This window comes from Triticum aestivum, chromosome 2B, assembly GCF_018294505.1.
Source record: "Triticum aestivum cultivar Chinese Spring chromosome 2B, IWGSC CS RefSeq v2.1, whole genome shotgun sequence".
NCBI classification, from domain to species: Eukaryota; Viridiplantae; Streptophyta; class Magnoliopsida; order Poales; family Poaceae; genus Triticum; species Triticum aestivum.
In genome coordinates this window covers 102,661,024-102,733,112 of record NC_057798.1, presented here as the reverse complement: position 1 = coordinate 102,733,112, position 72,089 = coordinate 102,661,024, and the positions used below count along the sequence as shown (strand labels likewise).

At 46.4% G+C, this 72,089-nt stretch overlaps 1 protein-coding gene across 2 annotated transcripts; it reads left to right on the top strand.

The window, feature by feature from the left end:
* Positions 1-34,794: 34,794 nt before the first annotated feature.
* Positions 34,795-38,751, top strand: LOC123043711 (protein Rf1, mitochondrial-like). Of its 2 annotated transcripts, none has more exons than XM_044466247.1 (2): positions 34,795-37,750; positions 38,589-38,751. In XM_044466247.1, exon 1 carries the CDS (start codon positions 35,229-35,231, stop codon positions 36,483-36,485), a length of 1,257 nt encoding a protein of 418 aa, XP_044322182.1. In that variant the 5' UTR covers positions 34,795-35,228; the 3' UTR covers positions 36,486-37,750; positions 38,589-38,751. The 2 variants fall into 2 exon arrangements, with proteins under 2 accessions (XP_044322182.1, XP_044322183.1); XM_044466248.1 differs by lacking the exon at positions 38,589-38,751 and adding an exon at positions 37,889-38,566.
* The last annotated feature ends 33,338 nt before the right edge of the window (positions 38,752-72,089 follow it).

The following is a 72,089-nucleotide window of genomic DNA, read 5'->3' as shown; positions in this document are numbered from 1 at the left end:
AACTACCCTAGATACTTGGTAGATGAGAAAGCTGGCAAGGTCGACAGAAGTATATTGGATATACATTATATTAATATGTACTTTACTAGTACTCCTAATAGCACCAGTATAGGGGGATGAACCCCGGGAAGGCAACGGAACCCGGATCCTTTTCAAAAACAGCAGGGCTCGCATCGCCCCGCAAACCGGCATGCGCCTGGCCAGGTCGCTTGACCCGGTAGGGCCCGCAACCCGGCCAAACTCTCCGACCCGGCAAGGTACGTCGACCCGGCCATAGCAACTGGCGCAAGACAACTCAACCTGGCGCAACCAAGGCTTCCCCAACAAGCGAGCCCCACCTGTGGCGTCCACGGCAAGCCAGCCACAGGTCAGCTCCCGTCCCATCCAGGCCGTACGATGGTATGACACCTCAACCACTGATGACCAAGACAACAGTGTTTCCACCCATGCCTGTGGTCAGCCGAGGCGTGGCAACATTGCCCCTCACCTACCCACTGACCAAGGCTGGCGTGGCAACAGTGCTCCTGCCCTCAACGCTGACGACAGCAAGCGGCAGCCTGACAGAGAGTACTATACACGACTCGACTCGGGCACACCCTGATGACCGACAAGACGGCGCACAGTTCCCCTAGGCCTGCGGGGCCCACACCTAGGGGAACCCGGCGAACCACAAGCCCACAAGCAGGACCCAGCCTGGTGTCCCGGACACCAACAATATGGACCCACCAACTTGGCATATTACCATTGTAACCCTGGGTGGGTTGATCTATAAAACCCCCCAGGAACGCACGCCTACAAAGGAGAGAGACAAGGCATGCAAGGAGAAGATAGCAGACAACACAAGAGGAACACAAGCAGGCATAGGACTAGCCACCCAACAGCAATACCGGAGAGAAGGAGCAGCCCAAGCCTTGGCCAGCTTCCTTCCTCCTCCACATAGCTCCAGGAGCAACATTGTACTATCGATCATCCAACCAAACTCGGCAGGACTAGGGGTGTTATCTCTCCAGAGAGCCCCGAACCTGGGTATGTCCGGCATCCCGCGCCCGCGCATACCAACCTCACCTCTGGAGCCCACCAGCACCCTCGAGCCTCCTCCTCTCTTTAGCCATCCCTTGGCATCTGCCGTGCACCCACCACAAAAGTTGGCGCCCACCATGGGGAAGCTCGAGGAGCTGGTCGGGAGCATGCTTCAGATGGGCCACTTATCCTACACCGACAAGTCCGTTGCACTGGCGGATGATGTCGTCGGCGCGCTCGCCGCCTCCTTCGCCGCGCTCCGCATCTCCGATGCGCTCGCGGCCGACAAGTACCCCAGCGAGGTTCTCAGCTACTCCGACTCTTCCCTCTCCCTCGGTAGTGGCATTGCTGCTGGGGTGATGGACGTCCATGTGGAGGTTTACGTCACAGGCGATGGCGCCTCATCCTCGTCGAGCCAGACGAGGAAAGCCGTGGAAGCCAGGGCCACCGTGGAACGGACCGAGCCATCCGATCCGCTGCGCGCTGCGATGTAGAGCCTCCGCATCCCCATCGGCACCGACGTCGACGCCACCAATGTCGCCAAAGCTCGAACCCAGCTCAAGGATAGACGCCAGCAGATGCTGGACCTGTCCGAGACGCTAGCCGCCACCAAGTGTCGCCTGGAGGCCGCTCAGATAGAGCACGACGCTGCCCATGGAGTTACGCCCGCCGCGGCCGAGCAAAGCTGGGTCGCCGACGCTCGCGCCCGGGGAGGAGCGACCGGCCGAGCCTTCGGCGCCATTCGGACCGTCTACGAGACCCTAGTGAAGAACATGCGCACTACGGAGGCAGCCGCGGTCGGCCTCAACCAACTTGCGGGCAAGGAGCTCAAGGAGCGCATCGGGCGGATGCACGAGCTCCTCCGCACCGCCAACACCCAGCAGGATCGCCTCAACCAACTCGCCAAGCCGGCGGGGTCCGGCTCCGCCCGTCTTGGTGGACCCGGCAAACTTCTGCACACGTCTTCCTCGCCACCTGGCGAGGCGCACTCCAGCCAAGCCCGGACTCGATGCAACCCGGCAGCCACCGCCGCCGACGCTCTAGGCAACGAGCCCGCCCCAGAGACCCAGCGCGGACCCGGCCAGCATGGCCGGCGTCCGGCTCCAACCGACCCGGCCCCTCGGGGCCTGGCCGCCAGCCGACTCGGCCCACGCGCCATTGATGACGCCGACGCGTGCCACCGCCTCGATCAGCTCGCTCGCTCCTTGGAGGTGGAGGAGAGCGGTGCTATCGGGCCGGCGTGCTTCGGCCCATGCATCCGGGAGGAGCCCTTTCCAAAAGGGTTCGTGCTCCCCCGCGACACCCCAAGTACAACGGGACCGTGAAGCCAGAAGACTGGCTCACCGACTACACCACGGCCATTGGCATCACCGGTGCCAATCATCATCTAGTCGTGCGCTACGCACCAATCATGCTCCAGGGGTCGGCCTGCACGTGGTTGAATAGTATGCCGATGGGCAGCATCAATGCGTGGGTCGACTTCGAGGAGGCCTTTGTCCGTAACTTCACGGGGACCTAAAAGCGACCCAGTCGCCCTAGCCAGCTCGCCACGTGCGTGTAGGGGCCGACGGATACGGGTCGCGAGTACCTCGTACGCTGGACCAAGCTCCGAAACAGCTGCGAGGGCGTCTATGAAGTCCAGGCGATCCAGTACTTCGTCAGCGGGTGCCGAGACGGCACCCTCCTCAAGCACAAGCTCTTACGCTCCAAGCCGGCCACTATGGCCGCGCTCATGGTGACGGCGGACAAGATCCAGGTGGCGCTGGACGAAGCTGGCAAGGCAAAGCCGGTTCCTCCCCGAAGCCGGCCGGCAAAAGCAGCCGGCAGCAGCATCATCGGAACAACAAGCGCAAGGCCGACCAGCCGGCGCAGCGTCACGATAATCAGCTCTTCGCGGCTGCCGAGCCCGCGGCGGACCCGGCAGCGAAGCACCGGCAGACCGGCAAGATGGCATGACAACCCACCATGAGTTTCGAAGAGATGCTCGACGCCCCATGCAAGCACCACAGCAGTGCAAGACCCTCCACGCACACGCTTCGGCAGTGTGCCATCACCAAGCGCATCATGAGGGGAGACGTTTGAAAGAACATGCGGTGCCCCCATGTTTGGTTTTGGTAATTGATGACAGTCTCTATGGACTAATGGTTGCCTTGAGCTATATTTGAAGGTTTTGTCCATAGGCTTTTCTTGGAGTCCATTTGTTGGTTTCAAGGAGAGTTTGTGATGACCACGATGCTATTAAGGAATTATCCAAAGACAAAGGTTTGTCATGTGAGTGTTGAGCTTATTGCAAGTATGTCTTGAAGAAGAAGATTGTGTGATCATTCATGTCCACCTTCAAGACATCATCCAAATGAAGATAGTTGCAAATATTCAACACACAAAGCACACAAGATGTACCGAGGGATCTAGTGATCCCATGGTATGGTAAGCATTATCCATTACACTTTGTGTGCTAACCAATGGTCTTCGTGAGAGTTCTTTGTGGGGTTAGGTTGCGGTGTGCAAGTTCAAGTGATGCATCACGAAGAGATCAAGTGCTTGAAGATTGTTGTCCATTGTGGTGACAATGGACTTGTGAAGATGTTCCTAAGAGTGGCTCACCCATAGTGGACTATGGGGGAGCAATCATCTAGTCTTCATCGAGCCAACGCAATCAAGAAAGGTGGTCCAACTTGAGGGAGTCAAGATCGTCTTCATCTAGCTCAAGTGGACCATGTGCAAGGCAAAGGTTTGCCCTTGATAGGTTTTCTATTTTACCGGTCTCGTGGTGGTAGTTAGGAGACCGAGTTATAGGATCGTTTGTCGTACTATCAAGGGGGGCTCTCAAGTTGGTAGCTTGATCGTAGCGTTAGTAGAGAGCTCAACCCATTGCATCATTGCATCATGTTTCTTGGTTCTTGTTTGGTTATCTTTGTGAGTCTTATAGCTTATGGTCATCTTGATGACAAGCTTGAGGTCATCGAAAACGGAGTTCGCATGCGCCTTCTATGATGTTTTCGGTGTTGGAGGTTTTACCGATCTTATCCGATGAAGGGTTCTCACCATCTTCTTATGGGACTTTTCTCATTTGCTTATTCTTGATATTTCTATCAAGATTGTGTTAACCCATGTCGTTAGCTTTCCAACAAACTTGGTTTCGTTGAATTCGGAGTCCGTTTGCAAAAGTTGTGGCTGTTTTGGTAAAGGCTGCAGCGGTACTACCGCGACTAGAGCGGATGTAACGTTTTACTACCGCTCCAGACCAAAATCTCGTGTTTGGCTCAACGGAAGTAGGCACAGAAGTATTTTTTTAGTACCGCTCGCAAGCAGTAGTACCGCTACCATTTTGCGGTACTACCATGAGGTCGAGCGGTAGTACCGTGAAGACGAGCGGTAGTACCGCTCCGGCGGTTCTACTGGCCTTTTGCCTCCTCGCTGTTGTTTTTGAAAGGGGTTCTACTGCCCTAGTGGTAGTACAGCTCCTTGGAGCAGTAGTACCGCTCTGTGCGGGCTGTGAGCATAACGGTTGGATTTTTCTCCACCTATAAAAGGGGGTCGTCTTCCCCATTGAACATAATCCTTTGAGCTCGTGTTCTTCCCCATTGTTGACCTTCTTCGAGCTTGCTAACTCTCAATCCCTCCAACGATTCATGCTAGTTCTTGAGGGAAAAGAGAGAGGAGATCCAGATCCACGTTTCCACCAATCACTTTCTCCTCTAAGTGAGGAGAACCCCTTGGATCTAGATCTTGGAGTTCTTCGTGTTCTTCTTTCGTTCTTCCTCTCATTTTCCTCCCTAGCATTCCTTGCTTTGGTGGGATTTGGGAGAGAAGGACTTGGGCACTCCGTGTGCCCTTGCCATTGCATTTGGTGCATCGGTTTGAGTTCTCCTCGGTGATATGTGGAAGTGAAGTTTGAGAAGCTTATTACTCTTGGGTGTTTGGGCACCCTAGAGCTTGTTCCTCTTGGGTGCCTTGGTGCCCTAGACGGTTGGTGGTGTTCGGAGCTCAATCATTGTGGTGTAAAGCTCCGGGCAAGCGTCGGGGTCTCCAATTAGGTTGTGGAGATCGCCCCGAGCAATTTGACGGGTTTTGGTGACCGCCCCTAAGGGTTGCCAAAGTGTACGGGTTCGGTGACCGCCCCCAAGGGTCTCCATTTGTACGGGTTCGGTGACCGCCCTCAAGGGTCCCTTAGTGGAATCACGGCATCTTGCATTGTGCAAGGGCGTGAGGAGATTACGGTGGCCCTAGTGGCTTCTTGGGGAGCATTGTGCCTCCACACCGCTCCAAACGGAGATTAGCATCCGCAAGGGTGTGAACTTCGGGATACATCGTCGTCTCCGCGTGCCTCGGTTATCTCTTACCCGAGCCCTTTACTTATGCACTTTACTTTGTGATAGCCATATTGTTCTTTGTCATATATCTTGCTATCACATAGTTGCTTATCTTGCTTAGCATAAGTTGTTGGTGCACATAGGTGAGCCTAGTTGTTCTAGTTTTTATGCTTGACAAATTAACCGCTAGGTTTATTCCGCATTTGTTCAAGCCTCTACCGTAATTATTTTAAAACCGCCTATTCACCCCCCCCCCCTCTAGGCGACATCCACGATCTTTCAATTGGTATCAGAGCCTCGTATCTCTTTGTTGGGCTTAACCGCCTAGAGAGTGAATATGTCGACTAGGGGATTAGGATTCTCTGACACTCTTAGTTTCGATGGCACAAATTTTGATGTTTGGGTAATTCGCATGCTTAACCTCTTTAGGGTCATGGACCCAAATTTAGAGCCAATTTTAGATATGGGTTTTTCTCCTCCAAAGGATCCCCAAAGATTATCTTTAGAGGATGAGAAAAACTCTTATCTCAATGCTCAAGCTTCTAATGTGCTTTTCGATGCTTTGAGCAATGTAGTTATATTTCAACTCATGTCGTTCCGGGATGCTCATGAGTTATGGACAAAGCTTCAAGATAAATATGGTGTGTCCAAGATTTGTGGGGATGATTGTTCTCCCTCCACCTTCGGTCATATTGTCTTCTCAACATCTTCTACTTCACCTACATGTGGTTTGCCACAAGGTAATGATATGGTGAGTAGTGTTGGTCATTGTAATGATGATAGTATGCTTATTGTGGATGATCCTTCATCACTATATTATTGTAATGCTTCATCTTTGGGCTTTAACACTTCAAGCACTCCAAATGTTTCACATGCTTGTGTTGATAATCCTTGCATATCATGTAGAAATTGCTTGACTAGATCTCATGATGATATGCTTGCTATGTCTTGTTGCCATGATAAAAATGCATCTATTTCCTCGAATTGTTGTGCTAACAGTGTAGAGGAAACCAAACACTCCATGGAACAAGATGTGGTGTTTAATGGTGCCTCAAGGGATCCTACATCATCATCTATTGCTTTTTGCCTTATGGCTAAGGCGTCAAAGGTATCTCCTACTTTGTATCCCAATATGTCTCTTGATGATTATGTTGATGCTAATGATGATGAGGATAATGATGAAGAGAATGATAATGTTGCCTCCTTAAAACTAAGGGGGAAATGATTTTTAAAGCTCTTCATAAAAATAAAATTGCTCGTTCCAACTTCATGGAAATAATGTCCATTGCCATTGATGGCAAGAAATACATTGAGGAGTTGGAATCTCATCTAGAGGAGCATGAGGTCACCATTGAGAAAATGGAAGCTCATGGGCATGATTACGCAAATGAGATCGCAGAGCTATCTCAAGCTCTTGAACATGAACAAACCACCTACGAATCTCTTGAGGAGACTTTTTCTCTAGAACTATCTAGAGTGAGGGAATCTCATGATAGAGCTCTTGAGGTAGCCAATGATTTCAAAACTAAAAATGCTAAGCTTGAAGTTCCTCATGCTAGACTGCTTGAGGATTTTGAGCACCTCGAAAATGGCTCAAGGGTCATCAAGGGTGAGCTCATCAAACTCACCGAGTCTCATGCTCAACTTGAAGCTTCTTATCTAAAAGAGCTTGCCAAGTTGTCCTCTCCTATTGTTGTTAATGATGATGCTTGTGCTACTAATTCTATTACTTGTGAAGCATCCATTTTGAAGGAGAATGTTGAGCTACGAGCTCAATTTGAGTTGCTATCTAGCAATTATGGGAAATTGGAAGAAAGCCATGAAAAGCTCTCAAGCTCTCATGATGATCTTCTAGTATCCCATAATGTGCTAAAGATAGCTCATGAGGCCATGATTGCTAAGGTAACATCTAGTGAGCCTCATGTGGATACTAGCACTACTTCTAGCCAAAATAGTATATTGCAATGTGCTAGTCCTTGGAATTCATCTACTCACAATGTTGGTACATCTTGTGATGAATTACTTTCCTTGCCTTGTTGCTCTAACGATGAAGCTTATACTTCATCTAGTACTTGTGTTGAGACTAACCATGTAGAGGAAATCAAAGAGCTCAAGGCCCAAGTCACTTCTTTGAAGAAAGACTTGGAAAAGAGTCATCAAGGGAAATCCACACTCAACAATATCTTGAGTGTGCAAAAATCCCCCAATGACAAAGGTGGACTTGGATTCAACTCCAATAAGAAGAAGAAGTCCAAGATGAACAAAAGGAAGGGCCAAGAACAATTCAAGAATTCGGCCAAGATTATTTGCTTCAAGTGCAAAGTAGAAGGGCATCATGTTAGATCTTGCCCATTGAAGAAGAAGGCCATTAGTGTCAAGCAACAAGGGAAGACAGCACAAGTTCAATCTCATGCTCAACATCAAGTTGAAGAAAGGCCTCTTCCCAAGAAGACTCAAGTTAATGCTTCTCTTGTTGAGAAATCAAGTGTGAAGAAAGTGAAGAGTAGACGTTGCTACTTATGTCGTGAGAAAGGCCACGTCGCTTCTTCATGCACTAGTGGTAACTTATCCAACCCAATTACTATTGATGATATCTATTCTCTTGGGAAGGATAAGGTTGGCAATGTGTTTGCCAAGTTTGTTGGTAATCAAAGTGGTGTCAAGAAAAGAACCATTTGGGTTGCCAAGCCTATTGTGAGTAACCTCTTAGGACCCAACTTGGTTGGGGACCAACAAGTTCAAACTTGATCAATAGGTGTTGTTGGAGGGCATTGGAGACTTGGCTACATTATGAAGAATTAAGGGGACTTCATCATTCTCTTAGTCTCAAGCCAAGTCAATTGGATTATCAAGTTTCTATCTTATATCCAATGTGCCTCCTTGCCGTAACTTGTACTTAAATTGTTTACCTTGAAAGTTACTTGCCCCCTTGCATGTTTTGGTTTTGTTCCTTGCATGTATTTGTATATGTTGTGCTTCCAACTTGCTTATCTTGAGCAATCAAGTATGTGTGTGTTGGTTTGCACATCATGTACGTGTGCGTCGTGCGTTGAGCCTTTTTGCTTCATGTTTGTATCCTAGTTGGCTCGTGTGAGGGATTAATGAACATCCCATTTTGGGGGAGTGAAGTGCTTTGTGCACCTCACAATCCTATAAATGTTTGTACATGAGGAATACCATCTAGTATTGATATTACAAGATTATCTAGTCACTAGGTGGTATATCTCTCATGAGAAATTCAAATTCTGAAAATTCCATTGATTGTCTCGTGTTGGATCCTCTTATTGCCTCTTGTTAAGTTCTTTTTGGTATCACATTATGGGGGAGTAATATGCTATGTGCATATTACAAGCCTAGAAAATGTGTACATTTGAGATATTGTCACCTAGAATTGATATTGTAAATTATCTTGTTCCTAAGTGGCATGTTAGCTCTACAAGTTGCAATTTGCTTTTTGTTTGGAGTGAAGATGATGTCAGATATCCTTGCTATCTACCACCGGGAATTGTTTCCAAATACTTCTTGTCTTTTGACAATTGGTAATCCCTTATGTGTGGTAGAATTTAATTGATCATCTTTACATTGGCTTTTATTTTTATTTGCCTTTTCTCTTGCCAAGGTTTGTGTCAACTCCCATTGTCTTCCATACCACTTGTGGATCTTGTTAATTTCTTGTTCTTGTCTAGTGTTTTCTAGATATAGTGAAAGTGGTGATCCCACCTTGTGCATTTTGTATTCAAAAGCAAATTCTCTATAGTGCACAACTCGTGGGAGAGCTATCCTATTTTCTTTAGAACACTCTTCTTGTGATCCTTATCAAGTGTGTGTTGGTGGAAGGCAAGACATTTTCTTTTGGTACCTTGTGCCATCATGAAACTTTGTTGAGAGCTTGGTTTGCTTGGAACCATCCTCTCTTTGGGAGTTTGACATCTTTAATTTAGTGTGTATCAATGGATATCTCATTCCTTGATGTATCTTTAATGATATCTTCCAAGTGATGATTTCTCCATTTGGTATCCTTTTCACTTGGCATTTCTTTGTCTTTTGGTTTCGGGTTTTGAAAGTCTTGAGCATGCATGTTTACTTCATGTATTTTATTTGGCTTGCTTTCTTTCTTTAACACAATATATAGGGGAAACTCCACCTAGTCTCAATTTGGATGAGATGTGCATGAAATTCATTTTCATATCTATATGCACATATTTATGTGGAGTTTGTCCTATGTATTGGTGTTTCTAACTATTTGGTCCCGATGAGTTTGGGTACCATTTAGTTTGTGTTGTCCTTCTAGGAACGGTTGGAGATGCATTGGATGCTCGGCTCACTCACAAGGAAGGTGATGTCACCATGTGCTTATTGGAGTCAAGCTAGGATGATCAATGAACTACCATCTACCTTCATTTGGTATCTACTACATCCTTCCAATGGTATCTCGGTAACAAGTATCATCATCTACTTCATGCACACATTTCTTGCATCAACCTTGTGTGGGTTGTATCATGTCATGTAATTCATTTTTTTTGTGATACTTGTTTCCTTTCTCAAAGCATCTCAACGATGATCTCATGTTGCTAGTTGTGATGTCTTTGATAGTTGTGTGGTAGGAATTCATTTATATACAATAAGACCATATCTAGCCATGTGCTATGCTTCCAAGCAAATATCTTATTGGTATATGTATGACTTCCTTGTGGATATCTTGTTCCTGTGTGTTGTAACTATATCGGGTGTACATCCTTCTTTGTAGACATATATCATCATGATTTTGTCTACCTAGAACCTTATACACTTGGGAGAAGTTGCATATATAGATGATATCCTTTCTTTCACGTCCACCTTGTCTTTCTTATGTTATTTCTTTGGTGGCTCCGTGAAAGCCTTTGCCTTGAGTGTGTGTCCTCTATCGTTGCATCTTGATGCACTCTTGTGTGGTGAAGATTATTTTCCTCGTGCTTATCTTTACTAGGCTTTTGCCATCTTAATTGGCATCCCTCGTCTTGATGAGGCTTTCATCTTCTATCTTCACCACGGGTTGTCACAAACATAAGTTCTTTATATGCTTATTAGTAAGCTTGTGAACCCATTTGCTAGTTGTGTGTGGGAATGATAGGCCTTGCACCGTGTGCCTCATTCTTTCAAGACTATGTTGATGCTTAATGCTCATCCTAATTTTAGTCTTCTCAAGTGCCTCGCCATGACTCACACACATCATTTTGGTTGAGCCTATTCTTAAGTTGCCTCTTTTACATGTTGCTCAACCATGTGCTTGTTGCAAGCGCTAGGCTTTGTTTCCTATATGCTCACTTGCACTGGATGTGAGTTTCTATTGATTTTGGGGGAGCTATGATCCTATTTTGTGCACTTTGTATTCAAATACAAAAATTCTTATGTGTGCACAAATCATGGGGAGCTTCTCTAGTTTCTTTAGAACACCCCTTTGCGCTTATCATAATATGTTTATTCTTGTGGCATGTAGGATCATTGGTCTAGTTGGTTCAATTGACTTCCGTTGATTGCTTGCTTCAATTGGTATCTTCCGATTGCTTGTGTCTCTCTTTGTTATGTCTTTGTGGCATATCATTCTTTTGCAATCTTTGGGCCTCAATATAGTTTGTTTTCCTCCAAGCATTTACCGTTGGATATGTGTATTGCATTCCACTCTCTTGTTGAGAGATACACAATTTATGGAGGAACACCTTTTATTTTGGCCTTCTAAGCTTTTCACCCATTTTGGCAATCGATGCCAATGGAGGAGGAGTTTTAGAGAGTTTTATGGAGAAGTCTTCTGAGTTTTCTCCTTGCTTTGGTTTTGGTTCCTAAGCATTTGGCAATTGCATCTCATTCGCATGCATCATTGGTTGTTGCATTGCATGGTGATGCATAATTCCTTGTATAAACTCTCTTGAAAGTGATTGTCATCAATTACCAAAATGGGGGAGATTGAAAGAACATGCGGTGCCCCCATGTTTGGTTTTGGTAATTGATGAAAATCTCTATGGACTAATGGTTGCCTTGAGCTATATTTGAAGGTTTTGTCCATAGGCTTTTCTTGGAGTCCATTTGTTGGTTTCAAGGAGAGTTTGTGATGACTACAATGCTATTAGGGAATTATCCAAAGACAAAGGTTTGTCATGTGAGTGTTGAGCTTATTGCAAGTATGTCTTGAAGAAGAAGATTGTGTGATCATTCATGTCCACCTTCAAGACGTCATCCAAATGAAGAGAGTTGGAAAGATTCAACACACAAAGCGCACAAGATGTACCGAGGGATCTAGTGATCCCATGGTATGGTAAGCATTGTCCATTACGCTTTGTGTGCTAACCCATGGTCTTCATGAGAGTTCTTTGTGGTGTTAGGTTGCGGTGTGCAAGTTCAAGTGATGCATCATGAAGAGATCAAGTGCTTGAAGATTGTTGTCCATTGTGGTGACAATGGACTTGTGAAGATGTTCCTAAGAGTGGCTCACCCATAGTGGACTATGGGGGAGCAATCATCTAGTCTTCATCGAGCCAACGCAATCAAGAAAGGTGGTCCAACTTGAGGGAGTCAAGATCGTCTTCATCTAGCTCAAGTGGACCATGTGCAAGGCAAAGGTTTGCCCTTGATAGGTTTTCTATTTTACCAGTCTCGTGGTGGTAGTTGGGAGACCGAGTTATAGGATCGTTTGCCGTACTATCAAGGGGGGCTCTCAAGTTGGTAGCTTGATCGCATCGTTAGTAGAGATCTCAACCCATTTCATCCTTGCATCATGTTTCTTGGTTCTTGTTTGGTTATCTTTGTGAGTCTTAGAGCTTATGGTCATCCTGATGACAAGCTTGAGTTCATCGAAAACGGAGTTCGCATGCGTCTTCTATGATGTTTTCGGTGTTGGAGGTTTTACCGGTCTTATCCGATGAAGGGTTCTCACCATTTTCTTATGGGACTTTTCTCATTTGCTTATTCTTGATATTTTCTATCAAGATTGTGTTATCCCATGTCGTTAGCTTTCCAACAAACTTGGTTTCGTTGAATTTGGAGTCCGTTTGCAAAAGTTGTGGCTGTCTTGGTAAAGGTTGCAGTGGTACTACCGCCACTAGAGCGGATGTAATTTTTTACCACCGCTCCGGACCAAAATCTCGTGTTTGGCTCAGCGGAAGTAGGACCAGAAGTATTTTTTAGTACCGCTCGCAAGCAGTAGTACCGCTACCATTTGGGGTAGTACCGTGAGGTCGAGCGGTAGTACTGTGAGGACGAGCGGTAGTACCGCTCCGGCGGTTCTACTGGCCTTTTGCCTCCTCGCTGTTGATTTTCAAAGGGGTTCTACCGCCCTAGCGGTAGTACAGCTCCTTGGAGCGGTAGTACCGCTCTGTGCGGGCTGTGAGCATAACGGTTGGATTTTTCTCCACCTATAAAAGGGGGTCTTCTTCCCCATTGAACATAATCCTTTGAGCTCGTGTTCTTCCCCATTGTTGACCTTCTTCGAGCTTGCTAACTCTGAATCCTGCCAACGATTCATGCTAGTTCTTGAGGGAAAAGAGAGAGGAGATCCAGATCCACGTTTCCACCAATCACTTTCTCCTCTAAGTGAGGGGAAACCCTTGGATCTAGATCTTGGAGTTCTTCGTGTTCTTCTTCCGTTCTTCCTCTCATTTTCCTCCCTAGCATTAGTTGCTTTGGTGGGATTTGGGAGAGAAGGACTTGGGCACTCCATGTGCCCTTGCCATTGCATTTGGTGCATCGGTTTGAGTTCTCCTCGGTGATACGTGGAAGTGAAGTTTGAGAAGCTTATTACTCTTGGGTGTTTGGGCACCCTAGAGCTTGTTCCTCTTGGGTGCCTTGGTGCCCTAGACGGTTGGTGGTGTTCGGAGCTCAATCATTGTGGTGTAAAGCTCCGGTCAAGCATCGGGGTCTCCAATTAGGTTGTGGAGATCGCCCCGAGCAATTTGACGGGTTCCGGTGACCGCCCCCAAGGGTTGCCAAAGTGTACGGGTTCGGTGACCGCCCCCAAGGGTCGCCATTTGTACGGGTTCGGTGACCGCCCTCAAGGGTCCCTTAGTGGAATCACGGCATCTTGCATTGTGCGAGGGCGTGGGGAGATTACGGTGGCCCTAGTGGCTTCTTGGGGAGCATTGTGCCTCCACACCGCTCCAAACGGAGATTAGCATCCGCAAGGGTGTGAACTTCGGGATACATCGTCGTCTCCGCGTGCCTCGGTTATCTCTTACCCGAGCCCTTTACTTATGCACTTTACTTTGTGATAGCCATATTGGTCTTTGTCATATATCTTGCTATCACATAGTTGCTTATCTTGCTTAGCATAAGTTGTTGGTGCACATAGGGGAGCCTAGTTGTTGTAGGTTTTGTGCTTGACAAATTAACCGCTAGGTTTATTCCACATTTGTTCAAGCCTCTACCGTAATTATTTTAAAAACGCCTATTCCCCCCCCCCCCCCCCGTCTAGGCGACATCCACGATTTTTCAATGTTCTGCCTCCTCCGGCTCCAGCTCCAGCTCCAGGGGCAAGGCAGCCGCCTCTGCCTCCACCGCTGCCTCCCGCCGGCGGCGCGATGCGGAACGACGCCTACCCAGAGCAGAACGCAGCCTACATTGTCTTCACCAGCCTCGGCAATGACAAGCGCAACAAGCGCCTTCTTCGGCAGGAGGTGAACACCGTCGTCCCGGCCAAGCCGGATTTCATGCACTGGTCGGATCGCCCGATCACCTGGACCCGGGAGGATCACCCAGCAGTCATGCCGAGCCCGGGTGGATACGCCCTCGTCCTCAACCCCACCATCGTCGCGTGGCGCACATGCAAGTTCTCTCGAGTCCTCATTGATGGCGGCATCAGCATCAACATCCTCTACCACGACACGATGACCAAGCTCGGCCTCAAGGCCGATGACCTGGAGCCAACCCGGACAGTCTTCCACGGCATCGTACCCGGCCTTTCTTGCTCGCCCGTTGGCCGGGTCCGGCTCGATGTCCTGTTCGGCGACAATAGCCACTTCCGATGTGAACCAATCTGGTTCGAGGTGGTGGACCTGTCCAACACATATCATGCATTGTTGGGCCGGCCCGTGCTTGCCAAGTTCATGGTGGTTCCCCACTACGCGCACCTGAAGATGAAGATGTCGGGTCCCAAGGACCTCATTACCGTCACCGGCGACTATCGCAAGTCTCTGGAGTGCGCCCAAAACGGTGCCAAGTTGGCCGAGTCGCTGGTCATTGCCGAAGAGCGGCGCCAGCTCGACCGAATCGTCGCCTTGGCAGCAAGGCCTCCGCAGCGTCGATTCCGACCGCGGACCCGGCAGACGAGGCTGCCTTCAAGCCCTCCAAGGAGACCAAGAAAGTGAAGCTCAACCCCGAAGACCCCAGCTGCAGCAAGTATGTTGTCGTAGGCGCCCGCCTCGATAGCAAATAGGAAGGCGAGCTCGTCGACTTCCTCCGTGAGAATCGGGATATCTTCGCATGGACCCCCAAGGACATATGTCGGGTATCCCGAGGAAGCACGCCGAGCACAAACTTCACGTCTGCAAGGACGCCAAGCTTGTCCGTCAACCCCTCCGACGATTTTCTGAAGAGAAGAGAAGAACCATTGGTGAAGTGGTCGCCAAGCTTTTGACGGCCGGCTTCATAATGGAAGTGTTTCACACCGAGTGGCTGGCCAATCCAGTCCTCGTCCTGAAGAAGAACAGGACCTGGCGCATGTGTATCGACTACACCAGCCTTAACAAGGCATGTCCCAAGGATCCGTTCGCTCTCCCACGGATCGACCAAGTCATCGACTCGACCGCCGGGTGCGAGCTCTTGTCCTTCCTGGACGCTTACTCCGGCTATCACCAGATCAAGTTGGACCCGACTGATGCCCTGAAGACGTCCTTCATCACGCTCTTTGGGGCGTATTGCTACATCACCATGTCATTCGGATTGAAGAATGCCGGTGCCACTTTCCAATGCTGCATGCAGAAATGCCTGCTGTCGCAACTCAGCCGCAACATCCACGTGTACGTGGACGACATCGTGGTGAAGACCAAGCAGCACCTCACACTCCTCGGTGATTTGAAGGAAACATTCGCCAACCTCCGTGAATACAAGGTCAAGCTCAACCCGGAAAAGTGCATCTTCGGCGTCCCGTCCGGAAAGATGCTCGGCTTCCTCGTCTCGGAACGCGGCATTGAGGCGAACCCGGAGAAGATCAAGGCCATCGAGCGCATGTGCAAGCCGTCTCGGCTGTGCGATGTTCAGAAGTTCACTGGGTGCTTGGCCTCGGTCAGCCGGTTCCTAAGCCGGCTGGGCGAGAGGGCGCTCCCCCTGTACCAGCTGATGAAGAAGACAAGCCCGTTCGAGTGGAACAGCAAGGCATACGAGGCCTTCCAAGATCTCAAGCGCATGCTCTCCACCGCATAGTCCTGGCCGCGCCAACCGACAAGGAGCTGTTGTTGCTCTACATAGCCGCGACCTCACGGGCGGTCAGCACGGTGCTGATGGTCGAGTGACCAGAGAAGGGCAAGATCCAAGCCGTCCAGCGACCAGTTTACTACCTGAGCGAGGTGCTCTCCATCTCCAAGCAGAACTACCTGCATTACCAGAAGATGTGTTACGGTGTGTACCTCACCGCCAAGAAGCAGAAGCAGTATTTCCAAGAGAACGTCGTCACCGTTGTCAGCACGGCGCCTATCGGAGAAATCATCGGGTGCTGGGATGCCTCTAGGCGGGTCGCCAAGTGGGCGATCCAGCTAGCCGGCCACACCATCCTCTACGAGCCCCGCACCACGATCAAGTCCCAAGCCCTGGTAGATTTCCTCGTCGACTGGACCGAGACCTAGTATTTGCCGCCGCCTCCCGACTCGATGCACTAGCGCATGCACTTCGACGGGTCCAAGATGCGACTCGGCTTTGGGGCCGGCATCAACTGTCATCTCCGAAGGGAGACCGGCTCCGCTACGCGCTCCAGATCCACTTCGCCGCCTCCAACAACGTCGCCGAATATGAAGACCTTGTGCACGGCCTCTGGCTTGCCAAGGAACTCGGCATCCGGCGCATCCTGTGTTATGGCGACTCGGACCTAGTGGTGCAGCAGTGCTCCAGCGAATGGGACGCCCGCGACTGTTGGGGAACGTAGTAATTTCAAAAACTTTCCTACGCACACGCAAGATCATGGTGATGGCATAGCAACGAGAGGGTAGAGTGTTGTCCACATACCCTCGTAGACCGTAAGCGGAAGCGTTAGCACAACACGGTTGATGTAGTCGTACGTCTTCACGATCCGACCGATCCAAGCACCGAACGTACGGCACCTCCGAGTTCAGCACACGTTCAACTCGATGACGATCCCCGATCTCCGATCCAGCAAAGCTTCGGGGATGAGTTCCGTCAGCACGACGGCATGGTGACGGTGATGATGTACTACCGGCACAGGGCTTTGCTTAAACTTTGCGATGATATGACCAAGGTGGAATATGGTGGAGGGGGGCACCGCATCGGCTAAGGAACGATCCGTAGATCAACTTGTGTGTCATGGGGTGCCCCCCTGCCCCCGTATATAAAGGAGGGAGGGGGAGCTGCGGCCGGCCCCCTTGGGGTGCGCCTGGAGGAGTCCTACTCCCACCGGGAGTAGGACTCCCCCCTCTTGCCTTGGTGGAGAAGGAAAGGGGGGAGGGGAAAGAGGAAAGGGGGGCGCCGCCCCCCCCCCCCTTCCTTGTCCTATTCGGACTAGGGGGGAGGGGGCGCACGGCCTGCCCTGGCCGGCCCTCCTCTTCTCCCTCATGGCCCACTAAGGCCCATTAACCCCCGGGAGGGTTCCGGTAACCCCCCGGTGTTCCCGTAAAATCCCGATTTCACCTGGAAGCTTTCCGATGTCCAAACATAGGCTTCCAATATATCAATCTTTATGTCTCGACCATTTCGAGACTCCTCGTCATGTCCGTGATCACATCCGGAACTCCGAACAAACTTCGATACATCAAAAATTATAAACTCATAATAAAACTGTCATCGTAACGTTAAGCGTGCGGACCCTACGGGTTCGAGAACTATGTAGACATGACCTAGAACTATTCTCGGTCAATAACCAATAGCGGAACCTGGATGCCCATATTGGTTCCTACATATTCTACGAAGATCTTTATCGGTCAAACCGCATAACAACATACGTTGTTCCCTTTGTCATCGGTATGTTACTTGCCCGAGATTTGATCGTCGGTATCCAATACCTAGTTCAATCTAGTTACCGGCAAGTCTCTTTACTCGTTCCGTAATGCATCATCCCGTAACCAACTCATTTGGTCACATTGCTTGCAAGGCTTATAATGATGTGCATTACCGAGAGGGCCCAGAGATACCTCTCCGACAATCGGAGTGACAAAACCTAATCTCGAAATATGCCAACTCAACATGTACCTTCGGAGACACCTGTAGTACTCCTTTATAATCACCCAGTTACGTTGTGATGTTTGGTAGTACCCAAAGTGTTCCTCCGGTAAACGGGAGTTGCATAATTCTCATAGTTACAGGAACATGTATAAGTCATGAAGAAAGCAATAGCAATATACTAAACGATCAAGTGCTAGGCTAACGGAATGGGTCATGTCAATCACATCATTCTCCTAATGATGTGATCCCGTTAATCAAATGACAACACATGTCTATGGTTAGGAAACATAACCATCTTTGATTAACGAGCTAGTCAAGTAGAGGCATACTAGTGACTATATGTTTGTCTATGTATTCACACATGTATCATGTTTCCAGTTAATACAATTCTAGCATGAATAATAAACATTTATCATGATATGAGGAAATAAATAATAACTTTATTATTGCCTCTAGGGCATATTACCTTCAGCGAGTCCAACATGACAAGCTACCACTTCCTCGTCTAGAAGCTATCCAGATCCTTCGAGGGCTGCGAGTTCGTCCATGTCCCGCGCGCAGAGAACGAAGCAGCCGACACGCTCGCCAAAATCGCCTCGTCACGACAAGCCATCCCGTCCGGCGTCTCCCTCGAGCACTTGCGCAAGCCGTCCACCAAGCCATCACCGGACTCCGAGTCCATTCGTGTTCCAGACGACCCGGCCACACCTCAAGCCGGCCCGGGGACTGCTGAACCCGGCCTGGGGGCTGCTCGGCTCATTCGGCCACCATCATCCCGGACCCGGCCATCACCATCCCCGACCCGGGGGCTGCTCAACCCGGCTTGGGGGCTGCCGATCCGGAACCCACCCTGGTGGTCATCTTCGCCATGGTTGCGGCTCCATCTTGGGCCCTCCAAATATCAGAATTCCTGGAGAACGAGGTTCTCCCCATGGATGAGACTGAAGCTCGGCAAGTTCAGCGCAGGACATCCGCCTACAGCATCATCAACAATGAGCTCGTCAAATGCAGCTCTGCCGGCATGTTCTAGCGCTGCGTCGAGCAGGATAGCGGCATCGACATCCTCCTCGACATTCACCAGGGCGAGTGCGGGCACCACGCTGCATCACGATCCCTAGTGGCCAAGGCGTTCCGCCACGGTTTCTATTGGCCCACGGCCCTCGAAGACGCCGAGTCGCTCGTTCTCAAATGTGAAGGGTGCCAACGCTTCAGCAAACGCAGCCACCAGCCGGCGTCAGCACTCCGCACCATACCAATCGCTTGGCCCTTCGCAGTCTGGGGACTCGACATGGTGGGACCCTTCAAAACCGCTCGAGGTGGCATGACGCACTTACTGGTGGTAGTGGACAAATTTACCAAGTGGATCGAGGCAAGACCTATCAAGAAACTGGATGGGCCAACAACCATCCGGTTCATCAAGGACATAGCGGTGCGCTACGGCATGCCGAACAGCATCATCACCTACAACGGCACCAACTTCGCCAAGGGCGCGCTCGAGCAATACTGCTCCGTCTCCGGCATCGGCCTCGATCTGGCCTCCATGGCACATCCGCAGTCCAACGGGCAGGTCGAGCGGGCCAACGGACTCATCTTGTTCGCATCAAGCCGCGACTCGTCGAGCCACTTATCCGCTCACCCGGCAGCTGGCTTGACGAGTTGCCAGCAGTGCTCTGGAGTCTACGCACCATGCCGAACCGGTCGACCGGGTTCACCCCGTTCTTCCTCGTTTATGGAGCCTAAGCCGTCATCCTGACCAACGTCGAGTTTGGCTCGCCGCGCGTCGCGATGTACACCAAAGCCGAAGCCAGAGAGGCACACGAAGACGGCGTCGACCTACTCGAAGAAGCGCGCCTTCTGGCACTTAGCCATTCGGCTATCTACCAGCAAGGCCTGACGCACTGCCACAGCAAGAAGATCAAGCCCCTCGCATTCCGCGAGGCGACCTCGTCCTCCGAATCGTCCAAGAGCAGGCAGGCCAGCACAAGCTGTCCCCTCCATGGGAGGGCCCATTCATCGTGAGCAGGGCCTTGCGCGACCGCAACGCCTACACTACCTCATCGACGCGCGCAAGTCAAAGAAGTGCAAGAAGGACACCGCCGGCAAAGAAACGACCCGGCCGTGGAACGCGGAACTCCTCTGCCTATTTTACAGTTAGCCGCACGAGTGTATGCATCATCGCCTTTTGTAAACGCATGAAACTACGGGGTCCCCAAGCGATACTCGGGGGCTGCCCTTTGTCGACCAATTTATGGCGTCTTTTTTTTCTGCATCACTTCACCACTGAACCCGGCCACCGGTCAGACTCGCTCGACCCGGTGGCTTGGGGGCAGGCCAGCTCGATCGCCACCCCGCCGCCTCACTTAGTGATTCCTGATAAAGTTGGGACGCCACGGCACCCCACTTTGCCCTAAAACCGCAGTCCAGCTTTGGTTGTCGGCGGGCAAGCACAACGGGCCAAAGCTCCTTTATGCTTCATACACTAAGTCAAAGGCCGCCGGGTCGATCAACCCGACCCGTCGCTCATCAGATAAGTAGCCGCACAATCGGATGCTCGCCAACCGGCTAATCCGGATTGCCGCCAGCCGGCCCAGTGGGTGTTTCGCTTGCGCTCAACGCTTCTAAGGACCCAAATCCTGCGCGCTCCTCTCAAGTAATCGAACTCCTTGTCACAGACCGGAGCCTCGGCCGTCTGACTCGCGGGGGGGAGGTTTCAGAGAGGAAAAAACGCATGAAATCGGTTCAGAAAAGCAGAAGGCAAAGAGTAAAAGAGCACTCACGACATTCAGACATAAATACTTAAAGGCCCACGACCCGGGTTCATTACACCCTAACAAACCCCCAATGGGTGGGTGGACATGCTACTTAACAAGATTATACTTAAAGTATCTCAGGCATCTCCAGCACCGCGTCGCGACGTCGACGGCTCTCCCCTGGTGGCCTCCAGGTCCGGCGAGGCACCAGTGTCCTCCACGGCGTCCGCATCGCCATAGACGCCTGTCTCCTCCGACCTCCCCTTCGAATCGCGAAGAAGCAAGCCATAGTCATCGCCATCCGCGACCCTGCCGTCTTCCGTCCGCTCCGGATGGAACTCGGCGTTGAAGGCGAACTCGGTGATGTAGCTGGCCCGGGAGGCGATCCGGCCGCCTTGCTCCTGCAGCAACTGCTCCGAACCAGCGCGCTGGCCCATCAGCGCGTCCAGCTGAAGATCCGGATGCCAAGACAGTGTGAACTGAAGCGCCATCTCAGCACCGGCACGGGTAGTGGAAACGCGCCACTCTCCAAGGCGGTCCGGGCCCATCTCCAGCCAACGCGCCAGGCGCGAGAAGCTGTGCGGATGGACGGAGTCCGGCCACAGGGCCGTCGTCATCGCGGTGCTGGCCTGGGACAGTCGCTCCATCTGCGTCCCCAGGACCCGCAGGCGGGCCTCAGCAGTGGCGATGATCTCCGGGAAGGTCCAGGCCGTCCGCGGATCCGTCCCAGATCCGACAACGCCGGTCGAATCACGCTAATAGCAGACGGCTTCCTCCGCCAGCCGCTGCGTCTCCGAGAAGGCCCCTGCCGCAAAAGAAGAAGCAAGTTAGAAGAACAACAAGGAAGAGAAGCCGGGTCCCAACCCGGCAAACTAAAAGAAGCAGCACTTACTGGAGAAGGACTCTTCCAGGTGCTGCGCCTCGAGCAATGTACGATGCCGCTCCCGCTCCATGACGCGGTCGCGTTCCCCGAGTGCCTTCTCCAGATCGGCCGCCTTAGCAAGGGCCACCTTCAGCTCAGCGTCCTTGTCCTCGGCCGCCTCGCGGCGACGAGTCTCATCCTGACAAGCCTCCTCGGCCGCGGCGGCCTGCTCCCGCAGGCGATCCACCTCGGCCTGCAGCCGGCCCTTGTCGTCGGCCAGCTGGCCGCGCTACTGGTCTGCCTCGACCAGGGCCTAATGAGTCTCCACCACCTTGGTGACCTCTGCCTTAAGGAGCTCTACCTCGGCCTCGAGGCGGCTCTTGTGACCCGCCAGCTGCTCATCCAGCCGGTCGGCCTCATCAAGAGACTGTCGGGCCGCGGCCGCCTCCGCCCTCGCCTGCGCCGCCTGGACGCCAAGACGGTCGGCATCAGCAACAAGCCGATCGTAATGATGACCGGCCCGGAGCAGCCGGGTCCGCCAAGACAGCACCTCGGCTGCAAAGAAGAAGGGTTCAGCAGAAGAAAAAAGGCAAGACTTAAGATTTGGCCCAACTACTATGTAGTTGGCCCGAATCTCGGGGGCTACACCCAGTGGGTGCGCTAGCGCGCCCCCACTAGAAAAAAGCACGAACGTACCTATGGCGACGCGAAGCTCCTCCTCCTTGGCAGCAAGTTGCTCCTTGAGCTCCCGGTGCTTGCCCAGGAGACGGTTGAAGGCGGCAACCCAGAAGGCGTCAAGATGCTAAAAAAGACAGAAGTCAGAACAAGGTCCGGCAATCTAAAGATTCGACCCAACTACTACGTAGTTGGCCTGAACCTCGGGGGCTACACCCAGTGGGTGCGCTGGCGCTCCCCCACAAAGAAGAAATTACAAGGAAGCAAAAGAAGGAAGACTTACCAGAACGGCACACTCCAGGTCGCGCGTCCGCTCCACCTCGGCCTGGGCGAAGCCTCAAGCCGCTCCGTCCGGCCTCGCAGGTGGCGGCTGACGGCATCCAGCGCCTCCTCCTCCTGGGTCTAAGGCCCGAAGACGGCCGCGCCCCCGCTCCGCGTGGGCTGCGGCACGGCAGCTCGACGCCCACCCTGCTGGGGCAACAAGGCGTGCCCCGTGCTGGCCGCTTGTGACGCGGCCAGCACCTCCTCTGACGCCCCTCCCGGTGCCGATGGCGACTCGGACGCCGGGACGCTCTGCGTCGCCACCTCAGGCACCGCCGCCCATGGTGCCTCTTCCATAGCCGACGGCGCCTCCGGCGCCGCCGCCCGTGGCGTCTCCTCCAAGATGCCGCCGCCTCACCACCATCAGCCCCCGCGTGCTCGACCACGTCGGCTCACGGCGGGGTGTCGCCCCCCACCTCCACGACCTCCCGGTCGAGGATCACCACCTCAGTCCGGCCGCCACGGCCACGCTCCCTCACCGACAACGGCACAAAAACTCTCGCCGCCACCATCGTGCCCTCCGGCATCACGCGCCAGGCCGGCTCCACGTCGGATCACGCCCATGCCGCCGCTGCGTCGGTCCAAGCCTGGACCGATGCCGCCTCCAGCTCCGCCTCGGCCCGGTTCCTGTCCCGCCAGGCTAAGGCCTCGGCATCGTTTGGGTCCAGGCCGAGGTCCGAGTCACCCTATCCCTCCTCCCCAGCCAGGCCGGCGAGGTCGGACCGGCTCCTGCGGAACGCGGCCCCTTCGACGGCCGCAGCCTCCGCCGCCGCCCTCGCAAGCGCGATGGGCGACCTGAAGAAGAAGGCAGAATAAGCAAAAAAGAGACAAGACTAGCTCAAGAAATCCAGGCGCAAGCAGGAAATGAAACTTACCCCGTCAAGACCGGGCCGGGGTTGGCCTCCCACGCTTCTTCTTGGCCGGCCTCCCAGGCTTGGCCGGGTCCGCCGCGCGCTTCGAGGCCCAGGGTCGCGGCGCGACGCTGTCCTTTCCATGCGGGCGGCTCGGCGCCGCCCCATGCGAGGACCCGGCTCCGCCCGCGTCACCGCCTCCCCCGCCCAATGCCGCTACACCAACAACCGGCATCAGCGTCGCCTACACCGTGACATGATCAACAATTCAAGGCAAAATGAAGAAGGAAATATGCAAGACTTACCAGCATGACGCCCAGCGCTGGCATCAGACTCGGCCACCTCCTCGCCACCTTGGGCCGCAGGCTCCTCTGACGCCATCGGCGCCACCTGCGACGGAGCCCGGGCATAAGGATGCCGGATTATGTTCAAGAGAATCTCCCGCATCACGTCGGGACGAATAAGAAGATGCGCGGCAGTGAAATAAGAAGACCAGACGCTCACCTGTGGCGCCGGGTTTGACTGGCTATATGGCGCCTTGCCGAATCGCCAGTCCTCTCCAAGGTTGGCCTTGGAGATGTCGTTGACGCTGCGCACGACCTGCTCCACAGACAACCGCGTTGACCCCATTCGGTTGGGGTCCTACAGGCCGATCATCTCGCCGATGAGGCAGGAGCGCCTCTAAAGCAGAAGGACCCGACGGGTGATGAACGCAGCAAGGAGGTCGGTGACGGTGAGCCCCTCCTGCATCCTCATCACCGTCACCCGCTCGCAGAGGTTGATGATCTCCTACGACGGGCGCCGGAGCTAGTAGCCCCAGTTCATCTTCACCCGCGGCGGCGCGACAACTAAGGGCGGAAGATTGATATGGTCCGCGCCATGGTTGCGGACGTAGAAGAAGGAGTTCTGCCACTTCTTGGCAGAATCCTCGAGCGGGATCTTGGGGAAATCCGCCCCCGACCGCTTCGAGATGACGGCGGCGCTGCAGTCGGCGAACTCCCCGGCCGACGGGCCCTGCTACTTCAGGGAGAAGAAGCGCGCCCAGAGGTCGATCGTCGGCTCAACCCCTAGGTACCCCTCGCACAGGGTCACGAAGCCGGAGAGCTGGACGATGGCACCGGCGCCAAGATGGTGCGGTTGGAGCCCGAAGAACTCCAAGAACGCGTGGAAGAAGGTGCTCACCGGCAGCCCGAACCCGCGCTCGAAATGCATAAGGAAGACGACGCGCTCCTGCCCCTCGGGCCAGGGCCTCTGCTCGCCGCGCGGCTGGCAGACACCGACGTCCGTCTCCCGCGGCAGGCACCGCGAAGCTCGAAGCTGCATGATGTCCTTGCTGGTGACGTTGGAGCCCATCCAGGAGCCTGACGACAGCGCCATGGACAGAAGAAGGAAGAAGAAAATGGACGACGGAGGAAGCTCTGCTCGGAGCTACAGGCGCAGCTGTGCGTCGGTGGCAAAGAGCAGGGCAGGAGCAGGAGGACAGGAGGGCGCGAGCGAGAATGGTGTCCGCCGCCCCCTTGCCCCCCTCAATTTATAACCCCTGGTTCAAACATGGGGAAGTGGGATCGTCTGCATGCACCCGTTCCACTACCCCGCAATAAGTGCGCACGTACGCGCGCACTAACTGCTCGGGGAAGTGCAACCGGCCCCCAGACGCCACAATAAATCCGCGCATGTGGCCAAAGGGCGCGCGGCGGCGGGCCCCAGCCCGTCGCCCGATCTCGTCACGCGTGTGGCCTGTCAGGCCCCACCGACTTTCGGGCGCCACGTGGCGCCTGCGCGAAGCCCAAGGGATCGCCTCAAGATTCGACGGACTCCTCGGTTCCCGCCATGGCCGGGATACCGCGATCGGGTTTCCGAGAAAACCGGCACACAGCAGGTGTTGCTGGACTCTGCGCCCGCAGAATCCGCCTTGCTCAAGGGGGAAACTGCGAAGGCCCACTCATCCAAAGACGGCGGACCTTCACAGCTTCGGGGACTACTGTCGGGGGGATGAACCCCGGGCAGGCAACGGAACCCGGATCCTTTTCAAAAACAGCAGGGCCCGCATCGCCCCGCAAACCGGCACGCGCCTGGCCGGGTCGCTCGACCCGGCAGGGCCTGCAACCTGGCCAAACTCTCTGACCCGGCAAGGTAGTTCGACCCGGCCACAGCAACTGGCGCAAGACAACTCAACCCGGCACAACCAAGGCTTTCCCAACAAGCCAGCCCCACCCGTGGCATCCACGGCAACCCAGCCACGGGTCAGCTCCCGTCCCATCCAGGCCGTACGATGGGATGAGACCTCAACCACCGATGACCAAGACAACAGTGTTTCCACCCATGCCTATGGTCAGCTGGGGCGTGGCAACAGTGCCCCTCACCTACCCGCTGACCTAGGCTGGCGTGGCAATAGTGCTCCCTCCCTCACCACTGACGACAGCAAGCGGCAGCTTGACGGAGATTACTGTACACGACTCGACTCGGCCACACCCTGACGACCGACAAGATGTAGCACAGTTCCCCTAGGCCCACGGGGCCCGCGCCTAGGGGAACCCGGCGAACCACAAGCCCACAAGCAGGACCCAGCCTGGTGTCCCGGACACCGACAATACGGACCCACCGACTCGGCACATTACCATTGTAACCCTGGGTGGGTTGATCTATAAAACCCCCCAGGAACCCATGCCTACAAAGGAGAGAGACAAGGCACGCAAGGAGAAGATAGCAGACAACACAAGAGGAACACAAGCAAGCATAGGACTAGCCACCCAACAGCAATACCGGAGAGAAGGAGCAGCCTAAGCCTTGGCCAGCTTCCTTCCTCCTCCACACAGCTCCAGGAGCAACATTGTACTATCGATCATCTAACCAGACTCGGCAGGACTAGGGGTGTTATCTCTCCGGAGAGCCCCGGACCTGGGTATGTTTGGCATCCCGCGCCCGCGCATACCAACCTCGCCTCTGGAGCCCACCAGCACCCTCGAGCCTCCTCCTCTCTTTAGCCATCCCTTGGCATCTGCCGTGCGCCCACCACAACAACCAGGGTATTAGATACCGGTGTTAGTAACTCGAAATAAAAGCTGCGGAATAAACGGAGACTAGCTAAAGGTGAGATAACGATATGTGTTGGAAATGTTTCCAAGCTTGATGTGATCAAGCATCGCATACTCCCTCTACCATAGAGATTGGTGCTAAACCTAAATAATTGTTATTTGATGTTTGCGTTGAGCATAGACATGATTGGATTATGTCTATCGCAATACGGTTATTCATTTAAGGAGAATAATGGTTACTCTGTTTATTTGAATAATACCTTCAATGGTCTTGCACCTAAAATGAATGGTTTATTGAATCTCGATCGTAGTGATACACATGTTCATGCCAAAAGATATAAGATAGTAATGATAGTACCACATACTTGTGGCACTGCCATTTGAGTCATATTGATATAAAACGCATGAAGAAGCTCCATGTTGATGGATCTTTGGACTCACTCGTTTTTGAAAAGATTGAGACATGCGAACCATGTCTATTGGTATATATGCATAAAGAAACTCCATACAGATGGATCATTTGGACTCGCTTGATTTTGAATCACTTGAGACATGCAAATCATACCACATGGGCAAGATGACTGAAAGGCCTCGTTTTCAGTGAGATGGAACAAGAAAGCAACTTGTTGGAAGTAATACATTTTGATGTGTGCAGTCCAATAAGTGCCGAGGCACGCAGTGGATATCGTTATGTTCTTACTTCACAGATGATTTGAGTAGATTCCAAGTGTATTTACTTGATGAAACAAAAGTTTGAATTATTAAAAGGTTCAAGTAATTTCAGAGTGAACTTGAAGATCGTCGTGACAAAAGGATAAAATGTCTATGATATGATCACAGAGATGAATATCTGAGTTGCGTGTTTGGTACACAATTAAGACATTGTGGAAATTGTTTCACAACTAATGCCTCCTGGAACACCATAGTGTGATGGTGTGTCCGAACGTCATAGCTGCACCCTATTGGATATGGTGCATACCATGATGTCTCTTATCGAATTACCACTATTGTTTATGGGTTAGGCATTAGAGACAACCGCATTCACTTTAAATAGGGTACCACGCAATTCCGTTGAGACGACACCGTATGCACTATGGTTTAGAGAAACCTAAGTTGTCGTTTCTTAAAAGTTTGGGGCTGCGACGCTTATGTGAAAAGTTTCACGCTGATAAGCTCGAACCCAAAGCGGATAAATGCATCTTCATAGGACACCCAAAAACCATTGGGTATACCTCCTGTCTCGGTTCCGGAAGCAAAAGAGATTGTTTCTAGAATCGGGTCCTTTCTCAAGGAAAAGTTTCTCTCGAAAGAATTGAGTGGGAGGATGGTGGAGACTTGATGAGGTTATTGAACCGTCACTTCAGCTAGTGTGTAGGAGGGCATAGGAAGTTGTTCCTGTGGCGCCTACACCAATTGAAATGGAAGCTGATGATATTGATCATGAAACTTCCGATCAAGTCCTACCAAAACTCGTAGGTTGACAAGGATATGTACTACTTCAAAGTGGTACGTAATCCTGTCTTGGAGGTCATGTTGCTAGACAACAATGAACCTACGAGCTATGGAGAAGCGATGGTGGGACCGGATTCCGATGAATGGCTCGAGGCCATAAAAACCGAGAAAGGGTCCATGTATGAAAACAAAGTATGGACTTTGGAGAAACCACTTGATGGTCGTAAGGCTGTTGGGTGTAGATGGATTTTAAAAGGAAGACGGGCAATGATGGTAAGTATCACCATTAAGAAAGCTCAACTTGTCGTTAAGATATTTTTCGACAAGTTCAAGGAGTTGATTGCGATGAGACTTTCTCATTCGTAGCGATCCTAAGAGTCTGTTGGAATTATATTAGCAATTACTGCATTATTTATGAAATCTTGCAGATAGGATGTCAAAACATTGTTTCCTCGACGATTTTCTTGAGGAAAGGTTGTATGTGATACAACCAGAAGGTTTTGACAATCCTGAAAGATGCTAACAAGTATGCAAAGCTCCAGCAATCCTTCTAAGGACTAGAGTAAGCATCTCGGAGTTGGAATATACGCTTTGATGAGATGATCAAAGATTTTGGGTTTATACAAACTTTATGAGAAACTTGTATTTCCAAAGAAGTGAGTGGGAGCACTATAGAATTTCTGATGAGTATATGTTGTTGACATATTGTTGATCAAAAATGATGTAGAGTTTCTGGAAAGCATATAGGGTTATTTGAAAAGTGTTTTTCAATGGAAAACCTGGATTAAGCTACTTGAACATTGAGCATCAAGATCTATAAGGATAGATCAAAATTGCTTAATAGTACTTTCAAATGGGCACATACCGTGATAAGATTTTAAGGAGTTCAAAATAGACCGGCAAAGAAGGAGTTCTTGGCTGTGTTATAAGGTGTGAGTATTGAGTAAGACTCAAGACCTGACCACGGCAGAATAGAGAGAAAGGACGAAGGTCGTCCGCTATGCTTTAGACGTAGGCTCTATAGTATGCTATGATGTGTACCGCACCTGAAGTGTGCCTTGCCATGAGGCAGTCAAGGGGTCCAAGAGTGATCCAGGAATGGATCATAGGACATTGGTCAATGTTATCCTTAGTAACTAGTGGACTAAGGAATTTTCTCGATTATGGAGGTGGTAAAAGAGTTTGTCGTAAGGGTTACGTCGATGCAAACTTTGACACTAATCTGGATGACTCTACGTAGTAAACCGGATTCGTATAATAGAGCAGTTATTTGGAATAGTTCCAAATAGCGCATGGTAACTGCATCTAGAAGATGACATAGAGATTTGTAAAGCACACACGGATTTGAAAGGTTCAGACCCATTGACTAATAACCTCTCTCACAAGCGAGATATGATCAAACCCCATGGGTGTTGGATTCATTAAAATTACATAGTGATGTGAACTAGATTATTGACTCTAGTGCAAGTGGGAGACTGTTGGAAATATGCCCTAGAGGCAATAATAAAATGGTTATTATTATATTTCCTTGTTCATGATAATTGTCTATTGTTCATGCTATAATTGTATTAACTGGAAACCGTAATACATGTGTGAATACATAGACCACAACATGTCCCTAGTGAGCCTCTAGTTAACTAGCTCGTTGATCAATAGATGGTTATGGTTTCCTGACCATGGACATTGGATGTCATTGATAACGGGATCACATCATTAGGAGAATGATGTGATGGACAAGACCCAATCCTAAGCATAGCACAAGATCATGTAGTTCGTTTGCTAAGAGCTTTTCTAATGTCAAGTATCATTTCCTTAGACCATGAGATTGTGTAACTCCTGGATACCATAGGAATGCTTCGGGTGTGCCAAACATCACAACGTAACTGGGTGGCTATAAAGGTGCACTACATGTATCTCCGAAAGTGTTTGTTGGGTTGGCACGAATCGAGACTGGGATTTGTCACTCCGTATGACGGAGAGGTATCTCTGGGCCCACTCGGTAATGCATCATCATAATGAGCTCAATGTGACTAAGTAGTTAGTCACGGGATCATGCATTACGGAACGAGTAAAGTGACTTGCCGGTAATGAGATTGAACGAGGTATTGGGATACCGACGATCGAATCTCGGGCAAGTAACATACTGATAGACAAAGGGAATTGTATATGGGATTGACTGAATCCTCGACATTGTGGTTCATCCGATGAGATCATCATGGAACATGTGGGAGCCAATATGGGTATCCAGATCCCGCTATTGGTTATTGGCCGGAGAGGTGTCTCGGTCATGTCTGCATGGTTCCCGAACCCGTAGGGTCTACACACTTAAGGTTCGGTGACGCTAGAGTTGTTATGGGAAATAGTATGTGGTTACCGAAGGTTGTTCGGAGTCCCGGATGAGATCCCAGACATGACGAGGAGCTCCGGAATGGTCTAGAGGTGAAGATCGGTATATTGGACGAAGGGTATTGGAGTCCGAAATTGTTCCGGGGGTACCAGGTGATGACCAGCGTGTCCGAAAGGGGTTTCGGAGGCCCCGACAAGCGTTGGGGGGCCTTATGGGCCAAGGGGAGGGGGCACATCAGCCCACTAAGGGGCTGAGCGCCCCTCCCACCCCATCTCACGTAACCTGGAGAGGCGAGGGCGCCACCCCTAGGGCAGCCGCCCCTCCCAGCTTGGGGGGCAAGTTTCCTAGGCGGTTGGGGCGCCCAAACCCATCTAGGGTTTCCCCTGGCCGCCGCCCCCTCCTCTAGATCCCTCTAGAGGGGTCGGCCCCCTTTCCCCTTCCCCCTATATATATAGTGAGGGGGTGGGAGGGAAGCCACACCCTTCCCTTGGCGCAGCCCTCTCCCTCCTCCAACACCTCCTCCTCCTCCATAGTGCTTGGCGAAGCCCCGCTGGAGAACCACGAGCTCCACTACCACCACACCGTCGTGCTGTCGGAGTTCTCCCTCAACTTATCCTCTCCCCTTGCTGGACCAAGAAGGAGGAGACGTCCCTGGGCTGTACGTGTGTTGAACGCGGAGGCGCCGTCCATTCGGCGGTAGATCGGATCTTCCGTGATTTGAATCGCCGCGAGTACGACTCCATCATCCATGTTCTTGTAACGCTTCCGCTTAGCGATCTTCAAAGGTATGAAGATGCTCATAATCTCCCTCTCTTGTTGCTAGAATCTCCATAGATTGATCTTGGTGATGCGTAGAAAATTTTGAATTTCTGCTACGTTCCCCAACACGAGCATGGTTTGATCATTACAAGAAAGCCGAGCATAAAAATTCTGAATAATAATTTCTCTTGAGAGCTCATGATTGGGGCATGAATATAACATTGACTTAAGCCTCCCCCAAGCTAGAACGATACTTTCTCCTTCACGGGGACAAAAATTATATATATAATTCCGATGACGATGAACTAGATGCATAGGATAATTTTTTTTGATGAAATTCCAATTTCAAACGATTCCAGTTCCAAGATCCAATATCATCACATAGCCTATACCATGTCAATGCTTTTCCCTTCAAAGATAAAGGGAAAACCTTCTTCTTAGCTTCACCTCCGGGCAAACCTGCAAGCTTAAACGATCCACAAATTTCATCCACATATATCAAGTGCATATCAGGATGTTCGATTCCATCTCCTGCATAAGGATTAGCTAGCAGTTGTTCTAACATACCCAAAGGAATTTCATATTCAATATTTTCAGTAGGTGCAGTAGGTTGAGGGGCAACTAATTGTGGTTCCGGTCAAGGTGAAGATACCCCGAACAAACCCCTCAAAGGATTGTTTTCCATAGTAGCATGTGACAATAAATTTCACCGCGTAGTAAGAACATTTCCTTACCAATTTCCACTTACCAAGAGAACTTCACTCCCCGGCAACGGTGCCAGAAAATGGACTTGATAACCCACAAGTATATGGGGTCAATTGTAGCCTTTTCGATAAGTAAGAGTGTTGAACCCAACGAGGAGCAGAAGGAAATGACAAGTGTTTTTCAACAAGGTAATGTCTGCAGGGCTAAAATTATAAGTAGCGGAGTAGTTTGATAGCAAGATAGTTTGTAATGAGCAAGTAACGATAGTAGTAACAAAAGTGCAGCAAGGTAGCCCAATTCTTTTGAGGCAAAGGAAGGCCAAAATGGTCTCCTATGATAAGCAAAGTGTTCTTGAGGGTACACGGGAATTTCATCTAGTCACTTTCATCACGTTGGCTTAATTCGTGTTCGGTACTTTGATAATTTGATATGTGGGTGGACCGGCTTAGGTGTTGTTCTTACTTGAACAAGCCTCTTACTTATGATTAACCCTCCCGCAAGCATCCGCAACTACGAGAAACGTATTAAGAATAAATTCTAACCATAGCATTAAACTTTTGGATCCAATCGGTCCCTTATGGAATAGCGCATAAACTGGGGTTTAAGCTTTTATCACTCTCGCAACCCACCATCTAATAACTACTCCATAATGCATTCCCTTAGGCCCAAATATGCTGATGTGTCATGTAGTCAACGTTCACATGACACCACTAAGAGAATGACGACATACATATCATCAAATATCGAACACATATCAAGTTCACATGATTACTTGCAACATGATTTCTCCCGTGACCTCAAGAACAAAAGTAACTACTCACAAATGATAATCATGCTCAAGATCAGAGGGGTATTAAATAGCATAATGGATCTGAACATATAATCTTCCACCAAATAAACCATATAGTAATCAACTACAAGATGTAATCAACACTACTAGTCACCCACAAGCACCAATCTATAGTTTTGATACAAAGATTGAACACAAGAGATGAATTAGGGTTTGAGAGGATTTGGTGTTGTTGAAGATGTTGATGAATATAGCCCTCCTGAAGATGGGAGAGTTGTTGGTGATGATGATGACGATGATTTCTCCCTCCGGGAGGGAAGTTCCCCTGGCAGAATCTCTCCGTTGGAGGGCAAAAGTGCTCCTGCCCAAGTTCTGCCTCGAGGCGGCGACGCTTCGTCCCGAATGTCCCCTCATTATTTTTTCTAGGTAAAAATGACTTATATATCAGAAGATGGGCACCGGAGGTGGGCCGAGGAGGGAAGCACCCACCAGGGCGCGCCTGGGCCTCCTGGCGTGCCCAGGTGAGTTGTGCCCACCTGGTGGCCCCCTCTGGTACTTATTTGTTCCAATAATTCTTAAATATTCCATAAAAATCCTCGGGAAGTTTCAGCTCATTTGGAGTTGTGCAGAATAGGTAGCTTGACGTAGCTTTTTTAGGTCCAGATTTCCAGCTGCCAGAATTCTCCCCCTTTGTGCATACCTTGCATATTATGAGAGAAAGGACACTGGAATTACTCCAAAAAGCATTATTATACAATAAAACAACATAAATAACAGTAGGAAAACATGGTGCAAAATGGACGTATCAGGCGGCGGCGCGATGCAGTGTGGAGGAGAGGGCAGGTGGGATCGGGGTGGTTACGGAAGGGGGTCGGGGGAAACGGGTGGGGTGGGGTGAGCTTTTTCTTTCTTTGTACCGGTCGGATGGGTTTCTCGGGAGTTCAGGAGGATCCCAGGTGGGCCTATATAGGGCGATGTGATCCAAATAGTTACTCTAATCCCATGATTAGAATAGTGTTATCCTGCGCGCGCGCGTGTGTGTGCGCGCGCGTGTGTGTTGAATATTTATTTTAAAAATTGTGCACAGGGATATATATCACTCCCTATGTAACTTAATGTTTTACATTTTGGTAAGTTATACAATTAAATAGTTTTGGTGTGAGCTACGTAAAAAATCATAGAATTCTAGCGCATGTATGATTCAAAAAAGGTTCATAGGGACGTACACACATTTTCATCCTGAATTTCTAGCACGTGTAGAAAAATCATGACTTTGAAAAAGTATAAAAACAAATTTGTACCGAAAAGGTTTTTAAAAAATTACACATGTACATAGGGATGTATTCTTTTTTTTTCGGGATAGGATGCATACTGCATGTTAATAAAAGTTTCATGACAAAATATACTCCCTCCTTTGATCTATATAGGGCCTAATGCATTTTTCAAGACTAACTTTGACCAAATATTAGAACAATAATATATGACATGCAAGTTACATAAAGTATATCGTCAAATTCGTATGTGAAAGGAGCTTCTAATAATATATTTTTCACATTATATATCTAATGTACTATTAATCTTATCAATAGTCAAATGCGATTTTGAAAAATGCATTAGGCCCTTTATAGATGGAAGGAGGGAGTATGTCGATATGTGCTATAAAAATATCATCAATTTCTAGCACATTACAGGCTCAAATTCACTATAGAAGTCCATGATTTTTGGTTGTATCTCACATAAAACACATTTCATTATGAAAATTGACATAAATGAACTATACATCCCTCTGTATATGTGTATTTTTTGTAATTTTTAGAACTTAAAAGGTTTGCTTTTTATTTTGCAAAATTTAGGACTCCATATAGCCCAGGAGCAGAAAATCTTCACTCCCTCCTCAAATGTAGTAGCTGTCAAATTTCAAAAGATCTCACTTTTAGGCCACCTATGGTTTGGAGGAATTTTATAGGATTTTCGTATGATACGTCATCTTTAATAGTAGACTTTCAACCTTTAGATTTGGGACAACATGGGAAGGGTTTCACGGCGCAAAATTCACTACCTAGATGCTCAAAGAACTAAATCTTAAAAAATCTTCTTTGTGTGAGAATACTTAAAAATATATTTTTATGGCTTTGCAGTACATTTCTACGGCTTGCAACTGAATTTATATTTTTGGTCTGAATAAAGTTATATTGTGAAAAATTATGTGATATGAATATATCCATATGAGACCATAACTTAAATTTACCTGCAAAAAATGCTACTCCCTCCGTTCCTCAATATAAGGGGTATTATTTTTCCAAAAAATCAAACTTATCTAAGTTTGACCAAGTTTATAGACAAAAATATCAATATCTAGAATACCAAATCATTATCACTAGATTCATCATGAACTATATTTTTACATTTTATATATTTAGTATTATAAATCTTTATATATTTCGTTGTGAAGTTGGTTAAACATAGACAACAGTTGACCTTTTGAAAAACTAATACACCTTATATTTAGGAACGGAGGGTACGATAACTGAATGTTGCCACCTAGCACATTTGTACAACTTGGAAAAGCACTAGCCCCGTCGTCTCCCACTCCACTCGTCTTGCTCAGTACACACCAAGGCCATGCCTCGCTTCTCCTCCAGCACGCCAATGTCGCCACCCCGCCTCCGCCTCCGACTCGGCGGACGCCACTCCTCCTCCACCTCTCATCCCTCACGCATCTGGGATCCCCACGCCGCCTTCGCCACCGGCACGGAGCGGGCGGTATTTGGCACGCTCACTACGGAGGACGCACACCACCTGTTCGACGAATTGCTGCGGCATGGCAATCCTGTCCAGGAGCGCTCCTTGAATAACTTTCTAGCTACCCTCGCCCGCGCGCCCACGTCCGCATCCTGCAGCGACGGCCCCGCCCTAGCCGTCGCCCTCTTCGGCCGTTTGTCCTGAGGCGCCGGACGACGGGTGGCGCAGCCAAATGTCTTCACCTATGGCGTCCTCATGGACTGCTGCTGCCGTGCGCGCCGCCTGGATCTGGTGATCGCCTTCTTCGGCCGTCTCCTCAAGACGGGCCTGGAGGCAGACCGAGTCGTTTTCAGCACCCTCCTCAAGGGACTCTGCCATGCAAAGCGCTCAGATGAGGCTCTGGACGTGCTGCTTCACAGGATGCCTGGGCTGGGCTGCACCCCCGGCGTAGTGGCGTATAACACCGTCATCCATGGCTTCTTTAAGGAAGGTCAAGTAGGCAAGGCATGCAATCTATTTCATGAAATGGCGCAGCAGGGCGTTATGCCTGATGTGGTGACATATAGCTCGGTTATTGATGCGCTGTGCAAGGCCAGAGCAATGGACAAGGCAGAGTATTTCCTTCGTCAGATGGTTGATGATGGTGTCGTACCTAATAATGTCACATATAATAGCCTCATCCATGGATATTCCTCTTCAGGCCATTGGAAGGAGGCAGTTAGGGTATTCAAAGAGATGACAAGTCGGAGGGTTACACCAGATGTGCATACTTACAACATGTTTATGACCTTTCTTTGCAAACATGGAAGAAGCAAAGAAGCTGCAGGAATTTTTGAGACCATGGCTATGAAGGGCCTGAAACCTAACAACGTTTCATATGCTATTCTCCTTCATGGGTATGCCACTGAAGGATGCTTAGTTGATATGATTAATCTCTTCAATTCAATGACTAGAGATGGTATTCGGCCTAACTGTCACACTTTGAACATACTGATTAATGCATATGCTAAATCTGGCATGATGGATGAGGCTATGCTTATCTTTAAAGGAATGCGGAAACAGGGAGTGAGTCCAGATGTAGTCACCTATTCAACTGTAATACATGCATTTTGCAAAATGGGTAGCTTGGACATTGCTATGGACAAATTTAACCAGATGGTTGATATGGGAGTACGACCGAATGCAGTTGTTTATCATTCCCTAATCCAGAGTTTTTGTACACATGGGGATTTCGTGAAAGCAAAGGAATTGGTTACTGAAATGAGGAACAAAGGTATGCGTCCTCCTGATATTAACTTCTTCCATTCAATAATGCAGAACCTATGCACAGAAGGAAGGGTAACAGAAGCACGGGATATCCTTGACTTGATAGTGCACATAGGTATGAGGCCTGATGTTCTCATATTTAGTTTACTGATCGATGGATACTGCCTAGTCTCCAAGATGGAGGATGCATCAAAAATATTTGATGATATGGTGTCATATGGTTTGGAACCTTCTAATATTACGTAGGGTATTCTTATTAATGGCTATTGCAAAAACAGAAGGATTGATGACGGGCTGATTCTGTTTAAAGAAATGTTGCGCAAGGGACTTAAACCTACAACTTTTAATTACAACGTCATACTGGATGGATTATTTCTGGCTGGACGAACTGTTGCTGCAAAGGAAAAGTTTGATGAGATGGTTGAATCTGGAGTAAGTGTGTGCATTGATACATATTCGATAGTTCTTGGTGGACTTTGTAGAAATAATTGTAGCGGCGAAGCAATCACGCTATTCCAGAAATTAAGCACAATGGATGTGAAATTCAATATTATAATTGTCAATATAATGATTGATGCCTTCTACAGGGTTCAGCGAAACCAAGAAGCCAAGGATTTGTTTGCTGCAGTATCAGCCAATGGTTTGGTAGCTAATGTCTTTACCTACACCATAATGATGAAAAATCTTATAAAAGAAGGGTCAGTGGAAGAAGCTGACGATCTCTTTTTATCAATGGAGAAGAGCGGCTGTACTGCTGACTCTTATATGTTAAATCTTATTGTCAGAATGTTACTGGAAAAAGGAGAGCTAGTCAAGGCTGGGAATTATATGTCTAAAGTTGATGCAAAGAGCTACTCACTTGAAGCTGAAACCGTTTCGCTGCTTATCTCTCTCTTTTCAGGGAAAGGGAAATATAGAGAACACATAGGATTGCTCCCTACAAAGTATCGGTTTCGTGAAGAAGCAGCCACAGTTTAGTTTGATACATGGTAAACTTTAGTTTGTTGCTTGCCTAGGCCTGCTAAAGTATCCTTCTGCTTGTACAACAAATGCATTTACTATATGTAAGAAGAAATTCACTATAGAAGAAGCTCAGAACAAACAAAGCTGAATCCAAACTTAAACAGAAGATGTGCAGTATGCTAGCCAAACACCTATGGGAGAAGACAGACCTAGGCCTGCCAAAACAAAGCTGAATCCAAACTTAAACAGAAGAAGCAGCAACAAACTGAAGATGTGCAGTATGCTAGCCAAACACCTATGGGAGAGTGACAGGTGGCCGAGCCGTTCACCTCCTGCCAGTATCCATGGCTTGGCCTCACATGGAAACGAGTCAACCAGTCCCTGGCGGTTTCAGGTGGCTCCACTGAAGATGCATTCATTTCTCTGCCAGTGTGCCCCTTGTCAGCGCCTGTGTGCCCTTGTGTCTGTTTCAAGAAGGTATTTGAAGAAGCTGAGCAGGAACCGGAGTTTGACCGGCTTGAGATCTACGCTGCCAAAGCCAGATTGAGGTTAGTTAATCATAACATGGTACTAGAGAGATGTTTTGTTGACTGTTGTGGTGGCTTTGATGATTTACTTTGGATGATGTGTGAAGAGGCAGCATGCAAAAGTCTGAATCATATATGCTTGTGTTGTTATTTTTGCAGATCCTAGTCTTCTTTCCATGTACAAGTTGAGCTGTAGCAGACTGTACGTTAGCCTTTTGTATGTATATGCTTGCATGGATTATGAGGTGTACAGCCTTGGTTTAGGGTCTGCCTCCAAATTTTTTTATCGATGCAGCACCATGTTGAGTTGAACCTCGTAACTTGGCTTAATTAGATCGTGCTGGTGATATCGCCGGGAATCGAAATGTTGATGGCTTCAGAGTTTTTTTTATTAAAAAGCATACTATGTGTTGTTGCACAAACTGGTGCAGATCAATGTTCAGAGTTAATATGGTTCTGCTGGTAATTCTCATTGACTGTCAGCCTGTTATTTTTGGTTCCATACTCTATATCACAGCGGTACGACTACAATAAGGATATATGGCTGATGTATTTGGAACATCTTTGCCATGGGACAGAGCTGATAAAGTCAGTTGTGTCTGCACTTTGTGTGCAATCTGGGCTATGCTTTAATTTTCTATTCATTTCCTTTTGACTTTGGTAGTACGTACAACATCCGTATCAAAATATAAGATGTTTTGTAGGCTAAACTAGCCTAGAAAACGTCTTATATTTTGGTACGAAAGAGTACTATTTTGCTAATGAAATCTGGGTCATTATCTTATCCCCTTAATCCAACAAAAGTGTGCCCTAACATTGTTGATTGGTTAATTCATCTCATCTCATTTTTTTGTGACAGTCTGATGGATTTTGGTGAGCTCGCCATGGTTTTCTCCTCTGTTCCTTCTTGAAGAGCTGATGGTGTAACATTTTGGTACTACAGAACAGTGTTTTGCTTCTTCCCATAGAACTGCCGGTTCCGATTATCTTTTTATATTCATTGTCTAGTTTATTTTCTGTTACATGAGCTCAAGTTCAGCATGTTCTTTCATCTTCTTCCTCATAATTTTTCATTACTCACTATGCAGTGAAGGTCTTGTACTAATTTCTGAAGCAGAACCATTCTTTGAGAAATACTCCACAAAAATGTTTGTCTTGGACCTGAATCATATTTGCTCTGAACAAACAGACTGACTGATACAGTTATCTACATATGGCAATTTAAAATTAGTGTAAAATGCTTGCAACAATCGGACGCATTAAAAGATCTCCAAAAAAACATTACACATTTTACGAACAATAATTTGCTAATTATTTCATAGAGCAATATTGAAAGATCTCACATGTAAGTGTAGGAATAAACTTCTGGAAAAAAAGAAGGGTCAGTGGAAGAAGCTGACACTCTTTTTATCGATGGAGAGGAGCGGCTGTACTGCCAACTCCTGGATGTTAAATCTTATTATCAGACGGTTACTGAAAAAAAGGATAGATAGTCGAGGCTGGATATTATATGTCCAATGTTGATGCGAAGAACTACTCATTTGAAGCTAAAACTGTTTCGCTGCTGTCTCTCTCTCTTTTCAGGGAAAGGGAAATACAGAGAACACATAAGATTGCTCCCTACAAAGTATCAGTTTCTCAAAGAAGCAGCCATAGTTGAATAGTTCTATACATGATATCTGTACTTGGCTCCTAGAAGGTAAACTTGAGTTGTTGCTTGGCATGGGTCCATTTGCTTGTACAGCAACTGCATTTTCTATATGTATACCCAAGCCTCTATTCCAGGCAAGGTTTTTGCCATGAGATTAAACCACTTGGATGAAAGTGACACATAGTGAGTTGTGGTTATGGCGCGTGGTATTATTTTGGTATATGGCTGTGTAGAAATGAGTGGTGTGCCCAGGTTTTCGTTTGAAATTTTTTGAACGTGCGTCATGGTTGTGTTGGTTGGTTTAGCATTTTATGTTGTTTGTACGGCAGGTTGTACGGTGAAATTTGTCCCCTGGTGCGGTCAGTCGCTGTCGATCAGGTTGCCTTGAAGCTTCTTCGGGTTTTTGATTGGTCATTGGTTGTGTTTGTCCCATCGCTGTCGATCTCTGCCCCTGTTGCCTGTTGGTCAGTCGCTGTCATTGCATGCCGCTGTTGGTCAGTCTCAGTGGGTGTTTTGAGCGGTGCCGCTTCACAGTGTTGGTTCGGGAGTTCGCTAGATTAGTGCCGCTCTTCTCGTGGTTTCTGGAGATCTTGCCGTTTACTGAGCCTATAAATAGATGGCTTCCCTTGCTGTAATTTTGGGTGCACCCAGCCTTGTGTGTTATGTGCCGCATCAGGCTGGACAACAACTTCGGGGCCGCTCGACGCCTCGATTCTACGTCTCCAGGCGGCAAAGTGAAGGCAGCGTGCGGCGACCCATGGGCTTGACGGCAGCTCGGGAGGCATCGCATCCATGCATGCCCCATGTTGTGCCTCGACGCTGCCGGCGAGGCAGCCCGGTTTCTGTTTTCCTTGCTGGGTGTGGTCTTCCTATATACCGTACATCCTCTTCTAGCCGCCGGGTAAATGATGATGGCGTACACCATCAACTGTTGGCCGGCGTCCGCGTCGTTGTTCGGCCACGACGGCTGCGGGCACACCTGTACATCCTTCCCGATCTCCGTCGCTTATCGATCTCTCATTCTGGTGGTGCCCTCCAACTTGCCGGCTGTTCCAGCTTGCGCCCGTTGAGTCGACCTCAACCCTGCCAGGCCGTCGGCGCCCCTTCGTAGATGAGGCGAGGAGGCCAGTGCCCCGTCCGCATGTTGTGGCATGACGGCACTCACTCTGTCACACGACGGCTGTCTCGCCTTCGCCGCAGCTCCTGGCCCGGCGTCTTCCGGGAGGACAATTTTCAAGCGCCTCCCGTAGAGGGATTCGGTGTCGCTGGACGCGTCGTGTGCAGGTGGTGTTCGGCCGTTGGGGCTGCGAGGTGCAGCTCCGGGAGCTCTAGGGCTAGCATGTGTGGCTCATATGATGAGCATGGCCGCGCCGGATGCGCACTTCTTGCTGCCGCTCCTCGACTACTCGCTGGCGATGAGGTGGCGGCTATGGTGGATATGTGCGAGGCGCCTTCCGCTGGTTCATGTCGAGGTCGCCGTCGGTTTTCGCTCCTCGGTCGCACGACACCTGCCTCCTTCTCTCGCTCCCTTTGTTGTCGCCCTGTAGCCCCTTGCGGTTTGTCGCGGACATGTTTGCGGCTGGAGTGATGCTGCTGCGTTCGTGTGGGGTGTGTGTGTGTGTGTGTGTGTGTGTGTGTATGTGTGTGTGTGCGAGTTTGCACGCACAGCTGCATGCGCGCATGCTCCATGTTGTGCGTGATGTGGGTGTGCATGCTCAGGACGGCAGAGCCGGCGTAGCCTGCTTGCTCCTGGGTCACGGTCGGGTCCAACTCTGGTGGCTGCGGCATTTTCATCAAGTTTCATTTGCTATTAACTCCCATGCTTCGTCCCCTGCTGCCGTGGCCCAGGTGATCAAATTCTACCTTGGACATAATTAATTTCCTAATACAAGCTTCCATTCATTGTATACTACATAAACATATCTGTATAGTGCTACCCAGCTATCAGAAGTGTCAGCTATGGTGCCTACTCCTCCCACTTGAATGGCAAGAGCAACGAATCTTCTTACATATTTTCCACTCGCCATCCTCTGCTGAGAAAATATAAAATAATATATATGACGTGACTACGTGTGCAGACACTGCATGCATGGAAAAAAGACGTAACAGCCCGTACAACAATAATCCTAGACACAGGGACCTGTTACGGGTGGGCCCCTGCCTACCCTAATCTCCAATTCTATTGGTCCATTTTAGTTGGTCCGTAAAATCCTTAAGTAAAGATCCGTGTGTCTAGCATTGCCGCCCGTACAATTATTCTACTTTCAAACCAAAAAGACTCAACCCCACACCTGCAGTACCCAAATATATATTTAAAAGCGATATAACTATCACTACTTTATCAAAGAGACTCTAAACCACAAACCTGCAGTACCCAAATATAGATTTGAAAGAGATATAATTATCACTACTTCAGTGATCTAAATACTCTTATTTTATAGAGGGAGTACAAAGCAACTAAGCTCCTTATGATAAAAAAAGCTGATAAAAAAAGCTACATGTCAACTACACACAGTGACGGGGCCACACGCATGGAGTTTCAAGATACAATCATGTACATGGAAAGTCAAAAAAACTTGTATCCAATTGATAAACTTCCTTTTATCCACCTATTGCAGTCATGATAAAAACATACTTTCCTCGTTTAGCACGTAACAATAACTCATTAATGCACCTTTTTAAAATTTCCCTTCCATACAAACCGGCCACCCCTAGACAGTCAATTCTAGAGAATGTTAACTATGTGTCACACGTCTACTAGGCAAGCCGAGACGATACAAATGTGACCCATCCACCCTCACACCCCACTCACGAAGGCCGCACACAGATAATGCGAGCCACGTGGCAAACCCAAAAAAAGATAGTGGTGACTTATTCACCCTTTCATCTACTATGTATCCACCAAGAAGTATACAAGCAGAAGCACACAAACAAGCGTCCAGCCTTAAGCACATAGGCAAACCAAAGAGCATGAACAATCCATGCCCCACAAAAAACTTTCTAGAAGGGAAACAACTTCAAAACAAAAGAAAGAGCCCCGATTTTGGCACGTCCCAAGAGCATTTCCACTCTAACAACAACAATGTGAACGATACGGTGAGCACTAATTCATACTCACCACTTCAAGCTCCCTCTTCCTTTTCATGCAAGGCAAGACCTAACCACAACACATTTGTTCACAACAGGATGAGCTGGCAGCCTACATACCAAGACGCATACTTCTTAAAGTAGTTAGCCTGACAGCCAAGCTAGAAAAATACAAGGTCACACCCACTGGAGCCGACCTGGAGTCATGATAGAAACATGCATCCTCATTGGTCCTAATGACATTTACAGAGGCTTAGCCATAAGATGAAGTTGAAGAAAAGGCTGCTCAAGTGGCCTTGGAGTACATTTGTGGTACCGACAATATTACCATCAACGATCATAACTAATATACACTTGAAGTGGTAAAAGAGAAACTGCTTACAACACAGGAGAAAGCATAAACGAAGCAATGACAGTTCAGCATGGCCCGCTAACCACCCAGCAGAACGAATTTCCAAGGCAAACAAGAATTCTAGCAAAATATGCAACAACTTCTTCGATGTGATACCGCCCGCATTGTGAAGATCATATCATTATGTACAGAGGTACCAAGCCGTCTGTGGGCCGGAGGCAACAATTCACAAAAGTTCTTTATCACTTCATCACATGCACTAATCCTGGAGGCGGCTACACTAGGATGATCGAATCTAGCAAAAGTTTCTTTCATCTTGCTGCAGTAGAGGCATGCCATGTTCGGCGAGAATAAATTATCCCTATCAGAGATGTACGAACATGAGTTTCCGTGTTTAGTAACATGCAATATGCATGATGCCAATAAATTTGCTTTTTCCAACATATTTTCCTGCATCCAAAATTTTACGTACAATAATCTGCTATATGAGATAGATAACACTAATTGCAAATAGTAAACACAATTTATATGAGCACATCGTATCGATAGGCGCGGTGTGCCACCGCCCGGGCTATGCTAGTAAATAGGAAGTCAGTTTGGAAGAAGCCTTCGGGATGACGCAAAGAGTACAAGTCAATTGCACCACAAAAAAATAGACATACCTAGGCTTGCCAAAACAAAACTGAATTGAAACTCAAACAGAAGAAGCAGAAAATTTTGCTGACTGTTGAGGCGTAATATGTTATATGCCAAGCTCTTGATGATTAGGATGACTTGTGAAGCATGGAAAGGCCTGAACAATTTTTTAAATCCCGAAATAGTTCTTACAGTGTGAACAAATTTTTGCAAATTCCGATCATTTATCTGAAAACATAAAAACTTTTTGAAAAATTAACTTTTTTGTACAAATTTAGAAAACATCAACAAAATAATTTAAATTTCGAACATTTTCTGAATTTACTGAAAAAGGCTTTCGCCTCGCTTTATATTATAAAGCAAACCGCCCAAGCCAAACATCTAACAAGGTTCACACACACACACACACAAGTCTCACACACAAAGAGGTAGCAAAGGATTAATGCTGAGGGCACAACTCAACAAGCCCTGAAAACAAAAAAAAACTCTCACACACAGCAGCGCAAAAGCGTGTAGCGACCAGACCTCAAACAGCCTGATCTCTGTGCTTCAGTGTCATCCCTGAATCAGTAATGCTAACACGCACAATACTCGAAGGATTTATAACAGAGTAGCAATCACACACTTATTACATCGAATGTCTCAAAAGAGAACTTATTACAATAAATATGGCTTAAGGCCATCTAATAACGATAACAGCGGAAGGCTTGGAAGGTAAGTGAGTCCATCAACTCCAACGGCATCACTGAGTATAAGACCACGACCTAAGGCACCTTACTCTTCGTCTGAAAAGTCTGCAACATGAACGTTGCAGTCCGAAAACGGGTCAGCACATGGAATATGCTGGCAATGTAACACCTAGAGAGTAATGAACAGAAATATACTATACTACATGCATATATGGCTGGTGGAAAGCTCTATGGTTAAAGTTTTGCATAAAGCCAAATTTTCCCTACTGCAAAGGAATAAATTTTATTTAACTATCATGGTGGTTGTTAAACGTTGAGAAGGTATACACCCTCTCAATCCCAATTAAGCATCATCATTAAACTCAACAAAATTAAATTAAAGTAACATGATGAGATTCACATGATAATCCAAGTACTAGATACTCAAAACATCCATAACCGGGGACACGGCTAACCATGATTAGTTTATATACTCTGCAGAGGTTTGCGCACTTTTCCCCACAAGACTCGATCTCCTCCGTTGGGGTTCTCGCACTACATGGTGTTTGAGAAAATGGATGACCGAGACATAGCCTTTCAGAAGTGTTTGCACCTTACGATCGGGTAGACAGTTACACCTACTTTCCCCTACATCTGCTAGTCTACCACTGTAAGAGTTCACATGACTTAATCAACTATGCTAGAGCCCATAGTAACTTGTGGTTGCACACGGAAGTTTATAGCATGAATAATCTCATGATCCCTTTGAGCCTGGGTGGCGGTCCATAAAAAAACAGGCAATCGCTGGAATACCCAGGTGCCTCAATCCACCCAGATGTGTATTAAAGTTGCCACCTTAAATAAACTATTAAATAACAATCTCACATCTGTCATGGATACACTCACCCAATCCACGTCTACTAGCAACATAACATGGCAATATAAGCAAACGTAGAAGTAACTCCCAAAGGTTTGATAATATAACAGGTAATAGGCACTACCTCATCTACTTCCCAAAATCCACATATTAGTCAGATCCTAATCATGCAATTGTTTGAGGATTGCTCTACTGCAATAAAACTGGGTAGTAAAGAGGTATGATCAAAGTGTTACTTGCCTTGCTGATGATCCGTGAAACCTAGAGACTCGAAGTAGCAAGCAGCGCACTCCGAATACTCTATCGCAAACAAACAAACAAGAATACAATAAGTATTCATCTAATGCACAGGTAAAACTCAAATAAGAGATCTAAACAGAAAGTTCAACTTAAGAACTCCGGTTTGCAAAAAGAAACAAAACAAACGAAGCAACGAAACTCAAACGGCGAAAGAAACAAGCTTCGTTTACTAATCTGGACTTAATTCAAATTTTACAGTAGCTAAAACTTGTTTGAGTTGGTTAAACAGAAAGAGGATTTCGAGACGAAACTGTAGGTGCTTGAATCGCCTGATTCCGATAAACGAGCGAAGAGATAAACTAAAAAGAAAATCCGATCAGAAATCGTGATCTGGAATAATCGCGGAAAATCCGAGAAAAAGAAAAACTGACGAATAGTTTAACGAACGGACGTTCGTTAACTGCGACTAAACGATGAACTCATCCGTTAAAGCGAACGAACGAGCGAACACTCGCTAAATAAATAAACCGGGAAAAAATAAAAAATGATCTAAAAAAAATAAAACCTAGGGTTTTCTAAAAAAACTGAATCGGTTTTCTTTAGAAAACTGGGGCGGCGGCGGGCGGCTACCTCGTCGGGGCTCCGGCGAGGTCCAGCGGCTCTGGCGGGGCTCCGGGCGGCGGCGGCGACGGGCGCGGAACGGTGCGGCGGCGGTGGCTCGGCAACGGCGATGACGGCGGCGGCTGGCGGCGGGGCGGGACGAGGTGTGGCGGCGGGGGTGGCGCGGTATTTAAGGAGGGGGGCGTCTGACTTGGGGGAGGGGGCGTCTCGGGAGGTGTGCTCCTCCCGGACTCATGCGGCGGTAGCAGCTTTGCTCGGGACTCCGGTCCCGAGCCGGTGCGGGAGACGGTGGCGGCGCTGGGCCGGCTCGGCTGGGCCTTCGGCCCAGTCGGGCGCGCGGTATTTTTTTTTATAAATAAATTCTGCCGAAACTAAGAAAAATTCTAGAAAATAAAATAAAATTCTAAAAATGCCAAAATAAATTTCCATCGTGTAAATAAAATATTTAGAACGAGATGAACATTTTCTTGGCCCTAAAATGCAGTTTTGAAAAACATGCAATTTTCCTAAATTCAAATAAAATGGCAAAAAACTCCGAAATAAACTTATTTGATTTTATCATTAAATCCTCAATATTTCTTTATTTTGGGAAAGTTATTTTATTCCATCTCTCATATATTGATAATAGAAATAATTGAAGATAAAATAAGTAAAATCAAATGATCCTATTTTCAAATTTTGAGAAAAACTCAAATATGAAAATAACAAAATTCCCAACTCTCTCCGTGGGTCCTTGAGTTGCATAAAATTTCTAGGATCGAGCCAAAATGCAACAAAATATGATATGCAATGATGATCTAATGTATAACATTCCAAATTGAAAATTTGGGATGTTACAAAGCGGGACTAGTCGGGCTCCGGAGGAGGAGGCGGCAGTGGGGGCGCCATGTGTAAGGCCATCGATCGGAGGTCGGCGAGGAGAGTGTTGATGGCGTCCCGGTCCTGTGGGCGGCTAAGCGGCCGCCAGAGCTGCAAGTAACCACACATTTTGAAGATCGCGTCAGTCGCACGTCGAAGAGGAACTTTCTAAATCACAAGCTGATTGCGGATGGTTCAAAGCGTCCAGGCAAGGACCCCAACGCACAACCATCTAATATGGCTGTAGCGGGGGGGGGGAGGCGTTGAAAGGATCAAGAAGAGGTGTCTAGAGGGGGGGGGTGAATAGACTCTAACTAAGAAAAGTTACAGTTTTAAATTTCTTTAAGTTGAAGTGGACTTTTGGCACAAGTTTAAACATTCACAATACATATCAAGCAAGCATGACAAGAGTATATGAGCAGCGGAAAGTAAAGCATGCAAGTTGCAAGAATGTAAAGGGATGGGATTGGAGTGTGCAAACGAAATTTGGAGACACGGAGATTTTTTATCCGTGGTTCCGATAGGTGGTGCTATCGTATATCCACGTTGATGGAGACTTCAACCCACGAATGGTAATGGTTCCGTGAGTCCACGGAGGGCTCCACCCACGAAGGTTCCACGAAGAAGCAACCTTGTCTATCCCACCATGGCCGTCGCCCACGAAGGACTTGCCTCACTCGGGTAGATCTTCACGAAGTAGGCGATCTCCTTGCCCTTACAAACTCCTTGGTTCAACTCCACAATCTTGACGGAGGCTCCCAAGTGACACATAACCAATTTAGGAGACACCACTCTCCAAGAGGTAATAGATGGTGTGTTGATGATGAACTCCTTGCTCTTGTGCTTCAAATGATAGTCTCCCCAACACTCAACTCTCTCTCACAGGATTTGGATTTGGTGGAAAGAAGATTTGAGTGGAAAGTAACTTGGGGAAGGCTAGAGATCAAGATTTATGTGGTTGGAATGGAATATCTTGACCTCAACACAAGTGTAGGTGGTTCTCTCTCAGAAAATGTATGTTGGAAGTGTAGGCATGTTCTCTCTCTCCATGAATGAAGAGTGGGTGGAGGGGTATATATAGCCTCCACACAAAATCTAACCATTACACACAATTTACCAAACTCGGTGGGACCGAATCGACAAACTCGGTCGGACCGATTCAGTTCATAATGTGACCGTTAGGCATTTCGGTTGGACCGAATTGATCAACTCAGTGGGACCGATGTGCTAGGGTTAGGGTAAGACCTCATCTCGGTTTGACCGATTACTCAAACTCGATGGGACTGATTTGGGTAATAAGTGAAATAGAAAGTTGGCCAAGCAAACTTGGTGGAGCCGATTGCATATCTCGGTGATACCAAAATTATTGCAGTAGGCAACAGAGAGTTTGCAAGCTCATCTCGGTGAGACCGAGATCCCATCAGTGAGACCAAATTGATTAGGGTTTGTGGCAGTGGCTATGTCAAATGAATTCGGTGGTGCCGGATAGAAAGTTTTGGTGGGGCCGAGTTTGACTTTTGGTTTGGGACATATGTGGATATGAGAAAGTAGTTGAGGGCTTTGGAGCATATCACTAAGCATTTTGAGCAAGCAAGCCATTAAGCAACACCTCATACCCTCTTAATAGTATTTGCTTTCCTATGGACTCAATGTGATCTTGGATCACTAAAATAGAAAATGTAGAGTCCCAAGCTTTGATCTTGAGCCAATCCTTTGTCCTCAGCATCTTGAAGGGGTTCCACATCCTCTAGTCCATGCCACTCCATTGTTGAACTTTTCGGAAACATACTAGGTAGAAGCATTAGTCCAACAAGAGATATGTTGACATTAATTACCAAAATCACCCAGGGAGCACTTGTGCTTTCAATCTCCCCCTTTTTGGTAATTAATGACAACATACATCAAAGCTTTAGATAAAGATATAGAGAATAACAAGTAAAGCTTTGGAAAGACATGTAACATGCATAGGCTCCCCTACATGTATGCAATCATATAAATATGGAATATAGGAGAATGTGAATGCATAAGCATGACAGAGTAAGCAATGTGTTACATGTATCTTGGCTATATGCATCAGAGCAAATGATGTGAATATAGGAAATGTACCTTCATGCTCATGAGTCCTTCTTGCAAACAGTATGTACATCAGCAAGAAATCCTCATACACATGACTGTGATGCATATACTTACCTTGTGGTCTTGAGTTGGCTTAGGAAGGAATGAACCTGAGTAAACAAGGTTAGATAACACAGATACACCTACTAGCCAGAGCAAACAAAAGAAACCACAAGAGTACCAAGACTGGGATGACATGTAGAGAGTGAGTACTGAGTACCCCATTGGATATAGACATGTCCCCAAAGGTAAAGATGTGCCATGAATTCAAGGATTTCCTTCCCTTAGATGTCTTTCTCCCCCTGAATCTAGCATGGGATACTAGGAGAAGATAGGGAACAGAAAATCAGAGCAAAGAAAAGAAACAGAGCTAATGCAAACAATCAAATATGAACATGTATTTCCCCTCTAAAAGACATGTGACTTCTCTCCTCTTGAACACCAAGCATCTAGGGTTTCTTTCTCCTTGTTGAAGAACACTCTCCCCCTAAGTATTCTCTCCCCCTATAGAAATGATTAAGCTTTGATGTGATCTCTGTGATCTCTCTCTCCCCCTTTGACATCAATTTCCAAGAAGGGTTCTTCTGTATTTTTGTTACAAAAGGGTTTGGTCCTTGAGTCACAAAGCAAAGCAGCATGTTGAGTGTGATGCTGGTAGAGGACAAGAATCATTGAGTGGAGCTGGAGCAAAAGAATTCAGGAATCAAGTGGCAAATTGGCTTTCCTGTAGTGAAATTGGTGGCACCGAGTTGTGTGCTTCAGTGGCGCCGAAAGAATTCGGTTGGACCGAAGGAAACAAATTGGTGTGACCAAGTTCATCACAGTGAAAACACTTGTCACCTCAGCTCACTAGGCAAGTAAAATCTCACAAGGATTTGCAAGGAATTCACTAAAAGATTTGCAAAGATTTGGATGCAGGGAATGCACAAAAAGAAAAGAAATCTAGATGAAGTTTTTTTTTGAAAGGAGAAACAAATATTCATGAGACAAATGCAAGAGAACAAAAAAACACAAGCGAACTTCATCTAGAATTGGTCGGTGACAATGACACCTATGTTAGAGTATATTGACTTAGGAGTCAAGTGAGATCACTTGATCATAGGTCATACCCATAGTTTTAAGGTCAAAATGGGGTTACCATTTTCCGTTTAAGCATCTTGATGTATTCACATCTTGTTGAGTTGCTTTGACACATGACTTGGAGTAAAGCTTCTCTAAGATGGAATAACATACCTTGGGTGGTGGTGTTGATCTTGATCATGTAGTTGAACTTGTGTGGGTTTCTCAAGGTTGATGTAGCTCATCAAGAGTTTGGAGCACCACTTGGAATTTGAGTTCATCTACCTACATGGGTTAGGCTTGCAAGGAAGAGCACTTGTGTATCCAAAATGACTCATAAAACTTAATATAGAATTTGTCAATGGATATGTTTGAAGGGTTTCGTGCTTCCTTGTCTTCAACCACCATTGTGTAGAGACTTGGCGATGTAGAAATTACTCAAGATGTGAGTGGGTTGCAATCTCATAGATTTAGATTCATCCAAGTACATACAAGTGTTAGATAGCATGCAAGGGTGCAAATATATCCAAGACATATAAATAGCAACATGAAAGAAATATCAAGGATTAGTCAAAGGCTCATGCCTTGCATGTATCCAAATGGAGTTCCTACTCCAAGTTTGAAGCATCAATGATGTTCAATTCACCTCTCAAACGGCAAAAGACTTTCTCATCAAGCGGTTTGGTGAATATATCCGCCAATTGCTTATCGGTGCGAACATGCTTAAGATCAATGTCCCCTTTGGCAACGTGATCTCGAATGAAATGATGACGAACTTCAATATGCTTAGTTCGAGAATGTTGCACGGGATTGTGAGCAATCTTGATAGCACTTTCATTGTCACAAAGCAATGGAACATGTTTCACATATATCCCATAGTCCTTGAGAGTTTGGGTCATCCAAAGTAATTGAGCACAACATGAACCAGCGGCAATGTATTCCGCTTCGGCGGTGGATAAGGATACCGAGTTTTGTTTCTTGGAGGACCAAGACACAAGAGATCTACCAAGAAATTGACAAGTACCCGAAGTGGACTTTCTATCAACCTTGTCTCCGGCATAGTCCGAATCGGAGTAACCAACAAGATCGAAAGAAGACCTCTTAGGATACCAAATGCCAAAATTTGGTGTGTGTATTAAGTATCTCACTATCCTTTTCACAGCCTTAAGATGACATTCTTTAGGGGCCGCTTGATATCGTGCACACATGCACACACTTAGCATAATATCGGGACGAGAGGCACATAGATATAACAATGAACCAATCATGGAGCGGTAAACCTTTTGATCAACCGGTTCACCATCTTTGGTCAAATCAAGATGTCCACTAGTAGGCATGGGTGTAGTCATACCTTTGCATTCTTGCATATTGAACTTCTTGAATAAGTCCTTGGTGTACTTTGTTTGAGAGACAAAGGTACCTTCCTTAGTTTGCTTGATTTGCAAACCGAGAAAGAATTTGAGTTCACTCATCATAGACATCTCAAACTTCTCCGACATTAGCTTTCCAAACTTCTCACTAAAGTGAGGGTTAGTCGAACCAAATATAATATCATCAACATAGATTTGGCACACAAATAGTTCTCCATTAACCCTTTTAGTAAAAAGAGTAGAATCTATTTTTCCAATTTCAAAGCCTTTTTCAATAAGGAACTTGGTCAAGCATTTATACCACGCTCTAGGAGCTTGTTTAAGACCATAAAGAGCTTTGTGAAGTTTGTAAACATGATTAGGTTTCTTAGGATTGACAAAGCCGGGAGGTTGCTTAACATAAACTTCCTCCTCAATTTCACCATTTAGAAAAGCACTTTTAATGTCCATTTGGTACAAGGTGATATCATGGTGATTAGCATAAGGCAAGTAAGATGCGAATGGACTCAAGTCTAGCAACGGGGCATATGTCTCACCATACCTTCGACTTGAGTGTAGCCTTGGGCGACTAGACATGCTTTGTTGCGAACAACTTGTCCATCTTCATCTTGCTTATTGCGAAACACCCATTTGGTACCGATGATGTTGTGGTTGTTGTCGGGCTTCTCAACCAATGTCCACACTTGATTTCTCTCAAAGTTGTGTAGCTCTTCATGCATGGCGTTTATCCAATCCGGATCTTCCAATGCTTCTTCAACCTTCATAGGTTCAATGTTAGAGATGAATGAATAATGTTCACAGAAGTTAGCCAAACGAGTTTTAGAGCGAGTGATTCTCCCGGTTTGGATATCATTGTAGATTTGCTCAACGGGATGGTCTTTGGCGACTCTTGCTCGAACTCGTGGGAGCTTTTTCTTGGCTCGGGGTGGAACGTCCTCTTCATCTTGTTCTTCTTCTTGTCCTTCTTCATTGTTGACGTTGTCATTCTCTTGTCGTGGTGGAGAAGGAGGTTGTTGATGTTCATCTTGGTGTACTTCCTCGTTTTCTTCGTCTTGGTGTGTCCCACTTGTGGATGCTTCCATATCAACTCTTGGTTCACCTTGTCGTGAGGTGGAAGCTTCCACTTGGACGGACGAGGTACTCTCCTTCACCTCCGTTGGACGAATCTTGCCAATAGACAAGTCTTGGATCGCTTTCGAAGGGTCTTTGTCTCCTACATCAATTGGCAATTGCTCTACTTGCGAGCCATTAGATTCATCAAACTTCACATCTACCGTCTCTTCAACCTTTCGGGTTAAATTGTTGTAGACTCGGTAAGTGTGAGAGTTTGAGCCATAACCAAGTAGGAAACCTTCATGAGATTCAGGAGCAAATTTAGAACGACGATGCTTATCAAGAATGTAGCACTTTCAGCCGAATACTCGAAAGTATCCAACTTGGGGTTTGTTACCGGTGAGGAGCTCGTATGCCGTCTTGCCGAGTAGCTTGTGAAGATACAAGCGATTTGTTGCATGACAAGCTGTCTCAACTGCTTTTTCCCAAAAGTGTTTTGGAGTCTTGTACTCATCAAGCATCGTTCTTGCCATCTAAATAAGAGTCTGGTTCTTCCTCTCAACAACTCCATTTTGTTGAGGTGTGTACGTAGCGGAGAACTCGTGTGAAATCCCCTCTTCGTCAAGAAAGGTATCCACATTTGCATTCTTGAACTCCGTTCCGTTGTTGCTCCGAACCTTCTTGATCTTCACTCCAAATTGATTTTGGGCCTTCCTAGCAAAGTTTTTGAAGATCTTTTGGACTTGCGATTTATCATCAAGAAAGAACACCCACGTAAATCTTGAAAAATCATCGACTTTGACTAGACCAAATGAGTTACCATCGAGACTCTTGTAGGCATTGGGACCAAAGAGATCCAAGTGAAGTAGCTCGAGTGGTCTTCTCGTGGTCATGATGTTCTTCACGGGGTGACTCCCTCCAACTTGTTTTCCTGCTTGACAAGTACTACAAAGTCTATCCTTGTCAAATATAACATCTTTTACTCCAAGGATATGATCACCTCTAGTAAGCTTATCAAGATTTCGCATGCCCACATGACCTAGCCTTCTATGCCACAACCAGCCTTTAGAAGATTTAGCAATTAAGAAAGTTCTAGGTTGAGCCTTTTTGGTGAAATCAACAATGTAAAGATCACCTCTACGTATACCGGTAAAGACCATTTTATGATTGTCTCTTCAAAACACTTGGCAATCTACTTTAGTAAATAGGACATTGAAACCGAAATCAGCAAGTCTAGATGAAAGTAAATTGTACGCAAGAGATGCAACGAGCATGAAGTTTTGTATGGAGATATCATGTGAGATGGCCACCTTACCGAGGCCAACCACCTTACCCTTTGAGTTATCACCAAACGCGGCATACTTTCGAGGGCCGTCATTTTCAGCAAGCTCACGAAACATATCTTTGTCTCCGGTCATATGATCAGTACATCCACTATCAAGGACCCATTCCTTTCCTCCAGCCATGTAGCCGCGAAGATTAGCCATAAGACCAAAGTGTCTCATTGCATCATCAAGATCATAGTCATTATCATCATCCTCATCATAGTATCCATGTTCAACATCGTCTTGTATTTGATCAATTCCTAGAGAGCGTAATTCATTAGATAAATGATCATCACAATGGTCACCTTTATGAATTCTAATAGCTTCGGATATGATATTGCTAATGATTCCAACATATCCTTTGGCACGCATGAGATTGGTAAGCTCAAATAGACAATCACCAAACTTAGGATCACTAGAATTCATCTTACTCAAGGCAATAGACTTATGAAGAATTTCATCTAAGTTTTGCAAGGAATATTTTGGAAATCTTTCCTCAAGAAATCTCCATATAGTGTAGGCACAATCAAGAGTAGGCAAACATTCAATCAAGTTTCTAGGCAAGCCTCTAGTGATAAGATTAACAGTTCTAAGGTTGCGGATCATGTCAATAGACTCATCAAGGGTAGGATGCAAAGGATCAACATGAGGTGCACAAGGGCTAGTAATGTACTTGTTCAAATGATATTCATTGAAAATCTCAAGCATCTCATTTTTTCACTCACAAAAGAACTCTCCATCAAGAATAGGCACTCTACGTCTAAGACTCCCCAATGTAGACTCATCCATCTTCCTCCAATGGTGATTAAACCAAAGCAATGGAGACCAAAGCTCTGATACCAATTGAAAGAATGGAGAAGAGGTGTCTATAGGGGGGGAGTGAATAGAGTCTAATTAATAAAAGTTGCAGTTTTTAATTTCTTTAAGTTGAAGTGGAGTTTTGGCACAAGTTTAAACATTCACAATACATATCAAGCAAGCATGACAAGAGTATATGAGCAGCCGAAAGTAAAGCATGCAAGTTGCAAGAATGTAAAGGGATGGGATTGGAGTGTGCAAACACAATTTGGAGACACGGAGATTTATTATCCGTGGTTCTGATAGGTGGTGGTATCGTACATCCACGTTAATGGAGACTTCAACCCACGAAGGGTAAGGGTTGCGCGAGTCCACGGAGGTCTCCACCCATGAAGGTGAAGGAAATATGCCCTAGAGGAAATAATAAAGTTATTATTTATTTCCTCATATCATGATAAATATTTATTATTCATGCTTGAATTGTATTAACCGGAAACATGATACACGTATGAATACATAGACAAACATAAAGTCACTAGTATGCCTCTACTTGACTAGCTCATTAATCAAAGATGGTTATGTTTCCTAACTATAGACATGTGTTGTCATTTGATAAATGGGATCACATCATTAGGAGAATGATGTGATTGACATGACCCATTCCGTTAGCCTAACACTTGATCGTTTAGTATGTTGCTATTGCTTTCTTCATGACTTATACAAAGTTCCTGCAACTATGAGATTGTGCAACTCCCGTTTACCGGAAGAACACTTTTGTGTGCTACCAAACGTCACAACGTAACTGGGTGATTATAAAGGTGCTCTACAGGTGTTTCCGAAGGTACATGTTGGGTTGGCATAATTCGAGATTATGTTTTGTCACTCCGATTGTCGGAGAGGTATCTCTGGGCCCTCTCGGTAATACTCATCACCTAAGCCTTGCAAGCATTGTAACTAATGAGTTAGTTATAAGATGATGTGTTACAAAACGAGTAAAGAGACTTGCTGGTAACAAGATTGAACTAGGTATTGGATACCGACGATCAAATCTCGGGCAAGTAACATACCGATGACAAAGGGAACAACGTATGTTGTTATGCGGTTTGACCGATAAAGATCTTCGTAGAATATGTAGGAACCAATATGGGCATCCAGGTTCCGCTATTAGTTATTGACCGAGAATAGTTCTAGGTCATGTCTACATAGTTCTCGAACCCGTAGGGTCCGCACGCTTAACGTTACGATGACAATTTTATTATGAGTTTACAAGTTTTGATGTACCGAAGTTTTTTCGGAGTCTCGGATGTGATCACGGACATGACGAGGAGTCTCGAAATGGTCGAGACATAAAGATTGATATATTGGACGACTATATTCGGACACCGGAAGTGTTCCGGGTGATTTCGGAGAAAACCGGAGTGCCGGAGGGTTAGCGGAACCCCTCCCGGAGAGTTAATGGGCCACATGGGCCTTGGTGGGAAGAGAGAGGGGCGGCCAGGAAGGGCCGCGCGCCCCCTCTCCCTCTGGTCCGAATTGGACTAGGAGGGGGGGGGGCGGCGCCCCCCTCTTTCCTTCCCCTCCTCTCCCCCTTCCTTCCCCTCCTAGTACGAGTAGGAAAGGAGGAGTCCTACTCCTACTAGGAGGAGGACTCCTCCTCCTGGCGCGCCCAACAAGGGCCGGCCGGCCTCCCCCCTCCCTCCTTTATATATGGGGGCAGGGGGCACCCCATAGACACACAAGTTGATCTACGGATCGTTCCTTAGCCGTGTGCGGTGCCCCCCTCCACCATATTCCACCTTGGTCATATCGTCGCGGAGTTTAGGCGAAGCCCTGCGCCGGTAGAACATCATCATCGTTACCACGCCGTCATGCTGACGGAACTCATCCCCGAAGCTTTGCTGGATCGGAGCCCGGGGATCGTCATCGAGCTGAACGTGTGCTGAACTCGGAGGTGCCGTACATTCGGTGCTTGGATCGGTCGGATCGTGAAGACGTACGACTACATCAGCCGCGTTGTGCTAACGCTTCCGCTTACGGTCTACGAGGGTACGTGGACAACACTCTCCCCTCTCGTTGCTATGCCATCACCATGATCTTGCGTGTGCGTAGGAATTTTTTTGAAATTACTACGTTCCCCAACAGTGGTATCAGAGCTTGGTTTTATGCATTGATGTTATATGCACGAGTAGAACACAAGTGAGTTATGGGCGATACAAGTCATACTACTTACCAGCATGTTATACTTTGGTTCGGTGGTATTGTGAGATGAAGCGGCCCGGACCGACATTACACGTACGCTTACGCGAGACTGGTTTCACCGTTACGAGCACTTGTGCTTAAAGGTGGCTGGCGGGTGTCTGTCTCTCTCACTTTAGTTGAACCGAGTGTGGCTACGCCCGGTCCTTGCGAAGGTTAAAACAGCACTAACTTGACAAACTATCGTTGTGGTTTTGATGCGTAGGTAAGAACGGTTCTTGCTCAGCCCGTAGCAGCCACGTAAAATTTGCAACAACAAAGTAGAGGACGTCTAACTTGTTTTTGCAGGGCATGTTGTGATGTGATATGGTCAAGACGTGATGCTATATTTTATTGTATGAGATGATCATGTTTTGTAACCGAAGTTATCGGCAACTGGCAGGAGCCATATGGTTGTCGCTTTATTGTATGAAATGCAAACGCCCTGTAATTGCTTTACTTTATCACTAAGCGGTAGCGATAGTCGTAGAAGCAATAGTTGGCGAGACGACAACGATGCTACGATGGAGATCAAGGTGTCGCGCCGGTGACAATGGTGATCATGACGGTGCTTCGAAGATGGAGATCACAAGCACAAGATGATGATGGCCATATCATATCACTTATATTGATTGCATGTGATGTTTATCCTTTATGCATCTTATCTTGCTTTGATTGACGGTAGCATTTTAAGATGATCTCTCACTAAAATTATCAAGAAGTGTTCTCCCTGAGTATGCACCGTTGCCAAAGTTCATCGTGCCCAGACACCACATGATGATCGGGTGTGATAAGCTCTACGTCCATCTACAACGGGTGCAAGCCAGTTTTGCACACGCAGAATACTCAGGTTAAACTTGACGAGCCTAGCATATGCAGATATGGCCTCGGAACACGGACACCGAAAGGTCGAGCGTGAATCATATAGTAGATATGATCAACATAGTGATGTTCAACATTGAAAACTACTCCATCTCACGTGATGATCGGTTATGGTTTAGTTGATTTGTATCACTTGATCACTTAAATGACTAGAGAGATGTCTGTCTAAGTGGGAGTTCTTAAGTAATATGATTAATTGAACTTAAATTTATCATGAACTTAGTACCTGATAGTATTTTGCTTGTCTATGTTTGTTTGTAGATAGATGGCTCGTGCTGTTGTTCCGTTGAATTTTAATGCGTTCCTTGAGAAAGCAAAGTTGAAAGATGATGGTAGCAATTACACGGACTGGGTCCGTAACCTGAGGATTATCATCATTGCTGCACAGAAAAGTTGCGTCCTGGAAGCACCGCTGGGTGCCAGGCCTGCTGCTGATGCAACTGACAACGTTAAGAACGTTTGGCAGAGCAAAGCTGGTGACTACTCTATAGTTCAGTGTGCCATGCTTTACGGCTTAGAACCGGGTCTTCAACGACGTTTTGAACGTCATGGAGCATATGAGATGTTCCAGGAGTTGAAGTTAATATTTCAAGCAAATGCCTGGATTGAGAGATATGAAGTCTCCAATAAGTTCTATAGCTGCAAGATGGAGGAGAATAGTTCTGTCAGTGAACATATACTCAAAATGTCTGGGTATAATAATCACTTGATTCAACTGGGAGTTAATCTTCCGGATGATAGCGTCATTGACAGAATTCTCCAATCACTGCCACCAAGCTACAAGAGCTTTGTGATGAACTATAATATGCAAGGGATGAACAAGACTATTCCCGAGCTCTTCGCAATGCTAAAAGCTGCGGAGGTACAAATCAAGAAGGAGCATCAAGTGTTGATGGTCAAGAAGACCACTAGTTTCAAGAAAAAGGGCAAAGGGAAGAAGAAGGGGAACTTCAAGAAGAACAGCAAGCAAGTTGCTGCTCAAGAGAAGAAACCCAAGTATGGACCTAAGCCTGAAACTGAGTGTTTCTACTGCAAGCAAACTGGTCACTGGAAGCGGAACTGCCCCAAGTATTTGGTGGATAAGAAGGATGGCAAAGTGAACAAAGGTATATGTGATATACATGTTATTGATGTGTACCTAACTAGAGCTCGTAGTAGCACCTGGGTATTTGATACTGGTTCTGTTGCTAATATTTGCAACTCGAAACAGGGACTACGGAATAAGCGAGCACTGGCCAAGGACGAGGTGACGATGCGCGTGGGAAACGGTTCCAAAGTCGATGTGATCGCGGTCGGCACGCTACCTCTACATCTACCTTCAAGATAAGTTTTAGACTTGAATAATTGTTATTTGGTGCCAGTGTTGAGCATGAACATTATATCTGGATCTTGTTTGATGCGAGACGGTTATTCATTTAAATCAGAGAATAATGGTTGTTCTATTTATATGAGTAATATCTTTTATGGTCATGCACCCTTGAAGAGTGGTCTATTTTTATTAAATCTCGATAGTAGTGATACACATATTCATAGTGTTGAAACCAAAAGATGCAGAGTTAATAATGATAGTGCAACTTATTTGTGGCACTGCCGTTTGGGTCATATCGATGTAAAGAGCATGAAGAAACTCCATACTGATGGACTTTTGTAATCACTTGATTATGAATCACTTGGTACTTGCGAACCGTGCCTTATGGGCAAGATGACTAAAACGCCGTTCTCCGGAACTATGGAGCGAGCAACTGATTTGTTGGAAATCATACATACTAATGTTTGTGGCCCAATGAATGTTGAGGCTCGCGGCGGGTATCGTTATTTTCTCACCTTCACAGATGATTTGAGCAGATATGGGTATATCTACTTGATGAAACACAAGTCTGAAACATTTGAAAAGTTCAAAGAATTTCAGAGTGAAGTAGAAAATCATCATAACAAGAAAATAAAGTTTCTACGATCTGATCGTGGAGGAGAGTATTTGAGTTATGAGTTTGGCCTACACTTGAAACAATGTGGAATAGTTTCGCAACTCACACCACCTTGAACACCACAACGAAATGGTGTGTCCGAACATCATAATCGTACTTTACTTGATATGGTGCGATCTATGATGTCTCTTACTGATTTACCGCTATCGTTTTGGGGTTATGCTTTAGAGAAGGCCGCATTCACGTTAAATAGGGCACCATCAAAATCCGTTGAAACGACGCCTTATGAACTGTGGTTTGGCAAGAAACCAAAGTTGTCGTTTCTTAAAGTTTGGGGCTGCGATGCTTATGTGAAGAAACTTCAACCAGATAAGCTCGAACCTAAATCGGAGAAATGTGTCTTCATAGGATACCCAAAAGAGACTATTGGGTACACCTTCTATCACAGATCCGAAGGCAAGACATTCGTTGCTAAGAATGGATCCTTTCTAGAGAAGGAGTTTCTCTCGAAAGAAGTGAGTGGGAGGAAAGTAGAACTTGATGAGATAACTGTATCTACTCCCTTATTGGAAAGTAGTTCATCACGAGAACCAGTTCCTGTGACAACTACACCAATTAGTGAGGAAGCTAATGATAATGATCATGAAACTTCAGATCAAGTTTCTACTGAACCTCATAGGTCTACCAGAGTAAGATCCGCACCAGAGTGGTACGGTAATCCTATTCTGGAAGTCATGTTACTTGACCATGATGAACCTATGAACTATGAGGAAGCAATGATGAGCCCGGATTCCGCAAAATGGCTAGAAGCCATGAAATCTAAGATGGGATCCATGTATGAAAACAAAGTATGGACTTTGGTTGACTTGCCCGATGATCGGCAAGCCATTGAGAATAAATGGATCTTTAAGAAGAAGAGTGACGCTGATGGTAATATAACTGTCTATAAAGCTCGACTTGTTGCAAAAGGTTTTCGACAAGTTCAAGGGGTTGACTACGATGAGACTTTCTCACCCGTAGCGATGCTTAAGTCCGTCCAAATCATGTTAGCTATTGCTGCATTTCATGATTATGAAATTTGGCAAATGGATGTCAAGACTGCATTCTTGAATGGATTTCTAGAAGAAGAGTTGTATATGATGTAGCCGGAAGGTTTTTTGATCCAAAAGGTGCTGACAAAGTGTGCAAGCTCCAGCGTTCCATTTATGGACTGGTGCAAGCATCTCGGAGTTGGAATAAACGCTTTGATAGTGTGATCAAAGCATATGGTTTTATACAGAGTTTTGGAGAAGCCTGTATTTACAAGAAAGTGAGTGGGAGCTCTGTAGCATTTCTAATTTATGTGTAGATGACATATTATTAATTGGAAATGATATAGAATTTCTGGATAGCATAAAAGGATACTTGAATAAAAGTTTTTCAATGAAAGACCTCGGTGAAGCTGCTTACATATTGGGCATCAAGATCTATAGAGATAGATCAAGACCTTAATAGGACTTTCACAAAGCACATACCTTGACAAAATTTTGAAAAAGTTCAAAATGGATCAGGCAAAGAAAGGATTCTTGCCTGTGCTACAAGGTGTGAAGTTGAGTCAAACTCAATGCCCGACCACAGCAGAAGATAGAGAGAAAATGAAAAATGTTCCCTATGCTTCAGCCATAGGCTCTATCATGTATGCAATGCTGTGTACCAGACCTGACGTATGCTTAGCAATAAGCTTGGCAGGAAGGTACCAAAGTAATCCAGGAGTGGATCACTGGACAGCGGTCAAGAACATCCTGAAATACCTGAGAAGGACTAAGGATATGTTTCTCGTATATGGAGGTGACAAAGAGCTAGTCGTAAACGGTTACGTCGATGCAAGCTTTGACACTGATCCGGACGATTCTAAATCGCAAACCGGATACATGTTTTTATTAAACGGTGGAGCTGTAAGTTGGTGCGGTTCTAAACAAAGCGTCGTAGCAGGATCTACATGTGAAGCGGAGTACATAGCTGCTTCGGAAGCAGCAAATGAAGGAGTCTGGATGAAGGAGTTCATTTCCGATCTAGGTATCATACCTAGCGCATCAGGACCAATGAAGATCTTCTGTGACAATACTGGTGCAATTGCCTTGGCAAAGGAATCCAGATTTCACAAGAGGACCAAGCACATCAAGAGACGCTTCAATTCCATTCGGGACCAAGTCCAAGTGGGAGACATAGAGATTTGCAAGATACATACGGATCTGAATGTTGCAGACCCGTTGACTAAGCCTCTCTCACGAGCAAAACATTATCAGCACCAAGACTCCACGGGTGTTAGAATCATTACTATGTAATCTAGATTATTGACTCTAGTGCAAGCGGGAGACTGAAGGAAATATGCCCTAGAGGCAATAATAAAGTTATTATTTATTTCCTCATATCATGATAAATGTTTATTGTTCATGCTAGAATTGTATTAACCGGAAACATGATACACGTGTGAATACATAGACAAACATAAAGTCACTAGTATGCCTCTACTTGACTTGCTCATTAATCAAAGATGGTTATGTTTCCTACCTATAGACATGTGTTGTCATTTGATTAATGGGATCACATCATTAGGAGAATGATGTGATTGACATGACCCATTCCGTTATCCTAACACTTGATCGTTTAGTATGTTGCTATTGCTTTCTTCATGACTTATACAAAGTTCCTGCAACTATGAGATTGTGCAACTCCCGTTTACCGGAAGAACACTTTGTGTGCTACCAAACGTCACAACATAACTGGGTGATTATAAAGGTGCTCTACAGGTGTTTCCAAAGGTACATGTTGGGTTGGCATAATTCAAGATTAGGTTTTGTCACTCCGATTGTCGGAGAGGTATCTCTGGGCCCTCTCGATAATACTCATCACCTAAGCCTTGCAAGCATTGTAACTAATGAGTTAGTTATAAGATGATGTGTTACAGAATGAGTAAAGAGACTTGCCGGTAACGAGATTGAACTAGGTATTGGATACCCACGATCAAATCTCGGGCAAGTAACATACCGATGACAAAGGGAACAACGTATGTTGTTATGCGGTTTGACCGATAAAGATCTTCGTAGAATATGTAGGAACCAATATGGGCGTCTAGGTTCCGCTATTGGTTATTGACCGAGAATAGTTCTAGGTCATGTCTACATAGTTCTCGAACCGTAGGGTCCGCACGCTTAACGTTATGATGACAGTTTTATTATGAGTTTACAAGTTTTGATGTACCGAAGTTTGTTCGGAGTCTCGGATGTGATCACGGACATGACTAGGAGTCTCGAAATGGTCGAGACATAAAGATTGATATATTGGACGACTATATTCGGACACCGGAAGTGTTCCGGGTGATTTCGGAGAAAACCGGAGTGCCGGAGGGTTACCGGAACCCCTCCCGGAGAGTTAATGGGCCACATGGGCCTTGGTGGGAAGAGAGAGGGGTGGCCAAGAATGGCCGCGCGCCCCCTCTCCCTCTGGTCCGAATTAGACTAGGAGGGGGGGCGGCGCCCCCCTCTTTCCTTCCCCTCCTCTCCCCCTTCCTTCCCCTCCTAGTAGGAGTAGGAAAGGAGGAGTCCTACTCCTACTAGGAGGAGGACTCCTCCTCCTGGCGCGCCCAACAAGGGCCGGCCGGCCTCCCCCCTCCCTCCTTTATATACAGGGGCAGGGAGCACCCCATAGACACACAAGTTGATCTACGGATCGTTCCTTAGCCGTGTGCGGTGCCCCCCTCCACCATATTCCACCTCGGTCATATCGTCGCGGAGTTTAGGCGAAGCCGTGCGCCGGTAGAACATCATCATCATCACCACGCCGTCGTGCTGACGGAACTCATCCCCGAAGCTTTGCGGGATCGGAGCCCGGGGATCGTCATCGAGCTGAACGTGTGCTGAACTCGGAGGTGCCGTACGTTCGGTGCTTGGATCGGTCGGATCGTGAAGACGTACGACTACATCAACCGCGTTGTGCTAACGCTTCCGCTTACGGTCTACGAGGGTACGTGTACAACACTCTCCCCTCTCGTTGCTATTCCATCACCATGATCTTGCGTGTGCGTAGGAATTTTTTTTGAAATTACTACGTCCCCAACAGAAGGGTCCACGAAGAAGCAACCTTGTCTATCCCACCATGGTCGTCGCCCATGAAGGACTTGCCTCACTCGGGTAGACCTTCACGAAGTAGGCGATCTCCTTGCCCTTACAAACTCCTTGGTTCAACTCCACAATCTTGACGGAGGCTCCCAAGTGACACCTAACCAATCTAGGAGACACCACTCTCCAAGAGGTAATAGATGGTGTGTTGATGATGAACTCCTTGCTCTTGTGCTTCAAATGATAGTCTCTCCAACACTCAACTCTCTCTCACAGGATTTGGATTTGGTGGAAAGAAGACTTGAGTGGAAAGCAACTTGGGGAAGGCTAGATACCAAGATTTATGTGGTTGGAATGGAATATCTTGACCTCAACACAAGTATAGGTGGTTCTCTCTCAGAAAATGTTTGTTGGAAGTGTAGGCATGTTCTGATGGCTCTCTCCATGAATGAAGAGTGGCTGGAGGGGTATATATAGCCTCCACACAAAATCTAACCATTACACACAATTTACCAAACTCTGTGGGACCGAATCGACAAACTCGGTCGGACCAATTCAGTTCACAATGTGACCGGTAGGCATTTCGGTGGAACCGAATTGATCAACTTGGTGGGACAAATGTGCTAGACCGGGATCCCATCGGTGAGACCGAATTGATTAGGGTTTGTGGCAGTGGTTATGTCAAGTGAACTCGGTGGCGCCAGATAGAAAGTTTTGGTGGGGCCGAGTTTGACTATTGGTCTGGGACATATGTGGATATGAGAAAGTAGTTGAGGGCTTTGGAGCATATCACTAAGCATTTTGAGCAAGCAAGACATTAAGCAACACCTCATCCCCTCTTAATAGTATTGGCTTTCCTATGGACTCAACGTGATCTTGGATCACTAAAATAGAAAATGTAGAGTCCTGAGCTTTGAGCTTGAGCCAATCCTTTGTCCTCAGCATCTTGAAGGGGTTCCACATCCTCTAGTCCATGCCACTCCATTGTTGAACTTATCTGAAACATACTAGGTAGAAGCATTAGTCCAACAGGAGATATGTTGACATTAATTACTAAAATCACCCAGGGAGCACTTGTGCTTTCGGGCGTGGATCAGCAAGCAAGTCAGGGAAGTTGGTGTTGCACCACTTTCCACCGACCGTCTCACGGAAACAGGACCAAAGGAACTTGGCTATGGAGCAAGAGAAGAAGATGTGGTTAGCATCCTCCACTGTGCCGCACAGGGGGCAAATCCCATCTCCAGGTCCATTACGCTTAAGGACCTCAACCCCAGAAGGGAGGCGGCCCCGGATTCACTGCCATAAGAAGATCCTGATCTTTAGAGGTAGGCGAATGTCCCAAATCAGGCTAAAGGGCTCGGGGGCCGACGAAGGGGCGATGGCCGAGTAAAGGGACTTAGTGGAAAAGCTTGCATCGGCGTAACCCTTTACGACGAACTCATTATCACCTCCATAACTGAGAAACATTCCCTTATTCCTCTAAGGATAATTTTGACCCTTGTCCAGTGTTCCACTCCTGGATCACTCTTGTACCCTCTTGCTAGACATGTGGCAAGGCAAACATTAGGTCTGGTACACAGAATGGCATGCTTTATAGAACCTATGGCTGAGGCATAGGGAATGGCTTCCATTCTCTCTCTATTTTCTTGCTGTGGTCGGGCTTTGAGTCTTACTCAACTTCATACCTTACAACTCAGGCAAGAACTCCTTCTTTGACTGATCCATTTTGAACTCCTTCAAAATCTTATCAAGGTATGTAATCATCGAAAGTCTTATCAAGCGTCTTGATCTGTCTCTGTAGATCTTGATGCCCAATATGTAAGCAGCTTCACCGATGTTTTTCTTTGAAAAATTCTTATTCAAATATCCTTCTATGCTATCCAGAAATTCTACATCATTTCCAATCAACAATATGTCATCCACATATACTTATCAGAAGTGATGTAGTGCTCCCACTGACTTTCTCGTAAATACAGGCTTCACCGTAAGTCTGTATAAAACCATATGCTTTGTTCACCTTATCAAATCATATTCCTACTCCGAGATGCTTGCACCAGTCCGTAGATGGATCGCTGGAGTTTGCACACTTTGTTAGCACCTTTAGGATCGACAAAACCTTTTGGTTGCATCATATACAACTCTTCTTTTAGAAATCCATTAAGGAATGCAGTTTTGACATCCATTTGCCAGATTTCATAATCATAAAATGCGGCAATTGCTAACATGATTCGGATAGACTTAAGCATCGCTACGGGTGAGAAAGTCTCATTGTAGTCAACCGCTTGAACTTTTCGAAAACCTTTTGCGACAAGTCGAGCTTTGTAGATAGTAACATTACCATCAGCGTTCGTCTTCCTCTTGAAGATCCATTTATTCTCTATGGATTGGTGATCATCGGGCAAGTCCACCAAAGTCCACACTTTGTTCTCATACATGGATCCTATCTCAGATTTCATGGCCTCAAGCCGTTTTTTGGAATCTGGGCTCATCATAGCTTCTTCATAGTTTGAAGGTTCGCCGATGTCTAACAACATGACTTCCAGGACAATATTAACATACCACTCTGGTGTGGTACATGTTCTGGTCGACCTTCGAGGTTCAGTAGTAACTTGATTCGAAGTTTCATGATCATTAGCTTCTTCTCTAGTTGGTGTAGGCATCATAGGATCGATTTTCTCTGATGAGCTACTTTCCAATTCGAGAGAAGGTACAATTACCTCATCAACTTCTACTTTCCTCCCACTCACTTTGAGAGAAACTCCTTCTCTAGAAAGGACACATTCTTAGAAAAAAAAGATCTTGCCTTCGGATCTATGGTAGAAGGTGTACCCAATAGTTTCTTTTGGGTATCCTATGAAGACGCACTTCTCCGATTCGGGTTCGAGCTTATCAGGCTAAAGCCTTTTGACATAAGTGTCGCAACCCCAAACTTTAAGAAACGACAACTTTGATTTCTTGCCAAACCATAGTTCATACGGTGTCGTCTCAATCGATTTAGACGGTGCCCTATTTAACTTGAATGCAGCTCTCTCTAATGCATAACCCTAAATTAAACAATAAAGGCAAATCGGTAAGAGACATCATAGAACGCACCATATCTGATAAAGTACAGTTACAACGTTTCGACACACCCTTATGCTGTGGTGTTCCAGATGGCATGAGTTGTGAAACTATTCCACATTGTTTTAAATGAAGGCCAAACTCGTAACTCAAATATTCGCCTCCGCAATCACATCGTAGAAACTTTATTTTCTTGTTACGACGATTCTCTACTTCACTATGAAATTCTTTGAACTTTTCAAATGCTTCAGACTTGTGTTTCATCAAGTAGATATACCCATACATACTCAAATCATCTGTGAAGGTGAGAAAATAATGATACTTGCCGCATGCTTCAACACTCATCGGACCGCATACATCGGTATGTATTATTTCCAATAAGTCATTAGCTCGCTCCACTGTTCCGAAGAATGGAGATAGTCATCTTGCCCATGCATGAGGTGTGGTTCACAAGTATCAAATGATTCATAATCAAGTGATTCCAAAAGTCCATCCGCATGGAGTTTATTCATGTGTTTTACACCAATATGACCTAAATGGCAGTGTCACAAGTATGTTGCACTATCATTATAAACTTTGCATCTTTTGGCATAATTATTATGAATATGTGCATCACTACGATCGAGATTCAATAAACCCTTTACATTGGGTGTATGACCATAGAAGGTTTTCTTCATGTACACAGAACAACAATTATTCTCTAACTTAAATGAATAATCGTATTGCAATAAACACGATCCAATCTTGTTCATGCTCAACGCAAACACCAAATAACATTTATTTAGGTTCAACGCTAATCCCGAAAGTATAGGGAGTGTGCTATGATGATCATATCAATCTTGGAACAGCTTCCAACACACATCATCACCTCGTCCTTAATTAGTCTCCGTTTATTCTGCAACTCCTGTTTCGAGTTACTAATCTTAGCAACTGAACGGTATCAAATACCCAGGGGCTACTACGAGCACTAGTAAGGAACACATCAATAACATGTATATCATATACCTTTGTTCACTTTGCCATCCTTCTTATCCGCCAAATATTTGGGGTAGTTCCGCTTCCAGTGATCATTACCCTTGCAGTAGAAACACTCTGTCTCAGGCTTGTGTCTAGCTTTGGGCTTCTTCTCGGGAGTGGCAACTTCCTTATCGTTCTTCTTGAAGTTCCCTTTCTTTCCCTTGCCCTTTTTCTTGAAACTAGTGGTCTTGTTAACCATCAACACTTGATGCTCCTTTTTGATTTCTATCTCCGCCGATTTCAGCACCACGAAGAGCTCGAGAATCATTTCCGTCAGCCCTTGCATATTTATAGTTCATCACGAAGCTCTAGTAGCTTGGTGATAGTGTCTGGACTCTGGAGAAATATGTCAATCACTATCTTAATTGGAAGATTAACTCTCACTTGATTCAAGCGATTGTAGTACCCAGACATTCTGAGCACATGCTCACTAGTTGAGCTATTCTCCTCCATCTTGTAGGCAAAGTACTGGTCAAAGGTCTCATACCTCTCAACACAGGCATGAGCCTGAAATACCAATTTAAGATCTTCGAGCATCTCATATGTTTCATGGCGTTCAAAACGTCTTTGAAACCCCAATTCTAAGCGGTAAAGCATGGTGCACTAAACTATCAAGTAGTCATCAGATCGAGCTTGCCAAACGTTCTTAACGTTAGCATCAGCTTCTGCAACAGGTCTTTCACCTAACAGTGCATCAAGGACATAATTCTTCTGTGTAGCAATGAGGATAATCCTCAGATCACAGACCCAGTCTGCATTATTGATACTATCATATTTCAACTCACTTTTCTCTAGGACAGTATCAAAAACAGGGGAGCTACATAGCGAGCTATTGATCTACAACATAATATGCAAAGACATTTTGACTAAGTTCATGCTAAATTTAATTTCAATTAATGAAATTACTAATGAACTCCCACTTAAATTAACATCCCTCAAGTTATCTAAGTGATACATGATCCAAATCAACTAACCCATGTCTGATCATCACGTGAGATCGGGTAGTCATCAATGCTGAACATCTCTATGTTGATCATATCAACTATATGACTCATGTTCGACCTTTTGGTCTCCATTGTTCCGAGGCCATGTATGTACATGCTAGGCTCGTCAAGTTTAACCCAAGTATCCTGTGTATGTAAATCTGGCTTACACCTGTTGTATGTGAACGCAGAGTCTATCACACCCGATCATCACGTGGTGTCTCGAGACGACGAACTGTTAGCAATGGTGCATACTCAGGGAGAACACTTTTATCTTGAAATTAAGAGAAGGGATCATCTTATAATGCTACCGTCGTTCTAAGCAAAATAAGATGCATAAAGGATAAACATCACATGCAATAAAAATATGTGACATGATATGGCCATCATCATCTTGTGCTTTTGATCTCCATCTCCAAGGCATCGTCATGATCTCCATTGTCACCGACTCGACACCTTGATCTCCATCGTTGCGTCGTGGTCGTCACGCCAACTATTGCTTCTACGACTATTGGTAACTCATAGCGATAAAATAAAGCAATTACATGGTGCTTGCATTTCATACAATAATTAAGAGACAACCATAAGGCTCCTGCCGGTTGTCGATATTACAAAACATGATCATCTCACACAATAATGTATAACTCATCACGTCTTGACCATATCACATCAGAACATGCCCTGCAAACACTAGTACGCGTCAGTGCTATACAAACGGTTTTTAACCCCTTTCCGCGACGACATTTGGAACCATCGCCAAGTGAGTGTGGGCGACAGGGGGGTCCTTCCCACACGACCTAGAAACCGTCAGGGATAGGGAGCCAAGATGCATATACAATACTCCTACTCGTTTGTGCTTGCATTGCCATTGCAGTCGGTATTCTATGGTTACACGTTTACGATGTGCGGCCCATCACAAACGGTTCACTATTATAAAACGTGTATCATAAGCATACAATCACACAAATTCGCTTTTCCCAAACCGTATGCGATAACTAATTAAGAAGATTAGCTAATCGTCGTACGAGTGTCGGACGGGATTACGAAACGTCCGACCATCGTAACATCATCATACACACGACAACTATCTCACACGCTATTCTGTGGTGCAACGTTTACGATGCATACTTCATCAGAAACAGTTCATGGTTGTGAATCATGTACGATAAGGCAACTATCACAAACGTTTAGTCTGCCCGCATCATTTGTGATATTGTCTGACATCGCACACGCTTTGCAAATGGCAACTGTGTGCATGCTTGCACACGTTTCCTCTCTGTGAACCGTGTCAGATTATGGTGTATATCACAAACGTTTGTGTTTTACCAACTGTGTGTGCCGTAACGAACTAGAGAGCATAATTTCACCGTAATTTAATTGCTGCTATTTCAAATTGTACCGGATTTGAATTTGAATGTATGCTATAGCTTTATTCATATCCATCAGGTTCAAACAACCAATGCATTATTCGATTCATAGGTACATATGTTCAAGAATTACATAAGAACCAAATAAAGAATGATGAACCATAGTTGTATACTTGTACTATTAAAGACGGTAAAGAAAGAGGCAAAATACATTCTGGTTGCTGAACAAGGTGAAGCGGAATGCCCATATTGTGCCCTCCTCCATGCAAAAGGCACGCACGACTCTAGTCCAACCCCTTGTGATGGCCGACCGCCCATCCTTCATGGTCTTCATGAAAACATCTAGATAATCATCGTGTTTCGGTAGAAATACTCTAACCTTTGCATGCCCACCAATCATGTAGTTTGAGCGGTAATTTTGAGTAAACTGCTTTGGGAACCACTACAAAGGAAAAATATTCAGACACTGTCATCTAACACAACTCATTATGAGCAGTAAAAAGAAGGCTACAAAGTTCTTACTTACCATCCTGCAGTTCGCTGTTGTCTTGGATAAAGTGTAAACAAATAGTTTAATTGCCATCTTTTGACCCGTTTTACTAACAATCTTTATCAGCTTCCTCACTTGATGCTGGTTCATCAATATCTCATTTCCCCATACGCAGAAAGTGTCGAAGTGCGGAACTTTACCAATGGCATATGTACCTAAAAGCACCAAGTTAATATTAGAAGCTAAACAACAATTGCACAATGATGTAGTACAACACTCTTTTATAATATCTTATAACATCCAATATACTCACATATTAGATGAATTAACATCTTATATTATGGATTGGAAGGAGTTTATTGCATACTTACAAATTATCGGCTGATTAACTGTTGTTGTGTCCATGGGTTAGAGTTAGTTTGAGCTAGTTCGAGCTCAAATAGCCCTAAAGTATATCCAAACATGAGGGCTAGTTTGAGCTAGTTGCATCTAACCCACACAAAAGCCTATCCAACCCAAGAGGTGCTAATTGGAGCTAGTTCCCCTAGTGCATTTATTGTCAATCTAACCCTGTCATCCAAACACATCTTTGGATGGAGTTAGTTCAGGGTTAGTCATGAGCTAGAAACTAACTCTAACCTCTAGCTAAGTTGAGTATCCAAACAGGGCTGTGTTGTTGTTGTTGTTGTTGTTGTTGTTGTTGTTGTTGCTGCTGCTCTTCTATGTATATCTAGACATCATTAGAACATTAAGGTAACACTCTTCCTTGTTGATATGTAGCCTAGGATTGCATATTTAGACATTAAGTACAGTGCATGTTGCAACGTAGCCACAGATATATTATATATGGCCCTAGTTAACCTCACGATAAATGGGTTACAGATATATTCAGTTAAAAGTCGGATTCACTGATTAGTCCCTTATCAGCCCCCTTCCTATATGGTACCAGCTACCGATATCCTGAACAGTGAGTATATATAAGCCATGGGATGAAACTAACATCGATGGAAAACAACAGTCATTCCCAAAATTGTCCTGTGTAGGTACATCGAGAGGCATGTTAAGCACAACAGGCTAAACATCAACCAAAATTATCCATGGTAGACAAAATAATCTCCAAAAGATAGCTTCAGTGTGCAGGTTTAAGCACGCTAGTAAAGCAAAACAAGTGGAAAGGTGTGCTAACTGCAATAGGCCTAACATTTAACAACAAGCAAACATAGTCATTAAAACTGGTATTGTGCCGGTCTAAGTACACTGGTTATTGTTAAATAAAAATGGAAAGGCATGTTAACTACAAGATGCATCAACCAAATGTAGTCATTCATGGTGGTATTGTTGAAACTGGTACTGATGAAATTGAACTGCACAGTTCATACTTGCACATATAGAACATCACGTTGTGAATAACTGGAACAAACAAGGCATACTACAAACAACCAAAGATAGCATTTGAAACTGGATATATGCTAACTACAAACAATCGAAAAACTTTAAAAGAGGCATATGCTATCTATAACATGCTTAATAGCAAGCAAATATATGCATTCCTATTGGTATGTTTAAAACTGTATTGATGAAATGTACTGCACAG

What these genes read in the sequence shown, in the direction of transcription:
- LOC123043711 (XM_044466247.1), top strand. Translation starts at nt 35,229, where the DNA reads ATGGACTGCTGCTGCCGTGCGCGCCGCCTGGATCTGGTGATCGCCTTC.